Source organism: Lolium rigidum, chromosome 4, assembly GCF_022539505.1.
Source record: "Lolium rigidum isolate FL_2022 chromosome 4, APGP_CSIRO_Lrig_0.1, whole genome shotgun sequence".
NCBI lineage: Eukaryota > Viridiplantae > Streptophyta > Magnoliopsida > Poales > Poaceae > Lolium > Lolium rigidum.
This window is the reverse complement of record NC_061511.1, coordinates 29,666,480-29,738,568: the sequence shown is the minus strand read 5'-3', so window position 1 is coordinate 29,738,568 and position 72,089 is coordinate 29,666,480. Positions and strand designations below refer to the sequence as shown.

General features: G+C 41.1%; 1 long non-coding RNA gene and 1 pseudogene across 2 annotated transcripts; one reads left to right on the top strand and one right to left on the bottom strand.

The window, feature by feature from the left end:
- Positions 1-20,576: 20,576 nt before the first annotated feature.
- On the top strand, positions 20,577-23,776 carry LOC124649653. 2 transcript variants are annotated; one of them, XR_006986739.1, is made up of 5 exons: positions 20,577-21,180; positions 22,776-22,885; positions 23,202-23,253; positions 23,329-23,366; positions 23,476-23,776. It is a non-coding gene; the product is annotated as an uncharacterized LOC124649653 (long non-coding RNA). The 2 variants fall into 2 exon arrangements; XR_006986738.1 differs by lacking the exon at positions 23,202-23,253 and having other exon boundaries at positions 22,836-22,885; positions 23,329-23,776.
- A 15,358-nt stretch (positions 23,777-39,134) lies between these two features.
- LOC124650664 lies at positions 39,135-39,259 on the bottom strand (annotated as a pseudogene).
- Between the last annotated feature and the right edge of the window lie 32,830 nt (positions 39,260-72,089).

Genomic DNA, 72,089 nt, shown 5'->3' with positions numbered 1-72,089 from the left:
CCCCCTCATTAGCCTTTTAAACTTTTCCAACTATTTTTCCAGAAAATTTGATTTTTTTCATGTTTTTAGATTTTAAACCCTGACTTTGAACTGATATATTTCCTAAAATACAAATCCTTTTGAGTTGATTTTGTCTGCATTGGTTTTGTGTTTAAAATATCTTTCGATTGGCACTGGTTAAAAAAAATATTTTTGTTTGCTTGTCTACTTATTTAAAGTCTTGGGAAAGGATTTTAGTACATAAGAATAATATTTTTTGATGAAACCTTCAACCCAAACTTGGAGTTTAGTTTGTTCAGCACCAAAACACCAAAGTAATCGCATCAACATCTTGTGTGCTTGTTTACAAAATTTTTGGAATATTGAATCTCGTTTAAATACCTTGTTGTTTAAAATCTTATATGTGCCTATTATTTTGCTGTAATGTTTTGTTATATTATCTCGTTGTATTACCTTTCTTTATCATGTTGTATATTACCTTGCCTCGTTATTTTGCCTTATTGTATGGTGCTTGTACTTTAAATCTTGATATAATAGCACGTGCTACTATTTTGTATGTGCATATCACCTGTCATATTGCATGGTGCTTGCACCTTAAGTGGATTTATTTTACGCACTAATAACAACCCTGGTGCCTATGATTGTTTGCAGTTTCGCCTCCTCAAGTATTGCTTGGTGTAGACCTGCCAATATTTGCCGACATAGCATTTTCCTTTTTTTGTTCTCCCATTTCTTCTTTGTCGAGACTAGGGCGGAAAAATGTCAGCCCATGATCCACGGGGCTGGAGGCATTTATCTTAATGCTTCTTGTTCTCTCCTCCCCACGGAGCCCAAGAACCATTTGGTTTTAATGTGTGATTTCTCACAACACTTGACCGCCGACATTTTGGAGACAACATACCCCTACTCCCCACTTCATGGTCAATGGTTGGAAGGTAAGGCCGCCAAAGACTCGTGCGTGGAGGAACGAGATGCGTAACAAACTCCGCCTTAAAAATATATGCTAATAACAAGTTCACCAACCATATTCCACCATGCCAACAATAATCAATTGTACCAGTTTTATTCATCCATGGCAACTTGCTACAATTGCGAAAATGATATTTATCTTTTGAAGATTAACTATTTGCATGGTTTTTGTATTGCCAATACATGTGTGCATGATGATCTAGTTTAATTCATTTCCTTCAGGGATTACAGAACTAATGATTAATTTCGTAGGTATATTTTCTTTTATCTTCTATCCACTTCGTAGTCTAAATAATTTTCTAGTTCCTACGGAGCATGTTCTTCGTTATTCAGTTCTATCATGTTGAATGTTATGTATTGGAAGACACGTGTATCTGTTGCTATGCATTCTTACCTTGTTCAGTTAACTACTCTATGCCTCTCTCTCATTGTCTACATTTTTGTGCACACTCCATTGAACTTGATCAGCTGCAAACTTGTAGAAAGTTAATAGTACGGTACTTGTGGACTAGTTGACCTGCAATTGTAAACATGCATAAACTACTACATTCGTATGTATACCCGCTAATTGTATTAAAACGACAAATATGGTATTTTTTTAGGACACTAGTGGAAAACGACCCTTTTGCACCGGTTCATTAGGGCCATATGCACCGGATTGTGAACCGGTGCAAAAGCCCCCCCCCCCCCCCTTTTGCACCGGTTTAGTTATGAATCGGTGCTAAAGGAGGACACCACGTGGCCCTCTGTGGATCGCCCGGCGGAGGACCTTTTGCACTGGTTCGTAATACGAACCGGTGCTAAAGGGTTGTGCCGCGGCAGGGTTTTGGTGCCCTCCCTGCCGCGGCAGACTCTGCCGCGGTAGGGAATTGCACTAAAACGCTGCCGCGGCAGGAAATTTACACTAAAACACTGCCGCGGCAGACTCTGCCTCCATTCGAAACATGTTATAGTGCATACACATATATATAGGAAACCATTATATTACATATATCGATCGAAGTGACACACGTTCATGCATATATATATATATATGTCTACATCAACTTTGAAAATAATTTCTATTCAATATTGGATGGCGGGCACATAGTGATCTCCGTCTGGAGCTATGACTTGCTCAAGTAAGAATCCCGCCATTTCTTCTTGAATTGCTCGTACACGCTCGGTTGCTAGAAGACCATTCCGCAACCGTTGGATCTAATAATTTCAAGAAGGTACGGTGGTCAGTATATATATATGTGTGTATGTGAATGAAACACAAGGTGATAAAATAAAGTCATGAATGTTGTTTACGTATATCAAGTTGTTCCAAAATTTTGGTCACATGGTGGGTATTCTGGCGGATGAACTCGCAAACGTAGAACCCGCATAAATTATTCCCGTCCTCTTGCATCAAGCAATTTACGAGAACGAAGTTCAATCAAAATAATATATAATCAAGGATGATAATGTTATTGAAACTAGAATCACATGGTTGGTATAATGGTATCGAAACTAGAATCAAAGAGATGTGCGGCCTAGCCAGTAGTACTTACCGGTACATGTTTTATTCGAAGCTCTGTATTCTGTAAACCCGAAGACTTGTTGGTGAACCGTTTCCAAGCCTTGTGGAGGATATCAGCCATGTCCCCCCACGCCTCAAGGGGTTTACTCTTCGAGTCCATGACTTCTACTACCCCGGTGTCGAGTTTAATGACTAGCAGGATATAGTGAAACCTGCGGACACACACACACACACACATATATATATATAGGAGCATGGGCACCAAACGTGTATTTCGTACATACCTGGAGTGTACGTGTCTAAATTACACATACCTAAGGTTTACATACCTAACATATACACATACAAGTTACACATACCTAACATTTACATACTTAACATACACACATGCAAGTTACACATACCTAACATATATATACACGTATCGGTGTACGTACACCTTAGGTATGCAATACCTTAGGTATGTATCACTTGAGTATGCATATCTTAGGTATGTATACCTTAGGTATGTGTAACTTAGGTATGTATACCCTCAGGTATGTGTACTACAAAGCAAAAATACGCGTATCTACGTATGGTGCCCGGGCACCTAGGAGCACCAGTTAATTATATATATATATATATATATATATATATATATATATATATATATATATATATATATATATATATGTGTGTGTGTCTGCTATTCTCGAACCGGTTCGAGAATATTCTTGAACCCTTTCTGAACTTCCCGGTACATGGATCTGGACTTCTTCTTCCCTGAATCTGAACTTCCCGACGGACTTCAATATTGTACAGGGCGAACTTCCGAAACTTGAGTCTAGTTTGAAGTGAACTTCAGAAAATATAGCGAACTTCCGTCGCATCTGAACTTCTCTGGAACCACTTGTGAACTTCTGGATGTTTCCAAGTGAACTTCTCGACGGAATACCAGAATTGCATGTTCGTGCGGACACTATTTTCATGTTGATTTTCATACCGCTTATCGGATTGATGCATACAATATACCATTGGATTCGTATGGAAATTTCACAACTTTTTCATGTTCATTGTTTTCCCAAATTCTGTATTGTTTAAAACTAATTTTAAATATAGAAAACAACGTTTTCGCGGATTTCTCTATTTTCGTGCAGCTTTTGGGGTTCTAGTTTTCAAACAGCTTTATCGGATTGATGCGTATGATATACCATTGGAAAGATATTGACTAGGCGCACCTTTTTCATGTACAATATCTTTCCAAATTCTTTGTGGTTTAAGAGCAGATTTGAAAATACGTGATTCCGCTTTTTTAACTTCTCGGTTTTTTGTACTGTTTTTGGGGTCTTATTTCCGAACCACTTGTCGGAATGTTCCAAATGATATTACGTTGGAAAGATATTGACTAGGCGCACCTTTTTCATGTTGAAGGTTTTTCCAAATTCTATACGTTTTAAGTTTAATTTTTGAAATACGCAAAAACGGAGATAACGCCGACACGAAAATATTTTTGAAATTGGCTCATCTAGATTGATTAGGTGTGGTATTGTGGTGTGTTGGGGTATTAATAGACTTATATGATTGCTAATTGTATGTGGCGTTTGTCAATTTACGCAATCAGAGGCCATATGAATGATTTCTATGCCTATGATTTCCGCCCATAAAAATAGAGTACGTGAGTCGCTCGAATATGGAAGTGAACTTCTCGATATCAGTTAGTGAACTTCCGGTCGTGGTATAAAAGTTTCATGAATATCCAAAGTACATGAGTTGCTTCAATATGTAAGTGAACTTCTCGATATTTATTAGTGAATTTCCAGTCGGGGTATAAAAGTTACATGAATATTCAAAGCACATGAATTGCTCCAATATGGAAGTGAACTTCCTCCAAAGCTCCAATAAGTGTGTCAACGAATGCTCACTTTGAATGCTCGAATAAGTGTGTATTGAACTCGTTTTTTTGTAAAGAACTTCCTCCGTTGTCCTAGTGAACTGTCGTACACATATGTAACCTAAATCATGTAATCCCCTGTACATGCATTAACACAAACATATCATGGATAGCAAAATTGAACTTTCCAGTTGCATTAACTGAATTTCAGCAATAGAAGTTAAACTAATAATTATTATTACTTCTCCACAACTAAACATAAAAAATTGCGACATGTTCAAGGCTAACTTTTTGTGGCAATTGTGCTGAACTCGCAACACACTTAATGTGAACTTCCAAGCGAAAAAATACCAATGAACCTGGGAAAGAAAAGTGAACTGTCTAGAGCTAACCAAGTGAACTTGACAACCAAAGGTAAAGTGCACATAATAGCAAAATCAATGAGTGAAAGTACTGTAAACGAAGTGCAAGTCACATGAATACATTTCCAATCATAAAAAAAAAACACTCAATCTGTAAATGAAAATCACACACACATAGCAGCCACAAGTTCATAGTAACACAGGTCATTGAGCAAGTCCGCCGCATCTTTTTCACAACCCAGCCGGACGCGTTCTTCGCGAGTAAATTTATACTCGCTAGCAAGTGACCTTGAAACAGCAGCCCAACTTGTCACCATCATTTCACGTTGTACGCAATAGCCGGATTAGGCGTAACATACTCGTATAATCTTCAACAATCTTCATTATATTATCCGAGGCTGATATACCATCCGTTCGTTTGGGTTCCTCAAATTCACATGAGATTTCACCTGAAACAACAAGATGCCCGTCGATCACTTTCCGATAACTCTATGCTAATAATTACATCGTTACTAGCTCCACTAGCATCGGCATGCGCGTGTAGGTTCAAATAGGAAACATAGCATATATATGAGTTGAGAGATTTAAAGTTCAGACCATTTAGTGCGCAAGTAAAACTTTTTTTCAGTATCTCCTAAACAATTGAAATACATTGTAATTATAATATCAAAGCATCTGAAACATTTACTGTGCTCCTATAAATAAGAATGAAAATGTAAAAATTCCGCAAATTTCACCAAGTGATATAAAGAGGAGAGAAATGAAATCATACAATGTTATATATAAAATCTCACCAAAGATTTTGCTTCACTGTCCTCGTAATTTCTTTATTTAACTATAAAGCATCAACATGCTGCATGAGAAAACCATCACAACAGATTATAATTTGAAAAGATGAAGTGATATGAAAGATGATGATATAATTTGAACTTTCATATAGACAAAAGGTGAACTTCTATGTGAGGAAGATGTGAACATACAAACAAAATTAACAAGACGAACTCCCCGATAAAAAGAGGCAAACTTCAGGTATATGAAGCAAACTTCTTGATTTAAAAATACTTCAGACACAAATTGTGTTTAAAGTTACTTATTGTAGTTCACTTATTGAACTTTCTGGTTCCAACATTTTAGAAGTGAACTTCATGACACGGAATAGTGAACTGCTAATTTAACTTCTCGCAAAATTTTGGTACCAAAAAAAGTGAACATCCTCCTCAGATGATTCAAACTTCAAGATTAAAAAAAGTGAACCTCTCTCAAACGAGAGAACAGCCTAAAATGAACATTTACTGCAAGTGGCCATTTTCATATACTGCAAATGCATATATTTCATATACAGTAAGCCATACCTTCTGTTTCTTTTCTTTTTCAATTCATCAATCCAAATGGAGCTCCAAGTGTTGTCATCACTCCCTAAATAGAAAACTGAATACAAAGACCACCCCAAGTTTCTACTTTGCAGTTCAGTAGGTGCTCACTTCAATTACTTCAAAGTGAAATATGAAAGTAAGTAAACTTCTTGCAGCATATTTAGATAATGTTCTGTCATGGTCGAACTGGACTTCCATGCTATAAAAAATGAACTTGCATTATTTTGGAGAAGTGTACTACCAAAAAAATTGAACTTCAAGTGGTGTGAATTTGTCAAAACTCATTGGGTGAACTTCCTATTGGAGATGAATTGAACTTAACAATGATGACAAGCGAACTTTCGTTTTCTACAAATCTGGAGTTTATCTCAGTTAATATGAACCATGTAGCAATGAGAATATCAATCAAGCACAAATCTGAACTGTCGACGTACATAAATTGAACTGAAAATACACATGGGTGAGCTCACTAAAACAAACTCCGCGGAAATAAAACGTGATATTTTGCCATGTGAATAGTGTGAACTTCTTTCTTTTAGTTAATGAACCACACATCAACATTATATGTATCAAAAGTAAGATCCAACCAAGACCCGAGAGAATATGCATATTTTTCGAGGTGAACTTTCCCATTACACTAATGGAACTTCCACGTCCCCAGAAACTATTTTAATTATTTCTATACTCTACTTAGTGCACTTCTCAAAAACATGGATTACGCCTTCTCTGAAAAATATCCGAACTTCTCCATGAACAAACTAGTATTTGATGATAACATATATACTTTGGCATAACCGAACTGCTCACAATTAACATGTGAACCGCCCAGTGCTATGAAAAACACAAGCAAGTACGGTCAAAATAAAATCAAAAGAGTGAACTCCATATGAGAATAGAGCGAACACACATACACACAGCTAACCTAAGAAGAGTGAACTTTTCGGGAACAAATAAGTGAACTTCTCCATAGCAAAGAACAAATAAACCACATATGAATTAATTTTATGTGTATAAATAGAGATGCTATTTTTTCTAGATTGGCTGATAGTGAACTTATGGCAAAGCTTTCACCACAGAAATAAAACTTCTACAAAATGATATGTAAACTTTTCTTCGTAAGCAAAATGAACCTCTAACTTTTTATATAGTCAGAAACGCATCAGGACATACATAGTAAGAATGAATCCCTAGTCTAGACGTCTTGAACTACCCAGCAATGGTTTCTTTTAACATGGTGGACTTGCACGACATGGTATTCCCGTTATAAACCTAATGTGGACTTCATATTATAAATACATGGGAGTTACTTTGAGCTAAACGACTCTACTTCCTGCATTTTTCAGTATAGTACCTTGATCATATAGTAATCATAAGAGCTAGAAAGCTACCTCGAGAATCAGAACAGTACTCACGACCTGCGGGTGCTACGCTTCTAGGTGGACTCCCGCCACGGCTCCTGGCGAACTCTAGCGATGAGCGCTAGTGAACTCACCATAGGTGTCATAAGTGCACTGCCTGTAATTAATTTTAGAGATGATTTATTTGTAACATAAAATAAATAAACATTGCACAGCCCCACAGGTAAAATGTCATCGAACATTATACTTAGTTTCTGAAATGCATGCTATGCAACACATGTCTACAGACTGAACTTCCTAGCAAAAAATTGTGGGTGCACTTCTAGATAATTCAGAAGAAAATGTAATTCATTTTTGAAAAAAAAAGTGGACTCCAAATGTGCGCAAACTAAACTTCTGAAATGTTGGCAAATCAATTAGGGAAGCTAACCAGAAAGATCAATTAGCATTAAAAATGAGATATATTAACTTTGTAGTACATACCCCACATCAGTTTAACAATAAGAGGCATGTCAGGTTGTTTACCGAGTGGACTTACTGAGTCGAATAAATGAACTGACCCAAAATAAACAAGTGTAGTACGGGTGAAAATTTTGTGAACTGACCAAAACAAACAAGGTCGCTACCATCTTTTGGCGGCTAAAGTAAGTGAACGTCTGGAACCGAAGATTCGAACTTCTGGAAAATAAAGAAGGCAAGAAAATGTGAAACTTTTTCACGCCGACAAAGTGAATGTCCTGAATAGGATAGTTAAACTTTTCGCCTAACATTTAGACAAATTAAGAAATGTCCCGGTGAACTGCACTAACAAATAAAGTGTGCTCCTTAATTGAATTGTTTAACTGCACCTACCAATGTTTTTTCTACTGAACATCATATGTGAACAAAGTGAACATCCCAACGAAATAATAATTTCTCATGCAGACAAAGTGAACCTTCCAACAAAATAAATGAACTCCACATAGCAGGTGTACTGCTTATTTTACAATCCATGGCTGCTCCTTTTTGCTAAAGATTTAACTTTTAAAGCATAAAGCCATAAATTCAGTACCTCATCGCCCAGATGCTTCAGCCCCTATATAGCTTGTTCCTTTCAAAATAAATTAGTCTGGCCCTCATGCATGAAAAGGGGAATCGAAAAATGATAGTCAGTATCATACGCATAAAAACTAGGTTTGGCAATACTAGGGAATTCCTGTGCATGGGTACACTAAACTGGAATATTGAAATAGACCATGTACACTACATAGGAGATTTACCATAGCATAGTCATCCATATCGGACACTTTTATAAATGGTCAATTAATCTGAATTTCGCTTTCGGACGAAGCGAACTCCGCCCAATAAATATAGATCATTTCTATGCATTTTTCTCTAAAAGTGAGCTTCTCCAATAAATAAAAATGAACTTCAGAATCAGCACTACATTTTTCTCTGCATTTTCTGTGCCTATTTTTTTAAATGATAGCTGCAATTTTGGTTTAGTTTTAGCAGCAATTGCCATTTTATACTGAACCAGCCATATGGAAGAAGTGGACTTTACGTTAAGGGAAACATGAACTCTGTATCGTATCATTGCTGCTTATTAACCGCAAATCATCATCATTTTATTGCTGCTTATTAACCCTTTTCAGATGTTGATGTGATTAACCAAATAGAAAACAGATGCACCAGCATATATCCACTTTTATCAAATAAGATTCTCCACAATCTGCGCTGCTTCACATTTACATATGTGCTGCTAGCTTGTACATCTGTAGTACCGATGGTATTTTTCCATGCAAATACAAGCGAACTGACAAAACAAACACAAAAAATTACACGGGACTTTGCCCAGCTACGCATTCATATTTCATAAGAGTGCCTTTGAGAAGTTGCGTACCAGTAGTAGTTAGCCTCTGAATTAAGATCAGTGCTACTCATCAGACAGGAGCTCAACCAACAGGGGAGGTGCGCTGGGCGGAGCCGGTCGCCAATATTAGGGGTGGAATTCCTGGTTGCCTGCACCGGAATCCCATGGCGGAGCAGATTGGACTCCCCATGGTGGCATCACGGGAGGGAGGAGCTTGGATGGACTCATAGGAGGAGCTTGGATGGACTCCTGGGCGGAACAGGTGTTGATTCCCGGGTCTTCCATTGGTGGATTTCGAGGTCGCCCTCATTGGATTCCGGTGGCGGAGGTGGACTCCCGGGACTCGCGACGGTGGAATTTCAGGGCTGCGCTGAGTGGTCGAGATGTAGGGAGTGGTACCTCAGCAGTGTGGGAAGCCAAGCAGGTGGGGTACGATGGCGGTGGTCGCCGAATGTAGGGTAGCAACGCGAGATTCGACCCGCGATGGGGAACGTGCGCGGGGCGGGATGTGGGCGGCGGCGGCCGGAGCAGAAGGTGTGCGGCAGCGTGCAGGAATGGGGGTGCGTGTGTGGGGCTAGATGCGTCTGCGCGAGACTGATTTTTACGGGAGGCCGCCGAGGTGCGGTGGTGCCGCCAGCAAAGAATCGGCGCGGAGATTGGGCGCCGCCGCCAAGAAGAAGGTGGGGCGGGATTGGGCGCCGCCGCCAGGGAAGGAGGTGGGGCAGGATTGGGCGCCGCCGCTAGGGAAGAAGGTGGGGCGGGATCGGGCGCCGCCGGCAGGGAAGAAGGCGAGGCAGGATTTGGGGACGGGCGGCGAGGTCGGGGGCGTGGGGAAGTTCACAAGCAGGTACCGCACGAGCCTAGGACTGTGTGGGTTTTCTCGGGTTGGTTCGGTTAGAAAAGGGGTTCGAGAATAGCTATTCTAGAACCCCTCTTAAAGGGGGTTCGAGAATAGTCCAGCTCTATATATATATATATATATGGGAAATAGTGGGCTATCATGGGGCATAGCTATGCACATCAATCCAACCATTAGATCATCTATAGGGAGCACAAAGAGAGCACACGGTGTTAGTCCATTACACATGCACGGCATGCTCCTCCGTTATATTCTCGTCATCCCTTTCGATTCATGATTGCAATATTTTATTTTTTATTGAGACCATCTCATAGCTGGCATAGGCTGCCGACATCAATTTCACTTCCCTTTTGATACCAAAACAACAACCAACTTGTAAAGTAGCCCAATAAAATAAATACACTCAAATTTCGGATTCCAAGTCATCCGGGCCTAAGCATTGGACGATTCTACCATATTTTTGTACCAAAATGACAACCAAAATGAGACCATCTCATAGCTGGCATAGGCTGCCGACATCAATTCCACATCCCTTTTGATACCAAAACAACAACCAACTTGTAAACTACCCCAATAAAATAACTACATTCAAATTTCGGATTCCAAGTCATACGGGCCCAACCATTGGACGATTCTACCACATTTTTGTACCAAAATGACAACCAAAATGAGACCATCTCATAGCTGGCATAGGCAGCCGACATCAATTCCACTTCCCTTTTGATACCAAAACAACAACCAATTTGTAAAGAAGCCTAATAAAATAAATACATTCAAATTTTGGATTCCAAGTCATACGCGCATAACCATTGGACGTTTCTACCACATTTCTCTACCAAAATGACAACCAAAATGAGACCCACAGATCCGAACCAATTTGACGACGGAGTCACGGTTACAAAACAACCGGCTTGCCATGGTATGGTCCATTTTTATTACTCAGCGATCAACTAGCAAAGTGAAAAAATCCGTGGTTGCCCATTAGGCCGAGGTTTTGAAGGTTAAGACGCAAAAAGGTATTGTCCTCCATAACACACACATGATTTGTGCAATTCAATAGCAATTTACCTAGTTTATCTCGTTTTCATCCAACAGCAATGAACAGCCTGAGCACACGTGCGGCAGATGCAGACGCTAGCTTCGACAACATGCCGGATGACATTGTTTCTGCCATTCTTGGGGCCGTAGCAGTGTCCGCGAGGTTCCCGTCAGATTTTCTATCTGCTACCATGGTGTAAGTCATCTGTACTTTAGTCATCTCCTCGTTTCCTGTCCACACATTTTTATCATAACCACCCAAACCTAAATGCAGCTCCAAGAGGTTTCTAGAGCTGGGTATGAACATTGCCGGCACCAATATCGCCGGAGCCCGATGCTTTGCTGTACGCGCCAAATATTGGTGCAGTGTGCTAGGAGATTTCTCCAAAGATGCGCTGAAGCCGGCAACCTCGATGCATCTTATATCTTTGGAATGGTACGTTTCTGCCCATCACGATCCATTGCACTCTGAATGTTTTGCCTTTTTACCTTCTCCCTTTAATGATGTAAAAGTTGAGGTTGGCGCTCTAAATGCATTATAAAAATTTTCCTGCCAGATTCTCTTTTATTGCCTCAACTCACATGAGGATGGCGCCGCAAAGATTTCTTTTGCCGCTTCGAACGGGCACCAAGAAGCAATGTACTCGTTAGCCGTGATCATGTTCAACGGCAGTGGCGGTGGTGAAGCACAAAGGGACATCTGCAGCGCCACCGCGATGTGTGCGCGCGCATCATCTCTTGGCCATGTGATTGCACTTCGCGAGCTTGGTTTTTGCATGCATGATGGCTATGGCTGTAATCGGTCCATTACAGAGGGGAAACGGCTTGTAGCCCTCGCCAAATCACTTGAGATGGCCGAGGCACTCGATCCTAGTGGGTCTCTTCTCGGGCCAAAAGAGCATGGCAAGGGAGGACAACCAAACCTCGCCAACCAATTCATGGTAGAGTGGTTTGCAGCTGAAAACTCAGCAGTTAGAACCGCCGGCTGTGCGGTAGAGGAACTAAGCATGTGTTGTAACATGCTTTGCGGCCGACAAGAGACCAGGCCAAGAGAGTTCCGTCGTTGCGTCGTATGCTCCACGACGATCTACTGCTCCCGTGCATGCCGGTCACGGCACTCTGGACCACCCACCATAGGAGAGTGTGCGCGCCTGCCCCCGCTCGAGATGATAACGCAAGAACTACCTCGTGTACCCCTTTTTTATTTGCCCCCCTCGTTGTTGTCTAGTTAGGTCATAATTTCATAAGTAAGTTACAATTTTTTGACGGGCAGGTTTGAATTGAATGAAAGAATCAGCAACAACATGCGCAAATTTTGTCTTCGTTTTTGTGAAAATACTTTGTTGCGAACAAAATCATACCATGAGTGATAACAACTCATTTGTTGCTATGTTAATGGTTTAGACCACACGACCGCGAGGGAATTTATCGCGCGCAATAATCTCATTCGCACGATCGCCTTTTTTGTTATCCATCACGGAACTTTCCAAACCAATAATAACCTACATGTATTTCCATATTAAAATATCATCGAGCACATCATTATCACATGTAGAAGTTTCCCTTAAGATTTGTACCTTCGCTTTGTTAGTAAGCATTTTTCAAAAAATGGCGCCCAAAGGTAAATACGGGTTTTATCTAATTCTTTTTCCCCGTGTGCTACTCATTGTTAATTACCATGAACGACTATCTACATTGCGCCGCGGCATTTATTTTCCCTGCACCATGTTTTTATAATGAGTGTGCCGTACCAGCAACCATCCCATTTCTTTTATTGTTCTATAACCAACTTAGTTCACGGCGAGAACCCCTTATTTTCAAAACTAGAGCAGTACTATCAACCGTCCCACTTTTTTGCTCGTGGACGGTAAAAAACAACACCCGAATCTCTTATTGGTTAACCGTCACCTAGTAAACTTGTCAAAAAAGAACCAAACAACACCCAAACATCTTCACGGATGACCGTGGAGCAAAACAGCTTGTTTCTTTTTTTCCAAAACGACAAGTAAATGTGCCACGGTGAATAGTTCGTGAATAATTCTCGTGACACCACCCATGCAGCAAGTTAGTTGTCATTTTCGACCTGAAACGACATATAAAAATTTCCATGATGGCCGCACCGTCGTTTTCTTACCGTTCATTAATCAAAACAACATCCGAATCTCTTATTGGTTAACCGTCACCTCGTAAACTTGTCAAAAAAGAACCAAACAACACCCAAACATCTTCACGGATGACCGTGGAGCAAAACAGCTTGTTTCTTTTTTTACCAAAACGACAAGTAAAATATTGCACGGTGAAGTAAATAATTCGCACCCGTCGACTTTTCATTTTTCGTGGTTTATAAGTTGGTACCAAGAAAGGCAATAAATACCAGCAATTTGTACCCCAGCATGAAAGTTTTTTATACAGCTGGTGTTTACGCTAGCAAAGAACATTATGTGATTACTTCTATACCACATGCATTTTTTTTCCTAAAATGAAGGGTTTTTAGGTTGCTTGGTGCAGCCATAACGAATGTAGTCTATCCTTTTGGTAGAAAATAAACGGAAACTAAATTTCATAAAGAAACGTACACCAATCTGCACCATCAAATGAAAACATGTTGTTTCATTTCTAAAATGACAACTAAAACGTTTGTACCTCACCCAGGTGGACACACGGAAACTAAATTTCATAAAGAAACGTACACCAATCTGCACCGTCAAATGAAAACATGTTGTTTCATTTCTAAAATGACAACTAAAACGTTTGTACCTCACCCAGATGGACACCCTAGATGCCGCTTTTGCTAACCATTCTCATCTTTGTTGCGTCAGTAGGTTGTTTCGTATGGCAGTATAACTACAGGAAGCCTGTCCCAACGGGAATATTTTGTATTCGCTCCATGCCGTGTGGATGCGGCAGAGTTTAGTTTTCCCTTTTTTTTTTTCAAAAAATGAACACGGAAACCATCCCGTAGAAGTCACATAGAAGTCATTTACATCACGGGATAAAATCATTATAATCAGTTTATCCCCACGATGCTATGATATAGAGAGCATGGTTTCCTGCATGAACCATGACATCAACCTAGAAAATCAGAACCACAAACACAAAACATCAAATTCCAATTCACTTGAAACAAACTTGGACGCAGTTTTTTTGGCAACTTCTGCTAACCATAAAGGCCGCCTCCAGATTAGTGTATTCCCTATAATAGAGCGGTTGAGGTTCAAGCTAAATCTGACCTTGAACAGATGGCAAATCAAAAATACAGATGGTTAAAATAAACAAGAATGTATATTCAGTTCTTTCGAATGTGAAGCATGTACAGAGTACATCCATGGCGGCAAGATCCAACTGGCAACCGAGCTCCCCCGCCTCCACCGACCAAATCGGAATTTATAGAACACACGGAAAGGAACATGAATCTTGAGCAGTACAACCTGAAATCCCTGCTGCGCCGCCCCTTGTCGAGTTCCCAGCGCAATCTGCGACCCTGCTCCTATATGTGAGCTTCACCGGTCGGGCGCGAGCAAGGAGAGGGCAGAGACACGGCCGGCCGGGTGCGATGGAGGGCAGGGCCGCCGTCGTCCGTGCGCACCGCAGGTGCGCTCTGATGCCAAACTCGAAATTGTTTGAGAAATAGAAAACTCTCATTTGTACAGACTACTTATCAACTCTCAAATCGTGGGTATCTTTGGTCTTAAGAAATAGAGATAGCATGCAAGAAAAAGCAAATCATTCTACCCCTATGAATCCATGTTAACATCCGTGCAGAAAAAATATCATCAAGAAGAGAAGCCGAGAAGAAATTTCTTTATTATCAAGCATCACCTCGTCTGCACGATGATTGAATCTGGATCACATACAAACCATGTACAGTACAAAAAAATCAGCACCACGCAAATCCAGGGGGAAAATCAAATGATTGAATCTGGATCCGGCTCAGTGACAGCACAGATCGCATGATGTATCATGCAAAAAAAAAGCTGAATCAAAAGTCAAAGATGCAAAATAAAAAGGGGAGAAACGGAGGGGAAAAACTGAGACGGAAATTTAGATCGGGGCCATCTCTGCCCACACCCAACATCGTGCAGATCATCCTGGATCAGGTCCACGCCGGGCTCGATGTGGAGGTCGCGGGCGCTCCGGCGCTGCATCCAGCCGCCACTCTCCGGTGCCGCAGTCGGTTATGGAGGCCGGCGTGGATGACTTGCGGGCTGTAAACCGGGGCTGCAGCACCGTCCCTCCGGGGGTGCATGGGCACAACACCTGCTGAAGGTGGGGGATGGAGCGGAGGCATGGCTGGGCCAGTACGTGTGCGGCGTCTGCAGGAAGTGGACGAGGTTGTGGTGGACTAATGGGGATTGGGGAGTGAGGGAGATTGTGTGCGGGAGTGTGGGTGGGGGGTGGGATGGGGTCATCAGGCGGGTTTGCCGTTTGTAGTGAACTAACGGCGTTAATTTGCCATGCGGAACCGAAACCGTCCATAGGGTTGATGAGTGGCCGGATGTGGGTGCGTAGCTAGCACCCATGGTAGCCAGCTATTACTCATCAATTACATACTTAGCACATGGAGTAAGCGAAAAAGATTTAATGTGTGAAGATAGACGCGAAGTTGTAAGGTAATAGTATTGCCCTTTTGTATGAGTTTTTCCTTAAGGCATATACCAAGTTATTCTCCGTGTCCTTGGGAGAGTTGTCGACAGTATACCCATTCACTATGATCTGCCCCTTGCTGCATTCGCGGATCTTCATTCTGCATAATATAGATAGTTATATGCATGCAATGGACGAGCCGCGGTAGAGACTTAATTACATAAATAATACTTACAGACAGTAGGCACTCAGCAGAGATTTGTCGAGGGCGTCTTGATTGAATAACTGAAATAATTCACAAATTTCGATGTTCATCACATCAGTTCGCCCGTAGTGCTCATCTTTGATTGCCACCATGATCCAGTTCTGACCGTTCTTACATGCATCCCTGCATCCAAGTACCAATTATGCAGCCTTCGCAGTTGTGTTGATAGATTAGGCAACTCCTCAGCTCTGACAAGAGGTTGCCCGTACTTGAACTGCAGGTATGCTATTTGGACATCACCCGTGTTCAAGAATTCGATGCGGCTTAACTCCTCTAGTTGGGTAGCGGGCAATCCGCTCGGATGGGGATCTCGCCGTCGAGAGAGTTGGATGATACATCAAAGTACCACAAGGAAGAGAGGTTGCAGAAGATGGCCGTCGGGATGTGTCCGCCGAGGTTGTTCTCACCAAGATTGAGGTACACTAGGCTCCGGATGCGAGCCGGGCTCCCCGAAATCGAGCCCTCCAACCGGTTTTCGCCGAGGCTCAACTCCTCTAGTTGGGTGAGCTTCCCGAGCCGTGGCGGCATAGCCTCGCCAAAGAAGTTCTCGGAGAGATTGAGGCATGTAAGTCTCGAGAGGTTACCGAGCTCTGGCGGGATACTGCCGGCAAAGTGGTTGCCAGAGAGGTCGAGTGTCTTGAGGTGCGAGAGGTTGCCAAGCGCAGGAAAGACCTTGCCAGTGACCTGGTTACTTAGAGCATCTCCAACAGGCGCTGTAAAACGCGCGCGCGGCAAAATACCTGCCAGTTTGGCGCGCGCGAGCGCTCGCGCGAAGCTCCAGCAGACGCGGGAAAAAGGCGCGCGCGGTAAACTCTTGCCGCGCCCGCGCGTTTGCGCCATCCCACGCGGGAAATTTGCCGCGTGCGCCGCCGCGCGCGCTATATAGACGACACGCGCCAACTGCCTTCCGCGTGTCTCTCCGCCTCTTTCCCCACCGCTCTCTGTCTCCGCGCCACGCGCCACCGCTCTACCTCCGCCGCCTGTCCGCCTCCGCCTCCGCCTCCGGAGGACTATGATCCCCTGTGGGCGCGGCGCTTCCCGGAGGACGTCGCCGCCACGGAGGCCTTCTACGCGCAGAAGGAGGAGGAGAAGGCGGCGATGAAAGCGGCGAAGAAGGCGAGCCGCGAGAAGCGCCGCGCCGAGTCCGCGGCGAGGAAGAAGGCGAGGGCCGAGGCGGCGGCGAAGAGGAAGGAGGAAAAGAAGAAAGGCGCAGGGCCGTCGACCGTCGTCCTCTCGTCCTCCTCCTCCGACTTCCACTGGACGTCGACGTCCACGCCGGTGTCGGAGACGACCGCGAGCGGCTCCGACTACGATCGGGAGTCCGACGAGTAGTCGGACGAGTAGTACTAGTATTTTCTATGTCGCATTTGTATCGTCGCACTTTAATATATTCGTATTTCGTTCAAATTTCATAGTTTGTTTGATGAATTTTAAAAAAAAAACGGTCGCGCGCGCTGCAAAATAGCGCCTGCGGCGGAGGTGCGTTTTCCGCACACCAACGCGCGCTGCAAAATGCAGCCTCTGCCGGGGGCAAATTCGCTATACCGCGCGCGAACGGTATACAGCGCGCCCAATCGCCGGTATAGCGCGCGAGAATTTGCAGCGCCTGTTAGAGATGCTCTTAGTGTTAACTTGACAACACGGTGTGTAACTGTGTCGCAAGCGAGCCCGGTCCAGTTGCACATATGTGGTGAGCCCCAGCCAGTGAGCGCTCCCATGGGGTCGCCGGTCACTTCGACCTTGAAGATTAAAAGCACAGAGCGGTCGTCCCTCTTCTAACACTCCGCCGACACTAGCTACGCTATAGAGGAGGAGGAGGACGACGAGAAATGTGAAGATGTGGACCGTGGTTGGCCTGGGTCGCCAGGCCGCCATGAGAGAGAGCGTGGGATGCTCTGGAGATCAGAATCAGACCGGAGCTAAGCGTTATAGCAATGTTTTCTACACAACGCGGGGTTTTAAAGGAGAGTGGAGGAATAAACATCGATCTGCCTGCCTAACTAATTAAGGTTTGGACATCATCTGCATGCATGTCTGTGGGGCCTGGTGATTTGGATAAACTAATGCAACTTGAATAAAGAAGCCAATTAATTAGCGCTAGTCACCATGCTTTTGCTTAGTGCTGCTATGACTGCGACCCAAAAGTACCTTAATATTTTTGATAAAAAAATATATTAATATTAAAAGATACCAATTACATTCAGCCTCTACAATAACGTAATTCCCCAACGATAGTACGGATGCACACAATCGAAAAAGCGAAAAATAAAACTAAGAAACAAAAGTCTCACTACAGCATCCCAGTGCTAGCAACGGCAATACATCCACCACCAAGACAACACCTGAAATACAGATCTCCAAAAATGACGCCTTCAAGAAGGGAACAGTGCACCAGCACCGTTGTCGCCCGATCAAAGATCATATGTCTTCACCATGAAAATAGGCTCCGCTCTCAAAACAATACCTTCAACAAGGTTAGACCTTGGGTTCTCAATAATTACCTTAATATGATGTGTGCATGGTCAATATTCCAATGTCGTGTGAGATACTACCGACCTTTCATTAATGAGGCTCAAACTTTGCTCTTTCGGTCAAGTTAATGATGTTTGGATCACACTTTTGACATTTTCAGATAAAATTGTACATCTTATACTAATGCTGAAGCCCTTTTACTCTTGTATATTCAGATAAAACCGGCCATAACATTAGTAAAATGTTTGAGGTAACAATCTTTCTTGAGTACTAGTGTGTCGCTTGCTTTCTACTACATGCTTTGAATCTGACTAAATAAAGCTAGCAAGTGTGCCGATAGAAAAACCTAAATAATCTAAAAAAGATTACCGAAGTTCTTACCGAATCTACAACAACACTAAACTACATTCCGGGTAGTGAAAGGAAGTTCTTATGGAAACTACAACAACACTAGTAGAAAAAAGACCTTTCATCCCAACCCATTAGTCCCCAAATACTTTGACCCGGGATTAATGGGGTCTTTAGTCTCGGTTCTGCTGGTGAACCGAGACTAATGCTCCGGCCGGGATTAAAGGGCTATGGTAGGCTGCGGTCAGCGCAGGCCTCTTTAGTCCCGGTTGGTGTCCCCAATTGGGTCTAAAGGTTTTTTCTGGTTTTTTACTCCCTACGCACCCTTTACCCCCCCCCCCCCCCTAGATCGTTTTTTTGCTTTGTAAAGTACAAAAGAAAATGATAGAAAATTCAAAAAATAAAATATTTTAAGATTCTTGTATGTTATGCAACTTACTATTCGGTGAAATTAAGAAATTTGAATTTTTACTTTTTTTGTAAAAAAGTTTGAAAAATTGTAAAACCGCATTAGCTTTTGCATACGACATCAGGAAAAAACGTATAATATATCAAAATGACCGTGGGAAAAAGTAACATTCGATTCACCGGGGTTTACCCGGTTAGCCAATTTTTAGATTCTCAAAATTCCAAATGAAAATATGAAAGCAGGAAGATTTTATTTTTTGCTATAAATTACGGATTTTATATTTTTTTATTTTTTTAAAAATGAAAATTAATAATTGCATCCTGCATAAAGATTACTATTACCTTTACCCAATTTTTTTGATTTAATTTTTTTTAGGTTTTAGGTTTGGCAAAAAAATAAATATTAAGAAATTAAAAAATTAAAAATAATACGAATTAAAAAGTTAATGTTTATTTATTTATTCAAAATTATTATTACATCATTAGTTTTGTTTATTAAAAAAATTATTTAAAATTCAAACAATAAAGAAATATGACATCGACCAACATGTTAATAGGATCGATATGATACTACTATCACATACATGCGCGCGGAGCACTTGGATGCGAGACGTGATGGAACTCAGAAGTTAAGCGTGCTAGTGGTGGAGTAGTGGGAGGATGAGTGACCGAGCGGGAAGTTTGACCACGAGTAAGTAATTTGACTCCGGTTTACTGCGGCCGGCCCAACTGCCTTGGAAGAGAGAGAGGTATCTCCGCAGCCTACTCCGGCGGCGTCAGGTAGCGTTGTGGATTGGGAATTGGTTCGATCTGCAGCGGAGAGGCTGGCGATTCGCGATAGTCGAAGACATGGCCGTCGCTTTCGAAATGGTAATGTCTGTTTTTTTTTCTTTCTGCATATGTGTGCTCTGATTTCAGTCTATCTCTAGCTCCCTGCGCGTTTTCATTTTCGGGCAGTGTCGCTGGTTACGTTGTCGGTGCTTGGTTGTGAGGTGTGGGTAGTTTGAATTTTTATCAGGTAGCGATGCTGCTGTAGTTGCGGAGCTGATTCACTGTCATGGCAAACCTGCAGAGTGCAGTTCATGTTGACCAGGAGTCCGAGCTCGCCGAGGTTGGATTATGGTTCATACTAGGTTAATTTCATCTGTGTTCCTGTTCTCTGTTGGTGAGCTCCACCTGTAGTTTAGGTTTCAGGTTTGGTGTGTAAGATTGTCTAATTTATATTAGGGCTCAGTTGGTTTTGAGGTTATATTTTTTCTTAATTTTCTTGAGCAGATTTCTCATGTTTTCACTGGTGTGCTCACGCCTTGAATACATTAGGTTTTAGTTCTGTGGTTTCAGCATGATTTTTTTCATGATGTATGACTCTATTACTTAGTTGATTGTGGGTTAGTTTTGCACTTCAGATTTCTGTAGGTTGTCAGCATAGTTTTTGTTCTCAGTACTAGTAGATGGCTGCTGCATCCAGTTGGGCAAGAAAGTAGCTGGGCTAGATAAGAAAAGGTAGCTAGCTTCAGAATGTGTAGAGAATTTCCATCCAATAATTTTATTTCTGGCCATTGGAATCGATTTCCTATTCTTCTCGTGTATGTACTGCTACTAGTGACAAATGGTTTTGCACCTCCAGCTCAAATTGAAGGAACGCAATGCCTAGTAGTAGTTGTTGATAGCAAAACAGAGTGCGGAACACATGTGGGTTGCAAATTAGCTTACAACTCTGTAATCAATCAAGATTTGTAGCTGATGTGCTAGATCCATCAAGACAATATGCACTGGTTATCAACTGCAAATGGAGAGAACTTCAAATTCTGCAACCCAGGTTGATTCAACCAATGGAATGCTGAGTTCAGAACCATCACTATCACCAGTGATGACGATCTCGGTCTGGATGGTGCTCCAGGCGTTGCTGCTAAAGCGGGTTGGTGCACCGACGTCCGGCCTCAAACATGGCAAAATTTCTAGTTGTGTGCTTTGTTTTTATTTAAAAAAATTGGTAGTCTCTAGGAATATCCTGCTAGATAGGAAGCAAATGCTTTGATACATATATCATTCGGCCGTCGACAACAAGTCAAGAGCTTAGTTCCTGGATTTTCTTGTACGTGAGCTTTTAACATGCAAGTAGCTAGCTGGGCTAATATAAGCTTATAGTCGCTCTGGGTAACATTCAAGATATAGGCCTTTTAAACAAGCTTGAAGCTCGCCTTCCTCCGCGCTTATGTAACATGCTGACACATCCAAAGTAGAGACAAGAACGGCTCTCGGAAGATCGCGCACCACAATACCATTTTCTCCAAAATGAGACTGCATCAAAACTAGCATCTTATTGAGGTTTCGTTATTCAGTTAGTGATTCTCAGATTCTCAGTTAATTTCTTCATTTTTCATTTTCTATATAATGACCTTACTCTTCATTATTTGCATTCTCAGATTGTCAGTGTGTTACCATTTTATTGTCCTTCATTCTCTTTGGTTCAGTGATTAGTTTCTTCAGATTTCTGTTTCTCGGTCACTTTTGTTTTGAGTTCACTCAGTTTCCGTATACAAGTTATTTTATGAGTCCCATTTCTATAGTCTATGCCTGCTTCTCAGTTTCTCAATGTTGTCGGTCACTAATTTCTCAGCTATTCATTATTTTATTTGATCTATTTATCATCTTCTTCTGTCATTGTTCTTTCTTCGGTATGCCCTATGTTTTTTTAAAGTTTTCAGTCACTCTTTTGTTTGTTTCCTTTTCTTCACTCTTTCAGTAATAAGTATTTCAGTTTTTCAGTCAGTAAATTCTCCTCGAATTTCCATTCCTTTTCAGTCTCTCTTTGTATTTACTCAGTGTTCATTTCAGTACTTCAACATTTTTATTTTTTTTGTCCAATCTTCGGCCTTTCAGATTATTTCTTTAGTCCCTCACTATCTCATTTTTCGGTTAATTTCTTAAGTATCTTAAGTCTACTTTATTTGACTTTCAGTATTTCACTTTTTCATTACATCATTTTGCATTTATTTTGACTTAAATTATTTGTATTTATCAGAATTCCTAAGTATATTGCTTCAGTTCTTAATTACTTGATTATTTTTTTCTTTCATTGACTTTTTAGTTCTCTCTTCAGTCCTTCATTACTTGAGTTATCAATATCTCTCTCCGATTTGTAGAACTTCTATCATTTTCTTTCTTTATGCTTCTTCATTTATTCAGATATTCATTCATTTTCTCTTTTTTTAGCTTGTGATCTTTGAAAATACATAGGTTTCTTTTGTTTCATTGTGATTTTAGACTTTGATTCTATCTTTTTGGGGGTCATGGTGGGTAACTCCGCCTATCATACACTTAAGGTATGCTCAAGTTTGATAGCCGATTCTGAAACCGGGAAAAGTAGGAATGGCCCCTTTGTTGATTTTATCTTCTACCGAGCAGTTATCTTTTTGAATATTTTTCTACTACCATTTTCTCACTCATTGTTTCTTAGTTTTGTCAATGCATCGGGGAAATGAAAAGTTGAGTAGTACACTTATTACGTAGGGAGGTTAAGTTTCAGAACTAGATGGAACTATTTCGCTGTTTCCAATGAACTCGAAGCAGGTCTGGATGTGATGATGATGTTCTATATGACTTTTTCTCGCCATGTCAAGGTATCATTCCATGTGCTTTATGCTCAGATACTCGGAGAAGTCCAAAATGGTGCAACAATGTATTTTAGTTACCATCTATTGTTTTTGATCAGGGGATGAGTTTGCAAGCTAGTTTACAATAATCATTTGTTCTCTAGTTTTCCCATCTTTATGAATGAACCCATTTATTTATAATTCCTATTATTTCCCTATAGTGGTTTGCAAACTTTGATGTGACTAGCAATGCATGATATTGGTCCTGAAGCACTATCGTTTTCTTTCTGTTCTTCTTGAAGTGATTATTGTTGTAAGGTTTCTTTTCCCTTTTTGGTTCTAGATGGATTGAATGGTCATCCCCAGGTATGACCCCCTATACTGCAACCCTCAATGTAATTTTTTTATCACATCTTTCTACACTAGTTTGTATCTGCTAATACCCTGATCTGACTCCCTTCATGGTACAGGTTACCTCATTGGGACTGCAGAATTTCACCAATTCCAAGTAGGTTATCTACCGGAACTTGTTACTCCTTTATCTCTAGTTCTACCATTCCAGGTCTAACTTCTCATTTTCCCTTCTTTTTTTTCTGTCTATTCCACCCTGGGCGTAGCGCCAGCTTGGGATGGAGTTGGAGGGCATGCGGCGTTTGCTTGCTAAAGAGGATGGCCCGGTTTTTTTTATGTGGCGTATTGTCTTAGTGTGTATTGGTCCTTTTTAGCTACAGGTTGTGTGGTTTCCCATTTTCGTTTAGAATGGTAACTCAACATTGGACTGATAACGAGAGACACAAAGAGCCGTTAGAACTCAATGTTTTTGGGCTAGCAGAAATGTGTCTGTTTTCTAATTTGAGAACAGACGGTTTTTCTCATTCATTTTTCTGTAGTTTTGAGTCATACATCTGTCGTCTTACTATTGGCTACGGAAATGTGTCTGTTCACGAATTTGAAAACAGATAGTTGTTCAATAGTCAGTCCCTTATTCTATGTATATTCCCTCCTGCCCAAAATATGTTGCATATAAGTTTTGGTCAAAGTCAAACTTCTTAAAGTTTAATCATCTATATTAATAAAAATATAAACGTATACAATAAAATAATAATATTTTAAAAAATTTACGAAATTTATTATCATATTATATGCATTTGACATGATAGACCTTTGTATTATTATCTATATTATTGATCAAAATTCACACAGTTTTACTTGCGCGGAAAATTATGCACAACACAAAATAGACAAGAGAGAGTATGATTCATGCAGAATAGTGAAGGAGTTAACCGAATAGTAATAAGGGTTATTTATTATCTATAATTCATGTTTATTAGTATGTTTACCTTATCTTTTATGCTATTCGAAGAAAAACAATGATGTGTCCCTTAAATATGCGATTCGAAGAAAAACTCACAAGCATGTGTTGACAGATAACAAGAAAAGAATTGATCTAAATCTTGTCTCTAAATATGAATAGCTCATTTGTCGTTGGATGATCAAAATTTTCTGACAATGAGTATATTTATTGTAACAAGGATGTTGGCAACAATAAGGGTGGATCGTTTGACTAAACAATGACACTCGAACATACCCAAGTCACTGGTATGTTGTGAGACACATTCTTCATGGTTAATAGCAATATCTTTAAGTGTTATCTTATATAAAAATCCTTAGACCATGAGCAAACTATAGCAACCTCATATTGGAGGAATTTAGACCATGAGCAAACTATAGAAACCTCATATTGGAGGAAATTCTCTAATCTTATCAAGATTGAACCCAGATGTGAAAACTTAAGATTTAGGTATACCCGAAGGTACCGAGTTTAATGATTCAAGAGTAGGATTTGTTCATCCTAATGAACGAGAGATATGATTGCTTAGTCCCAGTTGCACATCCGGGACTAAAGCCCCATACCAATTGGGACGAAAGCCCCATTTTCCAGAAGTGTGATCTAGGCCCTCTCGGTATTGTGATGTCAACATAATATTCCTGCGCAAATACTATGTGAAAAGAATGATAGTGATCATAGGACATCATCAATATACATGAAACGAGAAGAGGGTAATTGATACCGGATCGAGGTTAACAAATATTGTGATTAAGGAGTTGATTAATGAGAATACTTAAAGTCTCACCTTGGGTTGTGAAGCAAAGGAATTAACATATGCATCAACACGAAAGATTAGGTCTATTATTTCTCCGAGTATGCAATGGAGCCATCATGGATGTCCAGGTCCCAACGTGGTTATTGATCCGTAGGTGCTCGGTATCATGACTGCGTTTTACCGAACCTAGCGGGTGATGGCACCAATCAACGTGGATATCAATTCGTTGGGACTCCAAGCACGGAGTGATGTTGAAAGGGCTTCTTCCCCCCCCCCAAGGGTAACTCGAGGGTTTATACCTTCTTTTCTTTTCTTTTCTTTTCAAACAACCTGTCTTGTGTGCCCAACTCGGCCGAAAGGTTGTCAAGCACAAGGTTTCTTATTATAATTGAAAAAAAATGTATAGTGTAGTAAATAAAGTAAATATACAAGAAGTAACGTAAATGCAATATGAAAGGTAAACTAAATGCTATGCAAAAGTAAAGTGGTACAGTGATGATAGTGATATAAACTTCATGAAAGAACTAAAAACAAGTATGACAAATGTTTTCGTATTTTTGGATTAAATAAGTGTTGAAATTGTAAAGGTATTAAAGCACCCCAAATTTTTGGCCCTCTTTAAAATTTCCTAAGAAAAAATATTTTTTACCCTATTTCAAATTTTAATTTGGATTTATGATACCTTCTTTAATTCTCAAGCCTTGGAAATATTTTTGGCCTTTTTATGCTTTCGAACCTATGATATAAGGTGAGGCATTTCATATTTTCCTACCACAAAATAATTCAAAACGAGTTTCTATATTTTTTAAAGAAAACCTTTCTTTCCCACTTTACGAAGGAACCCTATTTTATCTTGTGCTAAAAATCCAAAAATATTATGGAGTGATCCTAGATGTTTTGAACGCATTTTATACAAAAATATCCCATATTTTCTTTGGACCAAAACCCTTTTAGTTTTTATTTCTCTTTCTGCGCTTTTCTTAATTATTTTAAAAAAAATTACAAAATGGATTTTCCTAGATGGGATAGTACCCTTTTTTGGTGTCGCATATGAACGTCTTAAACATACTGAAACCCAAAACCTTTAATTTTCAAAAATCCCATCAAAATCTTCCAAAACCAGTCTTCTCTATTTGAATTTCCAAATTTGCACCAGTACCAAGTTTTGAATTTGGGAAAAAGGTAGTTAGAAAATATGTTAATATTCGTGTGGGACATGTACTAAAAAAAACTCACCTCATAATATTTCCAATTGTATCTTCAAAATCCTCCATGTTGGTTTATGCTGATATGAATTTTCAAAATCCTTGCATTACAAAGTTTCAAAATCTTGGTTTAGAAAAATCTTTCATTTTTTTCATTTGGAACACAATAGTGAAAATTCCATCTATTTTTCTTTTCAAAACCTTGATCAAAAGCTTGCAGAAAAGTATTTGTTGTTTTGAATTTTAAAATTTCTTGATTTATTATAACTTTCGAATTTGCAAAAAATTTAGTTTAAAAAAATGCTGGAAGTGAAATTTGGCGGACAGGAACTTTGAATCACCTCAAGCCGAGATTCCTAGCTAACATCCAGAAATCCCTAATGCCGACTATGTCATACACCCAGGTGTCCACCACTGGTGACCACATCCGGGCGGCGCCACCCCTGGATGGTCGCTGGCATTTTCCAGTCTCCCCAGCCTCCCAACCAAGCCCATTCGATGTAGAAAATTCGCTGTACCTTCCTACCACATAGTCTGTTCCTATCCTCTCCTGCTAGCGCCTCCAAAGTGGCCCGACCGCCGCCACGCCACACGCATAATACGACACTATGCATGGTAGCACACTCCCATCCATGCCACCTCCGTCCAAGCCGCCCCTTGATGCGTGTAGTTGACACGTCCGTTGGGAACCCCAAGAGGAAGGTGTGATGCGCACGATAGCAAGTTTCCCTCGTAAGAAACCAAGGTTTAATCGAACCAGTAGGAGTCAAGAAGCACGTTGAAGGTTGATGGCTGAGGAGTATAGTGCGGCGCAACACCAGGGATTCCGGCGCCAACGTGGAACCTGCACAACACAATCACAGAACTTTGCCCCAACATAACGACTGAGGTTGTCAATCTCACCGGCTTGCTTGTAAACAAAGGATTAGATGTATAGTGTGGATGATGATGTTTGTTTGCGAAGAACAGTAAAGAACAATTGCAGTAGATTGTATTTCAGATGTAAGGAATAGGATCGGGGTCCACAGTTCACTAGTGGTGTCTCTCCCATAAGATAGCAGATGTTGGGTGGACAAATTACAGTTGGGCAATTGACAAATAAAGAAGGCATAACAATGCACATACATATATCATGATGAGTACTATGAGATTTAATCAGGGCATTACGACAAAGTACATAGACCGCCATCCAGCATGCATCTATGCCTAAAAAATCCACCTTCGAGTTATCATCCGAACCCCTCCAGTATTAAGTTGTAAACAACAGGACAATTGCATTAAGTATGGTGCGTAATGTAATCAACACAAATATCCTTAGACAAAGCATCGATGTTTTATCCCTAGTGGCAACAGCACATCCACAACCTTAGAACTTTCGTCACTCGTCCCAGATTTAATGGAGGCATGAACCCACTATCGAGCATAAATACTCCCTCTTGGAGTCACAAGTATCAACTTGGCCGAGCCTCTACTAGCAACGGAGAGCATGCAAGAACATAAATAACATATATGATAGATTGATAATCAACTTGACATAGTATTCAATATCCATCGGATCCCAACAAACACAACATGAAGGATTACAAATAGACGATCTTGATCATGATAGGCAGCTCACAAGATCGAACATGATAGCACAATGAGGAGAAGACGACCATCTAGCTACTGCTATGGACCCATAGTACAGGGGTGAACTACTCACACATCGATCCGGAGGCGATCATGGCGATGAAGATACCTCTGGGAGATGATTCCCCTCTCCGGCGGGGTGCCGGAGGCGATCTCCTGAATCCCCCGAGATGGGATTGGCGGCGGCGGCGTCTCTGGAAGGTTTTTCGTATCGTGGCTCTCGGTACTGGGGGTTTCGCGACGGAGGCTTTAAGTAGGCGGAAGGGCAGGTCAGGGGGCCACACGAGGGCCCCACACGCCAGGGCCGCGCGGCCAGCACCTGGGCCGCGCCGCCCTGTTGTGGCGGCGCCTCGTGGCCCCACTTCGTCTCTCCCTCGGACTTCTGGAAGCTTCGTGCAAAAATAGGCCCCTTGGCATTGATTTCGTCAAATTCCGAGAATATTTCCTTCCTAGGATTTCTGAAACCAAAAACAGCAGAAAACTGCAACTGGCTCTTCGGCATCTCGTCAATAGGTTAGTGCCGGAAAATGCATAAATATGACATATAATATGTATAAAACATGTGAGTATCATCATAAAAGTAGCATGGAACATAAGAAATTATAGATACGTTTGGGACGTATCAAGCATCCCCAAGCTTAGTTCCTACTCGCCCTCGAGTAGGTAAACGATAACAAAGATAATTTCTGAAGTGACATGCTATCATAATCTTGATCAATACTATTGTAAAGCACATGAGATGAATGCAGCGATTCGAAGCAATGATGAAGATAATGAGTAAACAAATGAATCATATAACAAAGACTTTTCATGAATAATACTTTCAAGACAAGCATCAATAAGACTTGCATAACAGTTAACTCATAAAGCAATAAATTCTTAGTAAAGGAGTTGAAGCAACACAAAGAAAGATATAAGTTTCAGCGGTTGCTTTCAACTTCAACATGTATATCTCATGGATAATTGTCAACACAAAGTAATATAACAAGTGCAATAGGTAAACATGTAAGAATCAATGCACACAGTTGATACAAGTGTTTGCTTCTAAGATAGAAAGAATAGGTAAACCGACTCAACAATAAAGTAAAAGATAGGCCCTTCGCAGAGGAAGCATGGATTACTATTTTTGTGCTAGAGCTTTTCATTTTGAAAACATAGAAACAATTTTGTCAACGGTAGTAATAAAGCATATGAGTTATGTATAAGACATCCTATAAGTTGCAAGCCTCATGCATAGTATACTAATAGTGCTCGCACCTTGTCCTAATTAGCTTGGGTTAACACGGATTATCATTGCATAGCATATGTTTCAACCAAGTGTCACAAAGGGGTACCTCTATGCCGCCTGTACAAAGGTCTAAGGAGAAAGCTCTCATTGGATTTCTCGCTTTTAATTATTCTCAACTTAGACATCCATACCGGGACAACATAGACAACAGATAATGGACTCCTCTTTTAATGCTTAAGCATTTAACAACGAATAATATTCTCATAAGAGATTGAGGATTAGCTGTCCACACTGAAACTTCCACCATGAATCATGGCTTTAGTTAGCGGCCCAATGTTCTTCTCTAACAAGTATGCATACTCAAACCATTTGATTGTGAAAACCGCCCTTACTTCAGACAAGACGAACATGCATAGCAACTCACATGATATCCAACAAAGGTAAAAGAGTTGATGGCGTCCCCAGAAAACATGGTTACCGCTCAACAAGTAACTTACTAAGAAACAAGACACATAAGTACGTATTCTTCACCACGATAGTTTTTAAGCTATTTTGTCCCATGAGCTATATATTGTAAAGGTAAAGAATAGAAATTTTAAAGGTAGCACTCAAGTAATGTACTTTGGAATGGCGGAGAAATACCATGTGGTAGGTAGGTATGGTGGACACAAATGGCATAGTATTTGGCTCAAGGATTTGGATGCACGAGAAGAATTCCTCTCAATACAAGGCTAGGCTAGCAAGGTTGTTTGAAGCAAACTCAAGTATGAAATGGTGCAGCAAGACTCACATATAAACATATTGTAAGCATTATAAGACTTTACATCGTCTCCTTGTTGTTCAAACACCTCAACCAGAAAATATCTAGACTTAGAGAGACTAATCATGCAAACCAAATTTTAACATGCTCTATGTAGTTATTCATTAATGGGTACAAGGTACATGATGCAAGAGCTTAAACAAGATCTATATGAGCACAAAAATTTCCAAGTATCACATTATTCAAGACATTATACCATTTACCACATGCGGCATTTTCCGTTTCCAACCATATATCAATGAATGAAATAGTTCAAATTTCGCAATGAACATTAAAGATAAAGCTAAGAACATATGTGTTCATACGAAACAGCGGAGCGTGTCTCTCTCCACACAAAGAATGCTAGGATCCGATTTATTCAAACAAAAACAAAAACAAAAACAAACAGACGCTCCAAGTAAAGCACATAAGATGTGACGGAATAAAAATATAGTTTCACTAGAGGAACCCGATAATGTTGTCGATGAAGAAGGGGATGCCTTGGGCATCCCCAAGCTTAGACGCTTGGGTCTTCTTAAAATATGCAGGGATGAACCACGGGGGCATCCCCAAGCTTTGACTTTTCACTCTTCTTGATCATATTGTATCATCCTCCTCTCTTGACCCTTGAAAACTTCCTCCACACAAAACTCGAAACAAACTCATTAGAGGGTCAGTGCATAATTCATATATTCAGAGGTGACATAATCATTCTTAATACTTCTGGACATTGCAAAAAGCTACTGAAAGTTAATGGAACAAAGAAATCCATCAAACATAGCAAAACAAGCAATGCGAAATAAAAGGCAGAATCTGTCAAAACAGAACAGTCCGTAAAGACAAATTTTAAAGTGGCACCAGACTTGCTCAGATGAAAATGCCCAAATTGAATGAAAGTTGCGTACATATCTGAGGATCACGCACGTAAATTTGCAGATTTTTCTGAGTTACCTACAGAGAATTCTGCCCAGATTCGTGACAGCAAGAAATCTGTTTCTGCGCAGTAATCCAAATCTAGTATTGACTTTGCTATCAAAGACTTTACTTGGCACAACAATGCAATAAAATAAAGATAAGGAGAGGTTGCTACAGTAGTAACAACTTCCAAGACTCAAATATAAAACAAAGTACTGTAGTAAAATTATGGGTTGTCTCCCATAAGCGCTTTTCTTTAACGCCTTTCAGCTAGGCGCAGAAAGTGTGTATCAAGTATTATCAAGAGAAGGAGCATCAACATCATAATTTGTTCTAATAATAGAATCATAAGGTAACTTCATTCTCTTTCTAGGGAAGTGTTCCATACCTTTCTTGAGAGGAAATTGATATTTAATATTACCTTCCTTCATATCAATAGTAGCACCAACAGTTCGAAGAAAAGGTCTTCCCAATATAATGGGACAAGATGCATTGCATTCAATATCCAAGACAACAAAATCAACGGGGACAAGGTTATTGTTAACCATAATACGAACATTATCAATCCTCCCCAAAGGTTTCTTCGTAGCATTATCAGCAAGATTAACATCCAAATAATAATTTTTCAATGGTGGCAAGTCAAGCATATCATAGAGTTTCTTAGGCATAACGGAAATACTTGCACCAAGATCACATAAAGCATTACAATCAAAATCATTAACCCTCATCTTAATGATGGGCTCCCAACCATCTTCTAACTTCCTAGGAATAGAAGTTTCAAGTTTTAGTTTCTCTTCTCTAGCTTTTATGAGAGCATTTGTAATATGTTTTGTAAAGGCCAAATTTATAGCACTAGCATTGGGACTTCTAGCAAGTTTTTGTAAGAACTTTATAACTTCAGAGATGTGACAATCATCAAAATCTAAACCATTATGATCTACAGCAATGGGATCATTGTCCCCAATGTTGGAAAAAATTTCAGCAGCTTTATCACAAGCAGTTTCAGGTAATTTTGCACGCTTTGCACTAGGAGTAGAAACATTGCCAACACCAATTATTTTACCATTGATAGTAGGAGGTGTAGCAACATGTGAATCATTATCATTACTAGTGGTGGTAATAGTCCAAACTTTAGCTACATTATCTTTAGCTAGTTTTTCATTTTCTTCTCTATCCCACCTAGCACGCAATTCAGCCATTAATCTTATATTCTCATTAATTCTAATTTGGTGGCATTTCCTGTAGTAACAATCTTATTTTCATTATCCTTATTAGGCATGACTTTCAATTTTAAGAGATCAACATCAGAGGCAAGTCTATCAACCTTAGAAGCAAGAATATCAATTTTATCGAGCTTTTCCTCAACAGATTTGTTAAAAGCAGTTTGTGTACTAATAAATTCTTTAAGCATGGCTTCAAGACCAGGGGGTACACTTCTATTATTGTTGTAAGAATTCCCATAAGAATTACCATAACCATTACTATTAGCAGAAGGATATGGCCTATAGTTGTTACCGAATTATTCCTATAAGCATTGTTGTTGAAATTATTATTTTTAATGAAGTTCACATCAACATTTTCTTCTTGAGCAACCAATGAAGCTAAAGGAACATTATTTGGATCAACATTAGATCTACCATTCACAAGCATAGACATAATCACATCAATCTTATCACTCAAGGAGGAGGTTTCTTCAACAGAATTTACCTTCTTACCTTGTGGAGCTCTTTTCGTGTGCCATTCAGAGTAATTTATCATCATATCATCAAGAAGCCTTGTAGCCGCCCCCAAAGTGATGGACATAAAGGTACCTCCAGCAGCTGAATCCAATAGGTTCCGCGAAGAAAAATTCAATCCTGCATAGAAGGTTTGGATGATCATCCAAATAGTTAGTCCATGGGTTGGGCAATTCTTTACCAAAGATTTCATTCTCTCCCATGCTAGAGCAACATGTTCATTATCCAATTGCTTAAAATTCATTATGCTACTTCTCAAAGATATAATTTTAGCGGGAGGATAATATCTACCAATAAAAGCATCTTTACATTTAGTCCAAGAATCAATACTATTTCTAGGCAAAGATAGCAACCAATCTTTAGCTCTTCCTCTTAATGAGAAAGGAAACAATTTTAATTTTATAATATCACCATCTACATCCTTATACTTTTGCATTTCACATAGTTCAACAAAATTATTAAGATGGGCAGCAAGCATCATCGTAACTAACACCGTGAAAATTGCTCTCTCATAACAAGATTCAATAGAAAGGTGTTTAATTTCAAAGAATTCTGCTGTAGTAGCAGGTGGAGCAATAGGTGTGCATAGGAAATCATTATTATTAGTGTTTGTGAAGTCACACAACTTAGTGTTTTCAGGAGTATTCATTTTAGCAATAGTAAATAAAGCAAACTAGATAAAGTAAATGCAAGTAACTAATTTTTTTTGTGTTTTTGATATGGAGAACAAGAAAGTAAATAAAGTAAAACTAGCAACTAATTTTTTTTGTGTTTTGTTTAAGTGCAGCAAACAAAGTAGTAAATAAAGTAAAGCAAGACAAAAACAAAGTAAAGAGATTGGAAGTGGAGACTGATACGTCTCCGACGTATCGATAATCTCTTATGTTCCATGCCACATTATTGATGATATCTACATGTTTTATACACATTATATGTCGTATTTATGCATTTTCCGGCACTAACCTATTAACAAGATGCCGAAGAGCCAGTTCATGTTTCTGCTGTTTTTGGTTTCGAAATCCTAGTAAAGAAATATTCTCGGAATTGGACGAAATCAACGCCCGTGGTCCTATTTTTGCACGAAGCTTCCGGAAGACCGGGAGGAAAGGAAGTGGGGCCACGAGGCGGCGCCACAACAGGGCGGCGCGGCCCAGCCCTAGGCCGCGCGGCCCTCGGCATGTGGGGCCCTCGTGTGGCCTCCCGCGCTGCCCTTCCGCCTACTTAAAGCCTCCGTCGCGAAACCCCAGATGCGAGAGCCACGATACGGAAAACCTTACGAGACGCCGCCGCCGCCAATCCCATCTCGGGGGATTACGGAGATCACCTCCGGCACTCTGCTCGGAGAGGGGAATCATCTCCGGAGGACTCTTCACCGCCATGGTCGCCTCCGGAGTGATGAGTGAGTAGTTCACCCTGGACTATGGGTCCATAGCAGTAGCTAGATGGTCGTCTTCTCCTTATGTGCTTCATTGTTGGATCTTGTGAGCTGCCTAACATGATCAAGATCATCTATCTGTAATGCTATATGTTGTGTTTGTCGGGATCCGATGGATAGAGAATACTATGTTATGTTAATTATGAATCTATTACCTATGTGTTGTTTATGATCTTGCATGCTCTCCGTTATTAGTAGAGGCTCTGGCCAAGTTTTTACTCTTAACTCCAAGAGGGAGTATTTATGCTCGATAGTGGGTTCATGCCTCCATTAAATCTGGACAGGATGAAAGTTCTAAGGTTGTGGATGTGCTGTTGCCACTAGGGATAAAACATTGATGCTATGTCCGAGGATGTAGTTATTGATTACATTACGCACCATACTTAATGCAATTGTCTGTTGTTTTGCAACTTAATACTGAAAGGGGTTCGGATGATAACTCGAAGGTGGACTTTTAGGCATAGATGCATGCTGGATAGCGGTCTATGTACTTTGTCGTAATGCCCAATTAAATCTCACAATACTTATCATATCATGTATGTGCATTGTTATGCCCTCTCTATTTGTCAATTGCCCGATCGTAATTTGTTCACCCAACATGCTATTTATCTTATGGGAGAGACACCTCTAGTGAAGCTGTGGACCCCGGTCCTATTCTTTACATCGCATACAATCTCATCGCAATACTTGTTCTACTGTTTTCTGCAAACAATCATCTTCCACACAATACGGTTAATCCTTTGTTACAGCAAGCCGGTGAGATTGACAACCTCACTCGTTTCGTTGGGGCAAAGTACTTTGGTTGTGTTGTGCGGGTTCCACGTTGGCGCCGGAATCCCCGGTGTTGCGCCGCACTACATCCCGCCGCCATCAACCTTCAACGTGCTTCTTGGCTCCTCCTGGTTCGATAAACCTTGGTTTCTTTTCGAGGGAAACTTGCCGCTGTGCGCATCATACCTTCCTCTTGGGGTTCCCAACGAACGTGTGAGTTACACGCCATCGAGACTCCCTTGCAGCCGTGTCTTGATCTCCCCGCAACGGCGCCGTAAATTTGCTTGATGCGTGTAGTTGACACGTCCGTTGGGAACCCCAAGAGGAAGGTGTGATGCGCACAGTAGCAAGTTTCCTCGCAAGAAACCAAGGTTTAATCGAACCAAGTAGGGAGTCAAGAAGCACGTTGAAGGTTGATGGCCGAGGAGTGTAGTGCGGCGCAACACCAGGGATTCCGGCGCCAACGTGGAACCCGCACAACACAATCACGTAACTTTTCCCCAACGTAACAGGCGAGGTTGTCAATCTCACCGGCTTGCCGTAAACAAAGGATTAGATGTATAGTGTGGATGATGATGTTTGTTTGCGAAAAACAAGAAAGAACAATTGCAGTAGATTGTATTTCAGATGTAAGGAATAGGACCGGGGTCCACAGCTCACTAGTGGTGTCTCTCCCATAAGATAGCAGTATGTTGGGTGAACAAATTACAGCTTGGGCAATTGACAAATAAAGAAGGCATAACAATGCACATACATATATCATGATGAGTACTATGAGATTTAATCGTGGCATTACGACAAAGTACATAGACCGCCATCCAAGATGCATCTATGCCTAAAAAGTCCACCTTCAGAGTTATCATCCGAACCCCTCCAGTATTAAGTTGTAAACAATGTACAATTGCATTAAGTATGGTGCGTAATGTAATCAACACAAATATCCTTAGACAAAGCATCGATGTTTTATCCCTAGTGGTAACATCACATCCACAACCTTAGAACTTTCCGTCACTCGTCCCGCATTTAATGGAGGCATGAACCCACTATCGAGCATAAATACTCCCTCTTGGAGTCACAAGTATCAACTTGGCCGCAGCCTCTACTAGAAACGGAGAGCATGCAAGAACATAAATAACATATATGATAGATTGATAATCAACTTGACATAGTATTCAATATCCATCGGATCCCAACAAACACAACATGAAGGATTACAAATAGACGATCTTGATCATGATAGGCAGCTCACAAGATCGAACATGATAGCACAATGAGGAGAAGACGACCATCTAGCTACTGCTATGGACCCATAGTCCAGGGGTGAACTACTCACACATCGATCCGGAGGCGATCATGGCGATGAAGAGACCTCCGGGAGATGATTCCCTCTCCGGCAGGGTGCCGGAGGCGATCTCCTGAATCCCCCAAGATGGGATTGGCGGCGGCGGTGTCTCTGGAAGGTTTTCCGTATCGTGGCTCTCGGTACTGGGGGTTTCGCGACGGAGGCTTTAAGTAGGCGGAAGGGTAGGTCAGGGGGCCACACGAGGGCCCACACGCCAGGGCCGCGCGGCCAGCACCTGGGCCGCGCCGCCCTGTTGTGGCGGCGCCTCGTGGCCCCACTTCGTCTCTCCCTCGGACTTCTGGAAGCTTCGTGCAAAAATAGGCCCCTGGGCGTTGATTTCGTCCAATTCCGAGAATATTTCCTTACTAGGATTTCTGAAACCAAAACAAGCAGAAAACAACAACTCGGCTCTTCGCATCTCGTCAATAGGTTAGTGCCGGAAAATGCATAAATATGACATATAATGTGTATAAAACATGTGAGTATCATCATAAAAGTAGCATGGAACATAAGAAATTATAGATACGTTTGGGACGTATCACCCCTCTTCTCATTATCGACGCACCGCCTATGAACAATCACCTATCGCCGGCCACTCCACGTGCAGCCGGCCCTCGTGAGCGTCCTCGGCCAGAATAGCCGCAACACCTCTTCAATCCCCTATAAAAGGCCCCCCTCTCCAGTAGACACTCGCACCACTACTCTCTCCCCTTAAATCGACTTCTAGCCTAAGCCTAGTCCTCTTGGAGCTTCCCCTCGCCGCTGGCGAGATCAATCCACCGCTCAGACTCGGGCAAATTTTGTTCTCTCCAGAGCTCCCGAGTTGTTCGGGAAAACTCAAAATTTTGTTTCGAATGACTCTGAGTATGTAGCTAGCTTTTCGCAAGTTATTCACGAGCTGCTAGCGAGTTTTGTGAGTCGACTCGAGTTTTATTATATGACTAGGTTGTTGAATGAGTCAAATCGAGCTAACTTGTTAACGAGTTTTAGCGAGTCGAGCCAAGCTGGTCCGGCTAGGCTCGAATTTCAGGCAATGTGAACTAAAAAATGGAATGCGAACTTTAGTGAAACCAAATAATTAATTACTTTTTAAAGCATGATTTTTGCAAGTCAGATACTTCTTGAAAATCATGAACATATTCCCTCTTTGAAAAACAAAGAAAATAAAAAACAAACTATACATAAAAGAAAATGTTCATGATTTTTCAAAAATAACGCTTGCCCGCCAAGGAGGGGAGTGCGTGCGATCACCCGCTAGCGCTTCCAGGCAGCAAGCGTTGCATGTATATGGGTCCCATGCAGCGGGTGGCAGATATTGCACGCGCGGACGGATATCGTTGTGCCCGTGTGCTTCTCCTGGCTGGCCAGCCCATTAAGTTTTGATGAGTCGTTATTCTATTCTAGGCGAGTGTTTTTATTTTATTTTATTTTATGGGTTTTCAAAATAGAATAAATTTTCAAAATAGAATAAATTTTAAATTTTAAATTTTAAATATGAAAAAATTGAATTAAATACAATTTAACGATCTAAACAAATTTCGGACCTGAATTAAATTCAAATCTGAACAAATACTGAATCTCAATGAAATTTAAATTTGCACGTTTTCTAAATTTAAATAGTTTTCAGATCTGCAGAAAATCTAAAGCTGAACAAAAAAGGAAAATAAACATAAAAAACCAAAACAGCAGAGAAAACAGAAATGAACGACGAAAAACCGAGTGAACCAGAAGACTAGAACAAGAAGTTTCTTGAAACTTCCCGAAACAGGAAAAATACCAAGACAACTGGGCTGCGGCTCAAGATGATTTCGATGAGAAAGACTGAAAGCTGGTTACTAAGTTCGTTCCTGGGCTTAAATTTTCAGTGTGGGCTTCGGTTAGGCCTATGTACCCAAAGAATACTCCATACCGGGTATGGTGAGGATGAGATGAGCTCAAGCTCATTGCTCACTCATTTTTTTTCGATAAAGAAAATATATTAATATTGATAGATTTCAATTACACCCAGCCTTTGCAACAACGCAGTACCCTAATGGTAGTACGGATGCACACAGTCAAAAAAGGAAAAGAAAATTAAGAAAAAGAAGTCCCGCTACGGAACTCCAGTCCTAGCAACAACAGCACATCCACCACTAAGACAACACCTGAAATCCAGACTCTCCACCAGCGACGCTTCCAACAAGGAAACAATGCACAAATATGGTGTCGAATGCATTGTGCGACAGTCCACGGAGAAAAAAAAAATACTATGCCTGAATAAGCCAGTGATAGGTATTCTTTTCAGTACGTGTCAACTCGGTATGGGGACTACTTTCTTGGTTGGAGTTCTGATTTCATGCAGATCAATGTAAGTCTGCAGCTTTGTTCAAGTTTTTTTTAGGGGAATAGCTATATTCAAGTTAATTTTACATACTACTAGAATATCTGGAGCAAAGCTGGACCTCACTCATATGCTCTCAATACTGCTAGCAAGTAAACCGTCAGCCAGTATGTGAGGAACAAACCGAAGGTTACCTTCTTCCCTTTCGAGCAGAGTAAGAAGTGTTGTTGCCAGTTACTTTTTCCTGCAATATTTAGATACTGTGAAGTCTCATGACATGCATACTCCTTTATTGTTTTTCTTATGGGTCACTGGACAAAAAAAAAACTGGTCCAATAGGAGGTAGCCTATCTGATGATTAAATGCTTAAATCATGGTGGGGGAACTCAAACAAATGCTTAACCCATGCATACATCGTGCATAAGAGCCCTGTGGACTGCATACGGAACAAATCCACTACTTCAAGAGCTTGGTTTACGCAAAGCTCTGCTAAAGAACCTCATAATAGCTTTACTCATGCTTAGGCTTGCGAAGGTGGTAAAGATAAACAGATGAAAGCGCGTTTGAACTATTTTTTCCTTTTGTGTGTCGTGGTGGACTGTGGTTACTTGGGTGGAAATGAATTTCTACCTTTTGTCTGCTAAGGTTTTCTGAACTTCTTCCAGTGATCTCCTTGTTTGTTCTTGCTTCCTGAATCTGTTGCCGCTTTGATGATAATGCCACATATTTTATCAGGAACTTTCTTCAATCATAATATGCTTTCTTAAATTTTATCTTGGCTGAATTGTCCGACCCCTCCTCTAGAGAAGAAACCTTTAAAAAATTAAATGTATGCTGCTTAGTGTGGTGTGCACACGGTATTCTTTAGTAAAAGACAAAAGAATATAATAGTTTTGTTGTGCTCACCAAGCAGCTACTTCCCTCTCATAGCCCAACATGGATGCCCTATTATAGGGCCGTTGGCGACCACTCCTATATGCCCAAGCAATATGGGACTAAAAACGGGAACATGATGCTAGAGCCACTACTTGCAGTGCTCCTGAACCGTGCACTACGGCACAGTATTGGGCCTCTAGGATGGTGAAAGAATACAGTCTCGCTGGCTCCATTCAACGACTTTGATCGTGATGACGGAAATCTTCACCAATAGCTAATGATAACAACAATGACACAAAGATCTTATCAGGTCATTAAGTTTCACATCAAAATTTGACCTGGATTTTGAGATTAAGAAAAACATATTTCTTTTGTTAGAAAAGAGATCCAAAACTAAAGGAAGTGGGAGAGTGACTATTCAACATTTATTTGGTTTATGTATTTTTATCTTCCTTTTGATGGGAACAGTAGAGAACGGCTCCTGTTAAAAGATCGAGGAATGCAAAATGATAAGGAAATCATGGTCTCACGGAATGACCAGGAACTTTGTACCTATTAGTAATTTAGTGCACATGTTTTAAAAAAGTCATTCAATGCAGCAACCGCCTGTTTTTCTGTATTATTTGGTGGTCTTTTTTTACAAGCTGCCATCACCGCATTGTATGACTTTTGTTCGTCGTAGCGCTCTAACTTGTGAGTTTTTCAATGTTGTTTGATGGAAAGAAATTCTTTTATCTTTGATGTACTATAATACTTTATATTTAATATATACGTATCCTCTTGTTAGCTCTCGGTAAGCTCAGAACTTTCTTAGCGCTTCGTTGACACCTCACCGTTAGGTCAACGCACCAAGATTCGTTCGATCGATGGGCTCACATTATACTATTATGCCCACCCCATTATTCTTCTTCGTGGCACACATAAAAGATGAGGGATGGTGAGAGAAGAGACAAATACGGAAGGCGCATGATGAAGCCCGAGTTGACACGGCCTTGCTGTCACGGTGGCGATGGCGAGGAATAGAGCGAGTGAAAGTTGTTGATGATGTGGCAGAGTCGAGCAAAAAACTTAGGGTGGGGAATGGTGGTGCTTGCCGGTGCCATAGATGATGTGGCCTTTTTATGGACTTAGAGGGATGGACAATGCGTTGTTGTACTAGTGGAGGAGGAGATTGAGGCATGGTGGGTGGCGAGATGCACCTTAGCATGCCGGACATGGGCATGGAGGATGGTTGTTTGGCCGGTTGTGACTGCGGGGTGTGGCTGGCCGATGCAGGATAAGAAAGCCATGAAGGATGTGGGTTCTACGATAAAATCAGTCGATTGATAATTTGCTAAATTCTCGATCAGGTGAGTGCTAGGCTAGGCGTGCTAAATTATAATGTAAATCACCGGTCCCAAAAAGCAATTTACCTTTTTGTTGGATAGAAAAATAATCAATAATGAGATGGGCTACCAAGAAATAGTATGGGAATTATCTCCAGAGAAAACAAGGAAAGGGCATAATATCAAGAAGAACAAAAAAAAAAAATTGAATGTGACTGTAGCGTGCAACGAATGCATGCACAATGAACGGTACATGAGTCCCACCACAGGGACGAAATTCAGCAAGCACAATGCCTACCTAGCTCTCATACATACCTCATGTTGTACTTGTACTTGCACACACAAAGAGCTAGTAAGTTCCCACTTAAATTAAACTAGCCATGTACCAACTCTTGTAGACGTGTGTGGATCATTATGCCTAACTAACTAGTCAATCCATCCGCCATGCGCATCTGGTGATGTCTGCCGATGACTTCTCTTTGGCCTAAATATTATAACCTTACGGTGAGCGGGTACTTGATGTGCCAGGTTGGTCATAACTGGGGACTCACAAAGTGCGTTCCAGCGGCACCATTACATTCATCTCAACAGAAATATGTACATATCATGCACAACCATATGCATGCATGCCTTTTTTATATAGAAAAATGCAAGCATGTATATGGCTGCCCCCGAGCCCAAGCTCCGCTTCGCATGACCACCGTCAAGATGCGACCACCGCACTCTGAGGAGATCCCCACCATGAGAAGAGGCGAGGATACTCATATAAATGCGATGGATATGTGATCCCCCATTGTTAATTTAATTTTCAATTCTTTCTTTATATTTATGTTGTTTTTATTGTGTGCACAATCGAGTGGAATTCGTAACCGAACTAGTGCTAGCTTAACACGGAGTGTTGGAAGTTTGAAACTTCGAAGAGGGTTACGCCAATGTTTTGTGTTCACGGTGTTGTTAACCTGCCAACGGTAGTGGAAACACCACATGGGGTTCCATCAACTTTCACACGATATATAACTGTCACTATAATAGCTAACAAGGGCGACAACACACATCACATGGACGTCGATACTTACCGCCCAGAACGAGCAATGTGTAAAAAAATTTGGCACACGTCATAGTTATACCAAAAAGTAGTGATATATGCAAAAAAGGATATGCCGCTACTTGTTGGGCCAGACCTCCGGCTTGTTATCAAGTGGGGTCATTACAAATATAGACAAAATCAACGATATTCTAGAGAACAAGTGCATGGCTACATTTTGGACCCAACAAGCAAGGTTCAAGTTTCCAGGGTCTTCACTCATTTATTTGTCCTAGACCAGTGACGTGTGCTGAGACTCCATAGTACAAGCGACATATTTTTATTTTTCTTGTCACCGTTATGCGATGCGGACCAGCCAATAAACTATCGGTCTTTGACCGCCACAAGTATAAATTGACAACAACATACTTCTATTTGTTCATCACTGATCTCGTGACGGCTATAAGCCTGTTTTCTAGTAGTAGTAGAAGGATCCAACTACATAAGTTGTTCCCACGATTTTTTAGATGCCACAGATGCTTGTTGTAAAAATGTGTACCATTCTTTCCCATGTACATGTGTGTGCATGTGGTTTGTTTCTTGCGGTGACTATTTTATCATTTGACAGTTGGCATCTTCGATGTGTGTGAATCATGTATTAAATAAGGGAAATACCCCCCCCCCCCCCCCCCCCCCCAAAAATGTTCAAAGAAAGATGTATCACAATACATGGTTTAGAAGTTGCCTCGTTCTGGGTAAATATTGACGAAATGAATAATAAGTTGTTGTTGTGGACACTTTTGTTATGCTTTTAAGAAATCAAAAGTTAGCATGTTTCGAAATGTTTTGGTCTAAACATTTGGGCACAACTTGCCCACCTGTGGAAAAACCCAACTATAAAAAACCATGGGCTACTTGAAAATTTTCCATATTTTGCACCTAGAAGCCACCAATAATCAGAATAATAGGTTAGTATTTGTTTTGTTTCTTCGGCTTCTGATGACATGAACAAAAGAAAAGTTGGCCGTTCTTTAATGCTAGTTGCTTAGAAAAAAAAAGTTATGTAGAGTTCCCTTCTTGTGCTAGTAAAATAACATAAGTACATATTTGGATGTCGCTATTGGAGCTTGGAATTTGGAATTTTCCATGTGTAAGAACTATTTCGACCATTTGGATTGTCACGGAATTCATATTTCGTAATTCGGCATGAGTACCATGTGGTTTTTGGCACTATAGCAGCAGCGGAGCATTGGCCAACAAAATAGAGCAGACGAGAATGAAGAGACGTACGTAGCAGACTAGGCTAATATTGGGCTGGCTTTTATTAATAAATAGGCATAAAATTAGTTTCTCAGCTGGGCTAGGTGGCCATAGCCCAGTTTTGCCCTAACTAAGATCCGCCAATGCACAGTAGCATGGCTCTTTTCCAAATTAAATGTTTTATATATTGGTATTAGGGAGAAATCACCCTACCCATTCACCCCTCCCCACAAACAAAAGAAACAAGCTTGTCGGGCTTGGCGAGAGTCAAGGAGGCGTGGCGGCGGAGAAACTCCAGGCGGCATCGCAGGTAATTCCTCCGGCTATCCTCCTCCCTACCCCAATTACCTTCGATAGTCCCCGCCTGTCCTCCCTCCCTCCCAATCTCCCTTCTCTCTCTCTCTCTCTCTCTCTCTCTCTCTCTCTCTCTCTCTCTCTATATATATATATATATATATATATATTTAGTTCTCCTCAAGATAGCGCCGTCCAACGCCGGATCCCCATCTAGAGCTCGCCTATCTGGGCCCCATGTTAAGCAAATCCGGTGGAGGTTAGCCTCCTTTACATCCGCCTCATGGCAGGTTGTCTCTCAGACCTTCCTCTCCCAACTCTCTTAGATCTAGTAGGTGCCTGCAGTAACCCTAATCCCATCTATCCCCAAATCTCCAACCAAATTAGGAAATTATATTTTTTATTTGATCTCTGTAATGCAGTTCACAAAGGATGTAGTTTTTGTTATGAAATGTGCAGCTTGTGTAGTGCTCTGTATTTTTCTATTAATCCCCAAGATTGAACCAAAGCTTGTGAAATACATGAATGTTTTTAGGTTGTGCAGTTAGTTGTATCACTGATAGATTTTTTTATATTGCATACATTTTGTGGAAACTTTTATTCATCGTTTGTGAGAAATTTTGTTGTTATAAAAAATGTTTGCATAGAATTTTTGAATCCATAATTATTATTATATATGCACATGGTATACATATTTATTTTCTAGAGAAGTACATCATAGTAGAAGTTTTATACTACATATATGTACAATTCCACACTTGATCCATCAGAACAACATTTTTGAGTTTGTGCCTCACCAGGATTCCTTGAGATAATTCAATGAACAACCAATTAACATAATTTAAATTTATCCCAGTTTTAGATTCCTCGGTGATTTGGTATTCTATAACTCTTCAATTCCTAGCCCTCCAATACATACATCCAAAGATAACCTAAACATGATGATAAAATCATAATAGTACAAAAACTAGTTGCCTCTTATTTGTTAACTAATTTATAAAAAAATCAAAAATTGAAAGGTTTCCTAGTTAGAAAAATGGAGTTTCCTCTTTTGTCACAGTGTTTTCCTACTTTTACACAATTCTCAATCTTCAAATACTTGCACGTGAAAAGATTTCCTAATGGGGTATATATTTGCAAGGAATGTGCAGGAATGGTAGGCCTAGACTTGAACAAATTCCCCGACGAGATGAGGTTGGGCGGTGACTATGCAAATGGTAAATAATTGACCCATTATTCTCTATAGGGGTCTATAGGGGTACCACAAGCTGGTTGGCCTAGACTTCCACATGTGACTGGATTAATTCTTCAAATCTTTGCCTTTTTGCTTAAGCTTGTGATGATATGAACAAAATAAAATTTGGTCTTGTCTTTATGCTAGTTGTGAAGTGTTATTTTTCTAGAGTTCCCTTCTTGTGCTAGTGAAATTGCATAAATATCATGATAAATCAGTCCAACATAAAATTGATTGCCTCTTTTTTGTTATTTTATTTGTAAAAAATGCTATGTTCCAAAATTGTCTAGCCAAGAAAAAGGAGTTGCCTCTTTTTGCCATCATTTTTTCCTACTTTTACAAAATTTCTCAATCTTCAAAGACACCCACTCAAAAAATTGCCTAATGGGGACATATGTTTGCATGGAATTTGTAGGAAGGGAAGGACTTGACTTGAATAAATTTCCTAATGACATGTGGTTGGGTGGTGATGATGCAAATGGTCAACAAGGTGACGCATTATCCTGTAAAAAAGTTCAAAATGGTAGGGGGTATACCCGGGTTGATGGCATAGGAGAATCTTCGACCTTGGCTAATCAAGTGCACGATAATGCTGTAACAAAAGCTTCTGGGGCAAACAATTATGTTGCAGTTCCCACTGATGCCACTATTTCTCCAGTTTCTGCTCCCAAGGGTCATGGTCATCACAAGGTGCCTAGACCAATTTTTGAGACTCAATGGAAGCGTTGTACCCGTAACAATAAAGAGGGCTACATATTTGAGGCTCTTCCTGATCGCAAAAAACGTCGCAAGACCTCCTCAGTTCCCAAGGATAAGCCACCTACTATGATCCCGGTCACCGAAGTGCAACATATTCGACTGGAAGAGTGCCACAATGTCACTAAACAGCTCACTGAGGAGCATCTAGACCAACATCCCAAGAACTAGTTGTGTCGTTTGTCAGTTGGGTTCTTTATTTTGGTTACCTCAACTTTATATGTTAGATGAATTATGTGAACAATGTGTGGCATGTTTTAAGTTGGAAGATTGGGAGTGTCAACCAAAAGTGCATGTGGCCCTTATCTAAAACAAAACCAAAGAAAGTTTGTGTATTATTTTCCTCCAATAAAATAATTTGGGGTATTTTTGGTTGGAATTTGTTGATGATTTGCTTAATGTTATTTTGACTTTTTTTTTGTTTCTTCTAAGGGATGTCTAGGGTTTTGTTTGTTCTTTGGGAAAGCAACGTGTTTGATGGCCATGTCATGATCCCGACAAGCTTTGGTATTATTTTCAACTTTGTTTCGGATTATTTTGGTTCATTTTTTTTATTTTGGTTCATGTTTCTAGTCCCTCACTGGTTGCTAGAATTTTCTGTCGTGCAAGTTCCATCTAGCTATAACCGATGTATCTCTTTACTGCTAGTGGGTGATTTAAATTTCTACTGGTCTTCTGAATTTTTTAACGGGCTAGGAGCAAAATTTGATGAAATTTTCTATTTTAGTGACAACATTAGTTACCTTGTTTTGATTGAGCTCCCGATTAATGGTCATCCTTGCACATGGAATAATATGCAATCCAAGTCTTTGCATGAGCAGCTCAACTTCTTTTTGACACACTCACCGTAGGACAATCTTGTGGGACCCCCGGGATTATGGCTAGACAAATCCCAGACCTTCGTCTGACATAAGCCTAACCTAGAGCTTGAGAGCCTAAAGTGAGAGAATCAACAGTGACTCTACGACTAAAAGGAATAATATTACAACTCTTAACAGAGTCAAGATCCAAATTATTACACGCAGAGGTCACTGACCCAACATTACATCAATCAATGGAAGCAAGTTATGCTACTAGGATGTAGCAAGATTAACAAAAGGCCTAAGAGGCCACAAGCATAACATCGACATCCCATTCAACAGCCCCAAGCTGCTGTCTGGGAACCCCAAGTTACTCGGCGATGTCAATGTAGAAACCACCATATGGCGGAGTGACTTCGTCTGCAGCAGAATTGTAACAAGCTGATTACAAGGACTCAACAAAGACTTAATACAACCTATTAGCAAAGCGGGTATGCGGGCTTTCTGTAGAGCTTCTTTTGCATAAATCAAATTTTCGTTGTAAAACAAAAGTAAGTAGAAGCTCGACTACTCACAACATTTAAAGGGGATAAGAGAGAGATATCACTAGCTCTACTGATCATCATATTGCATCCACCGAACCATCATCATCATCTGGAACTACTAACCTCGGATCACCCCCTCAAAACCCCGGAGGGATCCTTATTCACATGGTTGCCAACTTTTTCGATTAGGTTCAAGTTTTCTATGATCGCATCGTCCACTCCAAGTCGTCCATAACTGTGGAACCGGTTTTTCGAAAAGATTTAACCCTGCACGGGTGTATAACTTTGCCTACACATGACGGCCGTTTCCATTAATTAGCCACATGATGCCCTTTAGGTTGGGCACTGGCGGAGGGGTGATCGCCTACAACATTCAACACATGTCATAGATGCGCAAACAAGAATGATAACATGACCTATTTATAATACTAAAATTATCACTATGAAATTATCATCAATTTAAATGAGGTTGGAATGCATTAATAATAGCATTTCCATAAACCCCGCATATTAAAGAAAAGGGTTCATTTGTTCTCCTATTATAAAAAGTGTTCAATTGCTTAAGCATGCATGGAAATGATATGAACATTTTGATCCTGTTTTTATGAACATTTTGATTTCTTATTTGCATTTTTCTGATTTTATATGAATATTCTGTGGATTTTACAAGTTCGCTTTATTTTCTGAAAAACAGAGAACAACAGAATACGAAACTCAGTCTTCTAAACTTTCTGAAAAGACCTCACCTATTTTGTTAGGAAACTCTTAGCTTAGAACTTCATTAGTGTAGTTTTGTACCAAAAACATGGTTCAGTTTTGCAAGTACTAGCACAAAAGAAAAGGGAATTTCATGCCACTAGTGGATGGACTCATAAGTATTCAGATTGATCAGGAACAAGAGATTCAGTGTAGCTCCAGTCCAGAAACGTGTAGGTATGCGGATTAAACTTGAACATAACTCAAGTAGAAACTACCTACAGCCATTTAGAATGGTTCAACTGCTTAACAGGTTCTCAAACTGGAAGAACCGGTGCCCCCTTGCTCCCTTTGGATTAAACTGAAACTGTCTGCTGTAGTTCAAAAGGTAGCTAAATTTGAGAAGGGATACTACAGGAAACTTGTCTAGAAACAAGCCCTATCATGAAAGAGAAGATCTGAAGTTTCTCCCATTCCATTCAAAATACTGTTTCGACCTCTGACCAAAGCTAAAAACAGGAGCACGTGTGCTTACAAACTGAAGGTTGTGTGGGATGTTTTCTCAGGCGTCGGGACTCAATAGCTAAGGTGGTCTGCTGTTTTGGTATGTGATACGATGGGGAACAACAATACTAATTGGCCACGTCTAGGGAAGTGAAGTGCAGTGCTAGGTCTTCCTAGATATTCAGATGGTAGGTACTGTAGCTAATAGATATCCATCGGAGGTTGCTATACAATTGGATCTTGCTAGCTCAGGTGCGAGCTGAAAATAGTTATACTACAGTTCGTCTCTTTGATTTGAACAAAGTAACTTTTAACTATCCTTTTGTAAATACAAGCTTGGCGAATCGAAACAAGTAGATAATTGGTATAAGTAAAATTAATATTTTTACCAGTTACCTCTCTTGTCTAGAAATACAACATTCTTGTTTGAAGACTTATTGAAGCATTTAAATTAGACCGAAAGAATTATCCAATTTAGGTCCAATTTAGGGTTTCCATTTTGTTTTAAACGCGAAAATTTCTTAGCGGAATTTTTGATGATGCTTATGATGCAAATGCACTTAATTACAAACATGGGATGTTACAAATTTCGTACGTTGTGAATTTTATATATTTAGACGAACAAGGTACAGAAGCAACTAAAGTGGCAGAATACATCAAGGAGGAAAGAAATGTCTCGAAACTAACATCGAGATAAAAGAAACAACTATAGAAAGATAGAGAAAACCCATTCATAGAGGGGTTGAACAATTGCAGACTTCACTTGTATCCGTGCAGCAGAAGATCACTTTGAAAATCCAACTTCCATCTATTGAAGGTTATCAGCGATGACATAAAAATGAAGTCCTTTCGAACCCTCCAAATATTCCGTGTAGCACATGCAAAGACCTCCATGAAAAATGGCCCCACGAAGTTAGCCCGGTCTGACAAGGATTTGGCTAAATTCCAATGAATCTCAAGAAAATCCCAGTATTGAGATACACAATCACACTTAAAAAATAGATGATGTCGGGTTTCAAGATTTTTATTCACACACAACACACAACCAGGACCAGTGTCTAAATTCCAATGTTTTCTATGGTCTGCCATTAGTAGAGAGAAAAAAATCAGTTTTGGTAAATATTTGGGCTTCCAAATATCATTGAGCCCTAAATCTTTTGGAACCTGCTCAGACAGAAATTTATAGAATCTGGCCAGTGTGTACTTTTCTCCCCAAACAAAGGTGCGTTCGTATATTGCTGCGGCTTCCAGAGGAGTTCGAATCAGCAACTGATTAACCTGTTGAAATTCTTTGAAAGCTTCACCAAAAAGTGGCAGTGTAAAGCATCTACTTAAGTCATCCACTCGAGCAAGGTCCGCTACTCACATGTCTTCATCCAGAGCAAAAGAATAAAGCCTTGGATATTTTTCACATAGAATATCTCCGTTTGTCCATAAGTCTTTCCAAAATAGAACTGAAGTACCACTAGTTACATTTTTTTAGATAAAGGGAATATATTAATATCAAAAGATACCAATTACACCCAGCCTCTGCAACAACGCCCCACCCTAGTGGCAGTACGGATGCACGCGGCCAAAAAAGAGTAAAGAAAACTAAGAAATAAAAGTCCCGCTACAGCATTCCAGACCTAGTTACATGCCATGTCAAAATGCTGTAATAATCTCCCACCAAACTGAATATATCACGCCACCAAAAGGAACATCTCTTACTTTGAGTGTGAGGAACGCTATCACCATAAAGAGACCAAACTAGGTTCACCCAGGGAACATAGCTCTACAGTAAAATTTACGGAGTTATTTTAGGAGAAGTGCCTTGTTTTGCAGCTCCAAGTTTAAGACACCAAGACCACCATGATGTTTAGGTCTATAAACCGTCGACCAAGCAGCCAACCCATTTGCCGAAGAAGAGTCCTCCTCTTTCGCCCACAGACAATACCTTTGAGCACGATTAGAGATGTTGATCATTGTTTTCTGAATTTTGATGGAACAGATAAAGAAAGTAGGCAGCATCGAAAGAAATGATCTCACACATTCCAACCTTCCTCCATAATCCAAAAACCAAACACTTGCGTTTAGACGGTGCACAACGAGACCCACAAGAGGAGATAAATCTTGGATGGTCGTTTTTGTATTCCCTAAAGGCAGCCCAAGATATGTGAAAGGGAGTCTCCCAACCGAGAAACCAAAGGTGTTTGCTAGGGACTCTAGTAGTTCTTCCGATATATTAATTGGCATAAGAGAAGATTTAGCATAATTAACACGCAAACAGTGGCCTGAGGAAAAACTTCTAACAAGTCCTTTAAGGACGAGAGTTGCACCGAGCTGTGTTGAAGAATAAGCAGCGTGTCATCTTCATACTGAACGATGGGGAAATAATTGTTTGGGATATCGAGAGGGGCATGAATGATCCCATCCTTGAATAACCAGTTAACCATGGCCTGAAGAAGTCCGGATACACCCAACATAGTAAAGGTGAGAGTGGATCCCCTTGATGAATACCTCGCCGATAGCAAAAAATATTTCAGGTACTCCGTTTAGAAGCACTAAAGAGGTACCGGATGACATAATCATCCGTAGAAAATTTAGCCATCTTAAATCAAAACCCAAACTTTCAAACACGTTCATGATCGCTTCATGGTCAACCGTGTCCAATGCTTTCACAAAATATAACTTGAGAATAACAGAGGGTACACCCACCTTTTTACAGTGATGAATGTATTCATATGCTTAGCCGACACAATCTTGGATATTCCTTGAATGAACAAAACCATACAGATTTATATGCACTATATCAAGGATTTTACTTCGCAGCCTATTATCCAATAACTTAGTGAGCAATTTCAAACAAATATTTAGAAGCGATATTAGTCTATAGCCATTCGGGCCTTCAGGTGAAAGAACGTTCAGAATCAAAGTGATAAAAGAGTCATTCATGCTCTGCAAGTTATCTACCCGTGCCCAAAACTCATGACACAACCTATAAAAATCATGTTTCACCACCAGCCATCGCACCTTAAGGAAAAGACCAGAAAAACCAGCTAGGCCCAGCGACTTGTCCCCCGGCATATGGGCAACCACCTGATCAATTTTCTCGGTTGTAAATGGCTGAGGTAAATTTCTAGACCCTCAAAAGTTTTTTTTTTCGAGGTTGACGGGGGGGAAAATCCCCACCGCTTGTTGTATTCCATCGAAAGTAGCCTGGCAGGCCCATGTTCTTACAAACAGATCCAAGAAATTACAGGGGGATACAAGGGAGTAGAAGACAAAACAACAGAAAAAAAGCAACTAGAAACAAGGGAGGCAAAGGAGGGGGGAGGTTAGCATCCGAAGCCAACCGAAGCCCCCGGGAGGCCAGCATCTCAAAGGACGACCACCGTGACTTGGCAAGGCGAGCTACGGGCGACGACGAAAGACCTGCAGAACCGAGACCAAGCACAGTCGAAGGGCGTCGGATAGCCGAGGACCGGGGCGACGACACCGATGTGCCGACCCCGTGGTCGACGGGCAATGCAGAGTCGAGTCGCGCCACAAGGCTCGAACCGGAGCAAGGTCACAACAAGACGCCACTCCGAGGGCCTCGAGCCGACCGCCGGGGAGGATCTCCGGTGAGAGCCTCAGCACCGAAGGCAAGCAGCCAAAAGGAACAGGTAGCAGAATACGTGGACACAAGACATGAGCACACCAAGAAGCGTCACCTGGCACGGTCGAAGGGCGTCGGATAGCCGAGACCGTGCGACGACACCGGTGTGCCGTCGGCGAAGCCGAGGGGCGTTGTGCCGCCGAGACCAAGCTCAGTCGAAGGGCGTCGGATAGCCGAGACTAGGGCGACGACACCGGTGTGCCGACCCCGTGGTCGAAGGGCAACACAAGCCGAGGCCACCCCAGGACGTCTAGGCAGCTCAGTTTGAGCCACCATGACAGCAACCTCGCCCCGAAGGACACGAGCCAAGGGCCGGCGAGGGGGCAGGAGACACGGCTGTCCGCCGCGAGAGCGTCGCGACAGGCCGACCTCCCCCACTCAGGAAACCACTGCACGAGGGTGGACACGGGCCACAAGGACAGGCAGCAGCCGACGAACCGAGGGTCCAACCTGGACGGGTGGGCAGCCGGCAGGCCCTGGTCCAGACCCGTGGCCTTCACGGCCAGATCCATCGGGGCGGAGGACCAAAATCGCCTCCCAGCAGGGCGCCGAGCCAGGACGAAGGAGTGGCCACGGCGTGCAAGACCAGCCGCCGCCGGCGCGGAAGGGGCCGTGCGCACCAGCATGGTGAGCAGCGGCAGCAGGCCTCCTGGTGCGCAGCGGCAGCAGGCCTGGGGAGGAAGCACCGCCGAGGGGCGGAGGAGCAGGGGCGCCGATGCGGAGCACGACCGAAGCCGGCGGCGCACAGGGCACACAGAAGGGAGTAGAGCACGGTGGGATTTGGATTTTGGGGGAAACAAACAGGGGAGGTGCTCCCCGCCGCCTCCGTCCGCCGCGGGGCGGCCTCATCCGGCGATGGCGGGGGCAGGGGGCGAGGTGGAGGAGGGGGTTCTGGCGGCGGCGCGGGGGTCGCCTCGGAGTCGCCCGAGAGCGACCCGGAGGCGGCTAGGGTTTTCCTTCACATCCCCGACCCTCAAAAGTTTGGCTGATAGGCAGAGAAATCCTAGTATGTTGCGAAAGGAATTCCAGTGAATCCCAGCTTTTTCATGATGTCCTGAAACAATAGAGCCATCATTGCGAAAGAAACAAGAAATCGTATTTTTTCTAAACCTTATTGTGGCTAAAGAGTGAAAGAACACCGTATTTTCATTGCCCAAGCGTGCCCATCTTGCTATACATCTCTTCTTCCAATACTCCTCTTTGCATATAAGCAAGTTCTACAGTCTATTTTAACAACGTTCCTAAAATTTCACTCGGAAATATGCAGGGTTCTACTCTTCGATAACTCATCAACCATGAGGATGATCCAATTGAAGTTCTTGATCGCAGCATTAAGAACTAATATGCTCAAATTCCATTGTTTCAAACCTTTTCTCAATAGTTCAAATTTTGCAGAAAGACATTTAGCACTATCACCGGGACAAGAGATATCCCAAATTATTTTCACCTTGTCAAGAAATCCAGGGAGCCGAATCCAATATTTTTCAAAACAAAAACTTTTTTCCTTTGGAATATAAGTCTCAATAGACACCACACAGCGCACATGATCTGATGTTGGACGTGCTAGAGGTTTAACCAAAGTATTTGGAAATTTTAACATCCAAGAGGTGGAAGTAAAATAAACCAATCTAGTTGAACGAGCAGAGGGTCAGTGTGCATATTACTCCACGTAAAAAAATGCCCCTTGATAGAAAGCTTGAGCAGTCCAAGATACCTAATTATCTCATTGAAGGTAGCAATATCAGTCAGATTGGCTCCCTCTCTGTTTCAGTTCTCCACAAAATGATAAAAAATAAAATTTCCTAGGAGTAGCTAGAGATCATCATCAGCCATATTGAGGTGAAACAACCAAGCAACAAAATTATCACGCTCAATTCAGAGCAAGGCCCATACACATTCACAAGATTAAAACATTCTGTAGATAGTGGAGGCGAATGACATGGCCAGTCCAAAACTCTATTCCAGGAGAACTGGACCTGTAAACATACTGCTAACCCACAAAAACAGCAGACCTCCAGATGCACCATCAAAAGGAATAAAGGAATAAACAGCAGACCTCCAGATGCATTTTATGAAACCTGAAGCGAAAGAAGATTTCTTTGTCTCCTGCAGACAAATGTTTGATGCATTGCTCTCTTCAGTTTTAAAACGAATAGCAGGACACTTAGCCGGATCATTAATCCCACGAACATTCCAACACACAACTTGCCACATCCGGTTGTGGTTCATTGCGTCCAGAATAAAACAAGTTCCTACCAAAGAATAAGAAACTTATTATGACAAGTGCAGCTACTTGACAGCAGTTGAGCACGGCCCTTCATCAGCTTCTCGACCGTGAGCTCCTCAGGGTCAAATCTGGCGGTCTTCCTTCCACCCCAAGCCGCTGCATCTCTACAATCTGAAGCACAGCTGGTGGCACAACTTTTGGGGTCTTTCAAGCTTTGCGGCGTGTCGGATGATATGGGAGGGAGAAGCTGCTCCTTATACCCTTCCTTATGATTCCTTGTGCACCTACGAACAAAAGCATCCGACTTTGGAGCCTCGTCTGTACTGTATTGGTCAAGAGCACCCCCAGGCAACATCGAAGAAATCTGGAACTCCTGAGACAACGAATCTGAACCAACAGAGACATCCGATAACTCACTGACACTGACGTCCTGAGCCACAATCCAAATTAGCTCTCCCATGTCATTGAGCGAAAGATATCCAAAAGAAACTGACCAGGCCTGAGGAAATAGCAGCCAGGATACTGCAAGTTTAAGCGACAGATCCAAAGAGCTAGAACCAGCTAGCCACTGTCCTAAGACAGCATAGAAATAAATCAGCTTCAGTTCATGTTCCATCTGAGTGATATTGAAAAAAAATCTCAGTGATATTGAACACTTCTAAGTTGAAACCAATCTCAACCACATCCAGCTGGTCCACGAGAAACTCAAAGCCATCTGCTACGCTAGGCAAGCTTAGAGATTGGGAGTAGATAAAGTTACTGAAGAAAAGCACAAGATCTTTGAACCTATGAACCTCGAACTGTATTTCGCCAACAGTTATCATCAGAACTGATCTGAACCCAGCGTTGCGACGATTGGCGGAGTTACTTCCAATCTCATTTTCGACAGCACGATACCACCTTGACCATAACCCTCCCCTTCAAGTTCAACATCAGACCCACCATCACGAACCAAAGAGCACCACATTACCAAGCTCGACTGTACATGAAACAATACCTCTGAACCTGTAGTAGTAGCCGGAGTACCATATTTTTCTTCAACAAAAATTGCAGTACCATTTGCTTTAACAATAGAGATGGCCTTAAAGTTGGACTGAAAAATATACCTGGCCACCAAGGTAGACTGAACCAAAGGGCTGGCTACGAATAAATCCTTAACTGAAGTTTGATACTGTATTTCTTTTTAACTCAATGTTTACGGACAGAGCACTTGGATGTTAGATGCCCAGAGCCTCCACATTTCTTGCAGCAGATCTTCGGAGACGAATCTAGTCCATGGCCGAATTGATGACAACACACACATAATGGTTGCACATGACAATCTTTAACTTTGTGCCCAAAACCATAACAGCCTAGACATTTGATATCTCGTGTGCAGTCTCTGCGAATGTTGCCCAGGTAGAGGCACCGAAAACAGCAACGCCTTGGTTCCTTCAGTGAATCATCAGAGAGAAAACCAAGTGGGCCAGTAGGTCGTCTGAAAACTTGGCGCACCTCCGGGCATTTTGAATGAATATGACCATTAGCCTTCCATTCTTCAGGGATACGGACTGAAAACTGACCCAAGCAAAGATATCCTGAAGAGGATTGTGGTCACCAGAGAAGCGACGACAGACCCAAACTTCAAACTTTCAGCACAGGGTTGACCACTAGCTAGAGTATTTGAGACAGAGGGCGCAGAGACATGAATCAAGCTAGGCTTGGGACAATCTTTTAAATTATGAAACGAGAATATAAACTTGGCCAGCTCTGTTGCTAAGGACCAATCCCCTAAAGAATTTGTCTTCAGAAAATTCAGATTCGGTCTAAAGGCCGTTGGAGAGCGTTGACCATTATCAGTTATTTGCTTACCTGAAAAAAAAAAGGAATAGACTGCGCAGGTTCCGGGCGTTTAGCCGGCGGTGAGACAAAGCCAAATCTGGGCAGCTCCGACGAGACTTCACAAAATGAACTTGACTTCAAAAAATCCAACGAAGTTTTAACTGCCATAGATTCAGATGGACCAGGAATCGAGGCTATGCACACAGTATCACGACGCGGCCTATTCGCCACCAGAAAGTGTTGGAAATATTAGCAAATTTCCCCATGATTTAGTAAAAAAAAGTAGATAAAACGTGACTAAAAAGGTTGAGATTAAACTAGTCATGCAAATCACCATAGAGTACGAAAGCAACAAGTCTAAACAGATTGATAAGAGCAATATATTACCTAACAATGAGCCTGAACATGTTGCTAGGAGAAGAAAAAACATCATGATCTCGTAAATAGAAGTTAAGAACACATACGGTCCAGAAGAGGAACCAGCATTGACGCTGGCGTTAACGGTGTCGCTGTTGAGAGCCATGTCGCTGAAGAGGTTGCTGATGTCGGGGAAAAAGTCTTCGTTGGGGAAGTAGTCACCAGCCTCCGTGTGACATCCAAGCAAGCCGTCGCGCTAGAGTGCTCCCCAAAAACTTTATTGCCTCTCTCCCGTATAGGATCACAAGAGGCGGGGTTCTGGAGGCCTGCTGTCTCGTCCAGCGGTGCACGCCGGCTGACGGGATGGAGGTCTTGAGCGGCGGCGGAACCGAGTGGTAGGCGCATACCGTGTTGTGTCTCATTGCGTGTATCTCTGGAGAGGAGCGACCTCTCTTTTATAGACATAGGGAGAGGGAGGCGAACAGGCTGCGGTGGGAGATGAAACGAAGGGATAGAAGAAGAACTGAACAGCGGTACCTTTCAAATTCCATTCATGCGTGACAAAAAGGAAGAGAGGCTCTCGGCTTGAGGCAATCCCGCAAACTGCGGCGCGCGCGTCGTGATTAGGAGAGCAAGCGGCGGAGGAGGAGAAGCGCGCATGAGTGAGTCATCTTCTCATGCTTGTACACCAAGTGGAGCAGCCCCCTTATAAGGAGGTCCAACTCTCTCTAAACTAGCAAGGTGAGACTAAAATTTGGTCCCACCCCTTGCCATGCATGAATGGGCCATTTGGGCCTTTGGGATTTTCAGGAATTGTGGACTAAGTTAAATGGGTTGGGCCGGCAAAATTCCAACAATCTCCCACAAGATCCTAGAAACACAAAAAATTTGCCTTTGGTTCCAAAATATTGTTTTATATATCGGTATTATAGCGAAGACTCTTAAGTTGAACTTTCACGAGAACTCTATGCTACACTAGACTGCTACTTGAACAATGGACTAAGCCTTGAACTACAAGTTTTCTACGAATCCACCTTCACACAGAGCCTTGACGGTATTGGGCCGTCGCAGGGTTTCCCCGCGGGTGGAGCTTATGCGTCATACTCCATGATCTTTCATGAGTTTATTAGAGAGCACTCAACTCTCATAGACTGCGACGTTTAACACCCAAACTCATATAGGTGTGGTCTTCAACGGATGTTCTGCAGGACAAGATATGTGCTTAAATATCTTCAAAAAAAAAGATATGTGCTTAAATAAGCCACTTAGAACACATTAAGATAAATTAGCCTACTGTGCATATTGGGAAAGTATTGCATCTTCACGGAGTGGTATCATACAAAGAGTAAGGATACTTTCCTCTCAGTTGACATAACATACAGTTGTCTCCCAGTTCTAACTCACGGGATCTTGGATCACATAGAGTGGGTTACCACTGTGGACAACTTATATGGTGATTCTCATACCCATCTCCTTTGATACGATAGACCCTTTGTGAAGGGGCTCTGCCAAATTTCTATACCTATGGATATAATCCAACGCAATAACTCCGGAGTTTCTCATTTTTCTAACAGCTTTTAATCTTCTCTTCACATGCCTTGATGACTTCATATTATCCTTAGAACAATTAACCTTGATGATCACAGTTGATTATCACAGTTCATTTGGATAGCGGGTATTGGTTTCTCAACCATAGGTAAGTTCATCAAGAGTTCACGAAGCCACTATGCTTCAACAGTGGTTGTTCTGCTTCCATTGTTGACCTTGTTAAGATGGTCTGCTTGTAAGAATTCCAAGAAACAGTGCCACCACCAAGTGTAAATACATATCCACTAGTGGTCTTAATCTCATCAGCATCATAAATTCAGTTTGAGTCACTATAACCCTCCAGTACCGTCGGATACCCAGTAGTGTGAATGCCATAACTCACGGTGCGTTTTAGATAGTGCATAACTCTTTGAAGAGCATGCCAGTGATCATCGTCGGGATTTGAGAAAAATTGGCTAAGTTTGCTCACAACGAAGGCGATGTCAGGCCTCATAGCAGCCGTTTATCTGAGAACATCTCAATTGATCTCTAGCAGCCATTTTATTCTTTCGAAGCAGCACACTAGGATCATAAGGCGTTGGACAAGACTTGCAGTCGCTATACCCAAAATGACTCAATATCTTTTCCACATAGTGAGATTGAAGCAAGGTAACCCCACCATTGCCATCCCTCAGCAGCTTAATGTTCAAGATTACATTAGCTACCCCAAGATCCTTCATCTCAAAACAACGAGATAAGAAATCCTTGATCTTCATGATAATATTCAGGTTGGTTCCAAAAATTAGTATGTCATTGACGTACAAGCAAAGAATGACTCCTTCACCCCCACCATGGCGATAGCACACACAATTATCAGCTTCGTTTACAACAAAGCCTTCAACAGTCAAAGTTCTTTCGAATTTCTCGTGCCACTGCTTAGGGGCTTGCTTTAGATCATATAAAGACTTCAACAATTTGCACACCTTTCCTTCTTGATCATTTAATGCAAATCCATCTGGTTAGTCCATGTAAATTTCCTCATCCAACTCTCCATTTAGAAAGCCGTCTTAACGTCCATTTGATGAACGAGAAGAGCGTATGAGGAAGCCAGTGATAGTAGTACTCAAATGGTAGTCAATCTAGCTACAGATGTAAGTATAACCCTTGGCCACAAGCTGCGCCTTATACTTTTCAATTGTACCATCAGACATAAGCTTCTTCTTAAACACCCATTTATATCCTACAGGTTTGCACCCATAAGGACGATAAGTGATCTCCCAAGTTCCATTTGTCAAAATGGAATCCATCTCACTTCGGACAGCTTCTTTCTAGTAGTCAGCATCTAGAGATGCATAGCCTTCTAAAATAGAAGTGTGAATATCATCCACGAGATACACAATGAAATCATCTCCAAAGGATTTCACAGTCCTCTGTCTGTTACTCCTTTTAGGAGCTTCATTTTTATCCTCCTCGGGATTCTCAAGGTGTTCTATCGGAATGGTGGATTCATGAATTGTAGCTAATTCCTGACTAGATGTATTAGGCATCCCCTGATTCGTTGAGCTAGGCATATCTTTTATGGGAAATATATCCTCAAAGAAAGTCGCATCATTGGACTCCATGATTGTACCAACATGCATGTTAGATACCTAAGATTTTACTATCAAGAATCTATAGCCTATGCTATGAAAAACATAGCCCAAAAAAACACAATCCACTACTTTGGTCCAAGCTTGCGCTTCTTGGAAATTGGCATAGCATCTCCAAGTCCGTAGGTAAGAGAGTTTTAATCTTTTCTTCTCTAATTCCTCGAATGGAGTTATTTCTTTATTCTTTGTGGAAACTCGATTTAGGAGATGTGTCTCGGGCGTTGCCGTGCGCTGTTGCTTTGCTGTGTGTCTACTCTCACCTTTACTGTGTTCTTCGCTTTTGCCGTGTGTTTTTCCTCAGTTTCTCCATGTTGTGTGTCTTTGCCGTGTGTATTCCGTGATTTTGTGGTGTTCTGAGGCTTTGCCGTGCGTCTTTTGGACCACACACGGCAAAGATTGATGCTGCCATGTTCCGCCCCCACGACACATGACAAAGCGGCAATTACACGGGAGCGACTTTTTTTTCGGTAGCGAGAGAACACGAGTGTCATTTTTCAAAAGATAAAAGTTGTGGTGGTGTTTCTCAAATAGCATCAAATTGTAGTGGCATCTATCTAATTAACCCTTACCTAAATTCGCATATATCTATACACTAAAATATACTACTTAGATACATACAAATATATATAAATCTGCCGAAACTGAGGAGTGTATCCTCTCTTTTGTTTGCGTGAAACTGAAGAGTATCATCGATGGGGCCTAATTATTCCTATGCAGAAAGTAAGGAATACGTGTACGCGTCTGCGCCCAACTGGGAGCTCCAGTTCGGTACATTGCCATTACATGCGACAATTTTCTCTCCGGAGAAAAGGCACAATCAAGAAGAACAAGAAACGAATATAATCGCAATGTGTACTGCTTGCATGCCACGTATAGACGAAACGAAATGCAGCACGCACGATGCCTACCAAAGCCCATGTATACCTCGCGTTATACTTGTACTTGCAGTATGCACATACAGAAATGCACGGCTAGCTAACAAAGCCCAACCAGTTCACACTCAAACCGGCCGGCGCCACCGTCTCGAGTCATCTTGTGTAGACGTGTGTGGATCACTATACCTAACTAACAGCCAATCCATCGGTCATGCGCATCTGCTGGTGATGATTTCTTTTCGACCTAAATATGTTCCTTGCGCTGCGCGTGAACTTGGCGTGCCAGCTTGGGCTCAACTGAGACTTCACAAGGTGCGTTCCAGCCGCATGTACAAGCATGCCTGCATGCATGGCTGGCTTCTCGTGGAGCAGAAACATTAACATCCACTAGATTTAGATGTGCGCCTTGGCGCACGACCCCGTAAAGGTCATGCCAATGTTTATCTCTTATAACAGTGATAGAAGTAGCTACCAATATAATACCATTCTCTGGTTTCGTATTGAAATTTCAAACATATTAGACTCATGCATAATAATATGACGATCGATTAGATCTCAGGCGTAGCAACATTGATATAAAGCAGGCCACTATAGAATCAGAAAACAATTTATACATACCCTCGGCACATTCCAAAATTATAATTACTTTTTAAAATGGCTATATTGAACAACTATAGAAATCAATCACATGCAATCAGTAAATGAAAAATAAACAACTATCCATTTCTAGAACTTGTTTGTAACAAATACAGGGAAATGATATACATTTAATTTCGAACATGGAAATATTACATGGTACCCTTGCATTCAATTCTCAACACCAGAATAGAAACATCTACCAGATAAATTACAATTGGATACACGGCTCCAAGATGTCCTACTGCGGCGGCGTAAAACACCAGAACAAGAACATCTACCAGACATTTATCACCACAGATAAATGCAAATTAAACTTTTGGTTGCACTGGCAATATCACGTGGTGGAACACTCCTGCTGATATTTAAGAACAATCTAGTCATAAACAACATCAAACTGGAATCCTACACAGATAACATCCCATCAGAAGTGCTCCAAAGAGTAGTTATTAGAAAAGACTGCGATGCAATAATCTATCTTTTAAAATGTAAATAGAAAGGAACATTCTCAAATAAGATCTCTAAACAGTATCTCAGATATTTAGAGTCTGGAATGTCCTTATAATTATACTTGTAGCTAAATTATCATCCTACTTACCACCTAGATACCAAACGTGCATATCCAGGAAAGCCAAGAAAGGGGCACTTAAGTGTCATGTGTTATACCTGGTACTACTCTCGTCAGAGTGGGTCTAAAGCTGGAATGCAGGGCTTAATGAGGTGAGAGAGGTGAGCACACCAGTGTACGTGTGGTATATGTTGCGTATTAACTATCCATATTAAAATCCAGTTAGCTAATTGTTGTTCTAGATGATCCGACCCACAAAATCAAAATGTGAACCTCCAGGCTCCATCAATACCAGGTTTCTGGTGTCAGGACTTAATTGCACCATGACAAAATACCATGAAAAAATACCAAATGTCTCACTGGGAATTACCAGATGTTGTCCCATTTTGTTTCAACAAAAAGGATATTGTATTGTTCTTTCTTTCTGGGAAATTTTCCCTGTTTATTTAATTATTTCTCGTGGCGAAATCAACCCCCAGTTTGAACCACGTATGTTACTTCATAAATAAATTGAACTGCATGTCTCTGTTTGAATTAAACACAGATGTATCTTACAAAACCAAAGCTTGTGTAGCACAAATATTCAGTAGGACTCGAATTTGCAGAAATGTCATGATATCATGAAAGTAGAATTAATTTATGATGGCTTTGGAACTTCCAACCTAATTTCATCTGTACCTGAATGTCTAACAGACAACTATTGTTTGGCAACCAAAAATGAGTTTCAAAAACATACCCACGTGAAAGGCAAAATAACTACCCCTCTCCCTCTCCCCGTTGTAGCTTTCAGTTCAGTCAAATGGTTAGGTGAATGATGATTAATTTAGAAAAGGATACTTTGTTGGCAAGCCTGTTAAAATGGCATCATAATTCTTGCAGCTGTTTGATAAAGAATGGTAGATAGGAGGGCTAGAAGCAGGTGGGATATGGCAAAATGCGAAAGGCAGAGTTAAGTAACCACAGAGCATACCTAGTGTCCTAAGATCTTTATTCTTTTCACTTCCAAAACAAGGTTTTAACGATTAAGAACCATAAAAACTTAAATGAATAAGATCACATGCATAAATATGTTGTTGTACATAATATATGGCCTAACAATGAAGACAGACTCACAAGATTCTAGTGAAATTTATATGGATTAATTTTCTATTACCAGAGCATGTGACTCATACATGTGTATCTACATGTGACTCATACATTTAGATAATTTCAATTACCAGACTCAGCATGCGGTTTATAAGTTTTAGTCAATGAACTGAAGAGGATTAATACATTACAGAAATACCAAGCATGGGATAAATCAATGACCTGATCACAATGCATTTCAGCTTGCAGTGCACCAAGCTCATCCTCCTCAGCTGATATTTTTTGTGGAACAGGGCAAACTGGTTACATGTTGTCTAGGAGCTGCACCTGATAGTAAGGTATAGGCTCCAGTAGTTGATTTTTCAACTCTGCTACCTAAGTTCTTCCAGCTCTGCTTTCAGATCATCCTGTCAAAATTTCATTACCGTCGGTATAAAGTGCATCAGAGAAGAAAGTCTCAAGTCTCAACCTTAAGATTATAAACCCTAAATGGCAAGTGAGTTATCTCGTCAAAATCAGCAGATAATAGTAGCTGAAAAAGCATCTTGTATTTGTTTCACGTTCTCACTCCGTTTATTAATTTCTTCCATAGTCTTATAAATCCCATGGGGGTGAACTACAAATTCACTAATTCAGCTCTTGGTGTCTTTATCTGCTTATAGAGGGCCAAAAAAAATCTTAGATAGCCAATATCAGAGGGTAATTCTATTGGTCTACATACACTATTTTTGTTGAGAATAATTATAGAAAACATGGATTTTTGGTAAGATTATAGAAAGCTTAAAGATTTACTCTCTGATTCACACAAGCATATTTCTAAATCAATACATGCAAGAACAAATGAAAGAAAACAAACTAAATTCGCACTGACCTGGAAACTAATAAACCAAACAGAGGATATGTTCAGGTAAGTTTGGAACTTTCATTCTTGCTTAGCATGCATCCTATCGATTGACCCCTCGTCGCTGCCATGGAGAGAAACCGTGCCTGCCATCGTAGCTCTGGCCTCTTATGCACGACAAGCATCGTAGTGTTTACCTTTATGCATAAATTTTATTGCGAGGAATTGAAGATAAATTTGTGAGATGGAGAATGTGAAAACATGATATGCTCCTACCTCTTCTTCTGGTTGGGTAACCTGTTTAATTGGTAGAACGCAGAGGGCAGACCTGTGTGTCGATGTCGCTGTTGCCTCTTATGTCACGGCCACCACATGGAAAGTTTGTCAAAATCACTGCTTCCACTCTTGTATTTCCTATAACAAAAAAAGGGGCATGCTCCTGTCTGACATAGTTGTTGCCACGGAACATTCGAGAAGAATAATAAAAATATACAAAACAACACAGCAAGTGCCGACTCTCGAATAATACAGTTTAGAATTGCAGCGAATATATGAGACAGCAGGGTCAGAAAATTACACACGCAAGTAAACAATTAAGAGGTTGATTTAGGGAACACTCAAGATCTGTATCCACACAGGAAAAGCTTAACGAGGCAAGGAAAACTCAAAAGTGGAAAGTCACAAGTGGCAAGGAAAAATAATCTTTGCAGAACATACATTTTGCACTGAAGCATAAATCTCCGTAGCTGAAAATAGATAAAGTGGCAAAAGAAATAGAAATACCTTGATAGCATCTATCCCTGGCCATTTTGTGTTTCCAACTGAATTAACCTTATATCAAGTTGCAAGATAAAAACAATATCTTGGGATAATCTGGAAAATACACGTGGACCAGATATCAGCTAGCTTAAAGGCATCACTCTGCAAGAAAAGAAGTAGCACAAACTTTGTGGACAAGATAGAGTCAGAATCATATGTCTATGAATTTCAAAAGATAATTAAGATTACCAAATAAACCACATGCCCAACGAAAGTAAATATAAAAATATAGATGACCTTATGCATCTCAAGTATAGCTACCTCAAGTTTACATTTGCGGGCATCGTTGTTAACTTGTTTTCGCTGCTAAACAACATAAATTTCTGTACCACTTGGCAGCATGCATTTATTATTTAACTGTTTTGACATGTACATACAGCGGTAAAAATCCAAAGCCGTAATCAGGAAAAATAACACAGATACAACTTGACTTATACATATAGTAGCTGTCTTAAACCTCCATCTATCCAGGCATAAAGGATATGGGTGAGCCCACTTAAAACTTACAGGTAAGACATATAAAATGTTAGAAATCCTCCCCGACACAAAAGAAATATAAAGTGTAACTTTGGGAAAAGGCTATTGCTCGAAAAAGAGGTTTTTTTTTCAAATTGGAGGGTGTAAATATAAGTGAATAGCCGAATACGAACTGCACAAAATAATTGTCCACAGAGACTGCAGTGCTGCTAATATGTACTTATGCATCTTTCATATGTCATTTTATTTTGTTTTACGACTCGTTAGTGACCTATATTTGATGTACGCTGGAAGAATGGCGCAACTAAAGCAAAGGCGGGTTAATAGCTGGAAAAGGGAAATTCTCCACCATAGCTGAAGCAGGGTTAATAGATGGAAAAGAGCAATGATGCTCTATCAGCATGGCTTTTATAAGCTGTGATGGGCCCAAAGTTGTTTTCAAAATAGAGGATGCGATGGGCCCAGTAGCGGCATCCTCGCGTTTAACCAGACAAGAATTATCGATGAAGGTGATATATCACTTTGGAAAAGCCACATACCTACAAAGTGTTTTCATGGTGGACAGGCAAGCGTGTTTCTTCAGCATGTTCATCAGGATCGTCCTGAGACGTAAATATGGAACAAACCGAAATTAGTCTAACATTATTATTGTAAACCTACTGGACAAAATTACATGGTTCAGTCGATACAAAGTATTCATCTTAAAGAACATCATATGGGCAAGCAGATCTGAAAACAATAGAGCTGCTAGCAAAGAGTTAACAAAATGACACAAACGTGCTTGTTCCCTTCTACCTTCTCTCTGGGTTGTAATCAAAAAAACAAGAAGAACACAAGCTGTCTTTATAGCTTCATGTAAGCAAGTGGTAGCTATCGATAGGGAAAAAATAATAAGTCTACACAAGTAGTAGTTCTATGCTTGTGTAGCTTCCAAAGTGCAGCATTTATTTTCATATGCTATAGTATTTGCAGCAGAACATATCTAGTGGAACTTCTCAAATTTCAGTTCATCTGCATATGATTCAAGCTATTTGTGTTTCAGAGTTAACGCATTTAGAAATGAAGTGGACATAATCAGCCGATGTACACCCAGCTGGACATAATCTTGTTGTGTTGTTTCTTGGTTAGGTTTGATCGCAAAAGATTAGATCTAAAAGAGAGCTAGCTTTAGTGCCCTGTTTCCAAAATTGTATTTTGATTTTAAATATATTTACAGTAGGTGCTCAGTTCATGTAGCACCAACTATAAATGTTGTACTCCCTCCGATTCATATTAATTAACTCCAATATGGATGTATCTAGAACTAAAATATGTCTAGATACATCCATATTAGAGTCAATTAATATGAACCGGAGGGAGTATCTAAAATAGCATGGGAAGCCTATCCTCGCCAAATCTCAGTTTGAATGATTTAGACCAGATATTGCAGGCACAAATGCGAAAAAATCAACTCACTATGCATATAGAATGCAACAACCTGGAAATAGTAGTAGGGTAATTATTGAAATAACAAGAGAAATTGTGAAACTGAAGTGATCTATCAAATAAGAGAAAAGAAGCACCCAAAGATCAGACTAAAATATTATCCAATATCTAAATAGACTTAAATACCTCTGAACATACCCTTGACCATATGAATCCCCATCCATATAACCTAAAGCTCCTTCAAGCTTTCCCTCTGATTCTTCTCTGGAGGGGATGTCGGAAACATTTAATCATTTGATCTAGAAAAATAAATGTTGAACAATTCAAAATTCAGTAACCATGTAAGCATAAAGAAAAGTAATGCCGACTAAACACCAACCTTCCAGGAAGACAAGTGGCACCTTTGTGATTCATTGCTGACATTTTCAAAGCATGAGATCACTGCAATGAGGGCATAATGAACATCAAATCAAACAACTTGGGTCAACTTGATCAAGATAAACATAATAAGTTGTTTCCAGCAAGGGTCTGAGAGGGGAAAGAAACCTAATGTCAAGATATTGCAGTGAAGGTTTCACACAAAATTCAGACAACAAGAACTACAAAATGGTGAACCAGTGATGGGATTCGTATCATAGAAAACAAAAAATTTCCTACCGCAAGAACGAAACACAAGCCAAGATCTAATCTAGTAGACGGTAGCAACGAGGAGATGACGAGACTAACCCTCGAAGATTCGCAAAACTTAACGAGATTAGATCTCGGGGTGGATGTAGACGATCACTTGCCGCTTGCAAAAGCACGTAGAAGATATTGATCTCGACGGTGCCACAATCGGGCAGCACCTCTGTACTCGGTCACACGTTCGGTGTTGATGAAGACGACGTCCTTCTCCCCGTTCCAGCGGGCAGCGGAAGTAAAAGATCCTCCTCGGAATCCCGGCAGCACGACGGCATGGTGGCGGTGGTGGTGGAAAACTCCGGCAGGGCTTCGCCTAAGCGTATGCGGGAGTTGTGGTGGAGGAGGAGTGATACGTCCATTTTGCATCACTATTTTATATCATAATTTACTGTTATTCATTGATATATTTCATATTTAGAGATAATACTTATGTTATTTCATCTATTTTGCATGTTTTATGATTATTGGAGGATCGCGCACCAGAGTCAGGATTCTGCTGGAAAAAGCGCCGTCAGAATGCAGTATTTCGGAAGATCAACAATTGACGGAAATTATACGAAAAATCCTATTTTTCCAGAAGACGAAGGGAGCCAGAAAGGGGAGCCGAGGAGGGCCGCCATGGGCCCACCTCATAGGCCGGCGCGGGCCCTGCCCTGGCCGCGCCGCCTTGTGAGGAGGGGGCCCACGACCCCCTCTGGCCTCCTCTCCTTCGCGTACTTCTTCGCCCCAAAAACCTAAGCTCCAGAGGATAGTCGCGAATAGTCACAGCCGCCTCTGCGGGGCGGAAAACACCAGAGAGAAAGAGCTCTCCGGCGGGCAGGAATCCGCCGGGGAAATTCCCTCCCGGAGGGGGAAATCGACGCCATCATCACCGTCATCGAGCTGGACATCATCTTCATCACCATCGTCATCATCCCCATCATCATCACCGCCATCTCCACCGCTGCACCTCGTCACCGCTGTAACGATTTGGGTTGGATCTTGATTGTTTGATAGGGGAAACTCTCCCGGTGTTGATTTCTACTTGTTATTGATGCTATTGAGTGAAACCATTGAACCAAGGTTTATGTTCAGATTGTTATTCATCATCATATCACCTCTGATCATGTTCCATATGATGTCTCGTGAGTAGTTCATTTAGTTCTTGAGGACATGGGTGAAGTCTAAATGTTAGTAGTGAATTATGGTTGAGTAATATTCAATGTTATGATATTTAAGTTGTGGTGTTATTCTTCTAGTGGTGTCATGTGAACGTCGACTACATGATACTTCACCTTTATGGGCCTAGGGGAATACATCTTGTACTCGTTTGCCAATTGCGGGGTTGCCGGAGTGACAGAAACCTAAACCCCCGTTGGTATATCGATGCGGGAGGGATAGCAGGATCTTAGAGTTTAAGGCTGTGGTTAGATTTATCTTAATTACTTTCTTGTATTTGCGGATGCTTGCAAGGGGTATAATCACAAGTATGTATTAGTCCTAGGAAGGGCGGTGCATTGGCATAGGTTCACCCACACAACACTTATCAAAACAATGAAGATTAATTAGCTGTATGAAGCGAAAACACTAGACTAAATTCCCGTGTGTCCTCAAGAACGTTTGGTCATTATAAGTAAACAAACCGGCTTGTCCTTTGTGCTAAAAAGGATTGGGCCACTCGCTGCAATTATTTCTCTCGCATTTTACTTACTCGTACTTTATTCATCTGCTATATCAAAACCCCCGAATACTTGTCACGTGAGCATTTACGGTGAATCCTTCATCGAAACTGCTTGTCAACACCTTCTGCTCCTCGTTGGGTTCGACACTCTTATTTATCGAAAGTACTACGATACACCCCCTATACTTGTGGGTCATCAAGACTATTTTCTGGCGCCGTTGCCGGGGAGTGAAGCGCTATTGGTAAGTGGAATTGGTAAGGAAAACCTTTACTGTTTGTGCTGATTTTAATTCTGCCTGCTGCTATAATTCATTATGGAGAGATCTTCTCTTGAATTCCTGTTTGGAAAATCTACTACTACTGCAAAGGTAGTGGATGAGGCGCCAGGTGAGAAAGAAGTCTCATACAAAATACCTATGAAAATTATTGAATGTGTTATGGATAACCGCTATGAAGGGGATGGAACTGTCCATCCTGGTGATCATTTACTCTTTTTACATGAATTATGCGGGTTATTCAAATGTGCAGGTATTGCTATGGATGAAGTTAGAAAGAAACTATTCTCTATATCGCTGTCTGGTAAAGCGGCGCATTGGTATAAATTGCTGAAGAATGGTGATTCTCTTGATTGGGAGGATATTGTGCCCTTATTTTATTCTAAATTCTATCCTCCAAGTGAAATTCACAAAGATCGGAACCGCATATATAATTTCTGGCCTCATGATGGAGAGAGTATTGCCCAAGCATGGGGGAGATTGAAGTCTTTAATGCTCAAATGCCCCATTCATGAGCTTCCTGGTAATGTTATTATTGATAATTTCTATGCAAGACTATCTTTTCAAGACAAGACCTTGCTGGATACTTCTTGTTCTGGATCATTTACACGCAACAAAAATAGTTTAAAAGGGACATTCTTAATCGGATTCAGGAGAATACTGAAGGATGGGAGAACGACAAAGATAGAGAGTCAGGTATAAATTATGATTATAAATGCATTGAAGCTTTTATGGATACTGATAAATTTCGTAATATGAGTGCTACTTATGGTCTTGATTCTCAAGTTGTTGCAAATCTTTATAGAGCTTTTGCCTCTCATTATGAATTGCCTAAGAAGAATTTTGATAAGTATCATGAACCGTATAAAGATAAAATTGATTCATCTATAAACAAATGTGTTGTAATTGAAACTGTTGATCATGTTATTCCTGAAGCTTATATTGAAAAAACTCCTTTCCCTGCTAAAATGAAGGAGTACTCTATTATAAATAGTGCGGTTAATAAAAGTGAAAAGAAACCTATAGAACTCGAAGAGCAAATAAAAGTTGAACCTCGCTATTGCAATAGTTAAAGATCTTGTGATTGAAAATGTGGAAGATGGTCATATTATTTTCACGTGAAGATGCTTCTAATATTGTTTCGCATCCTAATAAGTCTAGAAAAACTAGTGTTCCTATGCTATCTGTTAGAATTGGTGATCATTGTTATTATGGTTTATGTGATATTGGTGCAAGTATTAGTGCTATTCCTTATGAGCTTTACAAGGAGATTATGCACGAAATTGGTTCTTGTGAACTTGAAGATATTGATGTGGTTATTCGGCTAGCTAATAGAGAAACTATCTCTCCAATTGGTATTGTTCGAGATGTGGAAGTTCTATGTGGTAAGATTAAATATCCTGCTGACTTTTTGGTTCTTGGTTCTGCTGCTAGTAAGTATTGTCCTATCATTTTTGGTAGACCTTTTCTAAATACTTGTGGAGCTGTTATAGATTGCAAGAAGGAGAAAATTTTGACTAAATTTGCTGGTGAATCTTATGAGTTTAATTTCTCTAAATTTGCCAAAACCCCTTATAAAGCTGATTCGCCTAATAATGATTTTAGAGTTGAACAGTGTGCGTCTATTGCTCTTGCTCCTAATAATCCTTTGCAGCAACATTTGGAGGATAGTGAGAGTGAAGTCTTTAGGGAAGAAAGAAATGAGCTTGATGAAATTTTCCTTCGTCAACCTATTCTTAAGCATGATTTACCGGTAGAAGATCTAGGTACAACACTGCCACCAAAAGAAGATCCTGTTTTCGATTTAAAACCATTACCTGATAATCTTAAATATGCTCATATTGATGATAAGAAAATATATCCTGTTATTATTAGTTCTAAGCTTTCAGAGATTGAGGAAGAAAGGTTATTGGAAATATTGAAGAAACACCGAGGAGCTATTGGCTACACTCTTGATGATTTGAAGGGGATTTCTCCCTCTATTTGCCAACATGCTATCAATATGGAAGATGATGCAAAGCCTGTTGTTGAACATCAACATCGTCTAATTCCTAAGATGAAGGATGTGGTAAGGAATGAGGTATTAAAACTTCTTGAAGCAGGTATTTGATGTCTACGGGAGCTTCTATTCTTGTAGACAGTGTTGGGCCTCCAAGAGCAGAGGTTTGTAGAACAGCAGCAAGTTTCCCTTAAGTGGATCACCCAAGGTTTATCGAACTCAGGGAGGAAGAGGTCAAAGATATCCCTCTCATGCAACCCTGCAACCACAAAGCAAGAAGTCTCTTGTGTCCCCAACACACCTAATAGGTGCACTAGTTCGGCGAAGAGATAGTGAAATACGGGTGGTATGAATGAATATGAGCAGTAGTAACGGCACCGAGAAAATAGCTTGCTTGGCGTGTAGTTGATGGTGGTAATATGGTAGCAGATAGTAACGCAGTAAAATAGTAAACAAGCAGCGATAGCAGTATTTAGGAACAAGGCCTAGGGATTAGACTTTCACTAGTGGACCCTCTCAACTTTGATCACATAACAGAATAGATAAATGCATACTCTACACTCTCTTGTTGGATGATGAACACATTGCGTAGGATTACACGAACCCTCAATGCCGGAGTTAACAAGCTCCACAATTCAATGTTCATATTTAAATAACCTTAGAGTGTAAGACAGATCAACACGACTAAACCAAGTACTAACACAAAGCATGCACACTCGTCACCTTCACACTATGTAGGAGGAATAGATCACATCAATACCATCATAGCAATAGTTAACTTCATAATCTACAAGAGATCACAATCATAGCCTATGCCAAGTACTAACACGGATGCACACACTTGTCACCATTACACCGTGCGGGAGGAATAAAACTACTTTAATAACATCACTAGAGTAGCACATAGATAAATTGTGATACAAAACACATTGCAATCATAAAGAGATATAAATAAGCACTTCACTACGCCATTCATAACGGTGAATAAGTATTCTGTGAAATATAGCCTAAGAGACCCACACGGTGCACACACTCGTCACCTTTACACACGTGGGACAAGGAGTCTCCGGAGATCACATAAGTAAAACTCACTTGACTAGCATAATGACATCTAGATTACAAGCATCATCATATGAATCTCAATCATGTAAGGCAGCTCATGAGATTATTGTATTGAAGCACATAGGAGAGAGATTAACCACATAGCTACCGGTACAGCCCCGAGCCTCGATGGAGAACTACTCCCTCCTCATGGGAGACAGCAGCGTTGATGAAGATGGCGGTGGTGTCGATGGAGGAGCCTTCAGGGGGCACTTCCCCGCCCCGGCGGCGTGCCGGAATAGAGACTTCTGTCCCCCAGATCTTGGCTTCGCGATGGCGGCGGCTCTGGAAGGTTTCTCGTACCGTGGTTTTTCCGTATCGAGGTTTTAGGTCGAGGGGCTTCTTATAGGCGAAGAGGCGGCGTCAGAGGGTCGAAGAGGCGGCGACACCATAGGGTGGCGCGGGCCACACCCGGGCCGCGCCGGCCTATGGTCCGGTGGGCCTGTGGCCCCCTCCGGTCCTTCCCGGGTGTTCGGAAGCTTCGTGGAAAAATAGGAACCTGGGTCTTGATTTCGTCCGATTCCGAGAATATTTCCTTACTAGGATTTACGGAACCAAAAACAGCGAGAAAACAGGAACTGGCCTTTCGGCATCTCGTCAATAGGTTAGTTCCAGAAAACGCATAAAAATGACATAAAATGTGCATATAACATGTAGATATCATCAATAATGTGGCATGGAACATAAGAAATTATCGATACGTCGGAGACGTATCAGTATTATATATCCTATTGCTGATAGTAGATGGGTTAGTCCTGTGCATTGCGT